This window comes from Rattus norvegicus, chromosome 1 (assembly GCF_036323735.1).
Source record: "Rattus norvegicus strain BN/NHsdMcwi chromosome 1, GRCr8, whole genome shotgun sequence".
NCBI classification, from domain to species: domain Eukaryota; kingdom Metazoa; phylum Chordata; class Mammalia; order Rodentia; family Muridae; genus Rattus; species Rattus norvegicus.
In genome coordinates this window covers 135,735,311-135,807,399 of record NC_086019.1, presented here as the reverse complement: position 1 = coordinate 135,807,399, position 72,089 = coordinate 135,735,311, and the positions used below count along the sequence as shown (strand labels likewise).

At 40.1% G+C, this 72,089-nt stretch overlaps 1 non-coding gene across 1 annotated transcript; it reads left to right on the top strand.

Moving 5' to 3' along the window:
- The first annotated feature begins 46,892 nt into the window (after nt 1-46,892).
- Nucleotides 46,893-46,973, top strand: Trnaa-agc79 (transfer RNA alanine (anticodon AGC) 79). The gene has a single exon. It is a non-coding gene; the product is annotated as a tRNA-Ala (tRNA).
- The last annotated feature ends 25,116 nt before the right edge of the window (nt 46,974-72,089 follow it).

Genomic DNA, 72,089 nt, shown 5'->3' with positions numbered 1-72,089 from the left:
TCTGTCCTAAAGAGCGTTCTCATCTCCCATATTTGGTGAAATGTCCCCAGTGGCAAACAGCTTCTTGTGGGATTGCAGAGCGTCCTCTCTAAACCAGCAGGCGAGTTGGTGTGTTCTCCAGACATGGATAAGAGAACAGAAAACACAAAATATGAATTGCTGCCTGGGAGCTGTGGACACTGAAAGACAAGATGCATTCTCTCTAGAAAGTGTTTAGCACAGGGCAGTACTCACTCCCAAAGGCCAGGACTGGCCAACTGTCAAGAAGAAGGAACTGGAGCTGGGGCCAAGGGATCCATGGAACATTCCTGGAGCAGGTTCTGTTGAAGAACACATACAAAGGCAGGGCTTTCCCCCACACACAAAGTTTTATAACCCAAGAACATGGAAAAACCATTAAGTATGAGAGCTTGTGTGCAAGTTGGTAATTACGACGACCTACAAAGAAAGAAATGCTTCACTAACCCTAGCCCTAATCCTAATCCTTATTCTAGCTAAATAAATAGAGGCTTTAACAAATGTAAGAAAGTTCAATGATCAACTGAGGCCCATGAAGCCATTTAAAAATGTGATTTTCTTCTGCAGGGTTTCTGACTTTCCTGTGCTTTTCCTGAGAAACTCAGTGACTTCACGCAGACAGAAACTTTCATTTGGGTCAGAAGATAATCGAACTCTACCGACTCATGAAGATTAACTCAGAACAGTCCCTGGAAAGGAGGAAGTGAATTGCTCTTCCCTTTCACACAATCCCTCGGTCTTCAGGAAGTTCAGGAAACATGCTCACACTTACAAGAGCCACTAGGTAATGGATGGAGCAAGCATGATTTAAATGAAGAATGCTTACCTCCCCGACATATTAAAATGCCTACTATTATAACTTGTAGCATACATACTGCTCTAGAAAGGATTTCAGAAACAAGAGGGTAAAAAGATGTTAATCCATGGTATGTTTTAAATGCCAAACAAAAATTCCATCCCGAATGTGAAGATCTGAAGGGAATTTCTAGTCATGTGTTGGTAGATGGATTATCAATAAGAGTATTACTGGATTAACACAGGTTTACAGATGCCAGTTTCTGTCGATCCACCAGAAAAGGAGCACACTCTGGAATCTGGGGTACAAGGGGTACCACAGAGGTTGTCTGTGACTCTAAAAGGAAATGGACCTCAGGGCTCCAGCCTACCATCCACTTTCTCCATGTGACTGTGGTAGAGAATCTTCCTTCAAGCTGTTCAGTTGACACCGTAGTCCAAGGAACAAACTCCCCATCTACCCACATCCTCTTCTGAATCTGGACTCTTGAAGTAACAAGAAAATCTGCATTTCGATGTCTTTTCATCTGACAACACCAAAAAGTGATCTTAATCTTGGTTCTACTATGATGAATTACATTCTGTGTCTTTGGGAGGGACATCGGAATAAAAAGAGCAACATTTATTATGCCTAACTTACTGTGTTTAGCCTAAATATTTCTGAAATGGGACACAATTTTTTGTAGGAATTCTTCATGTGAGATGGAATGTTTATTACACACACACATACACACACACACACACACTCTCACACACACACACGCACACACACATATATTCTACCACAATTCTATGTACACATTTATGTTTTTCATAAGAAAGATATCTCTTTGTACCAATCACTTTTTCAGTAGTTGATTATTTCATATACTGACTATGTAACACTCATTTACAGGTATCCCAGATTCTAGTTGGGTGACCCATTCGCTCTCATTGTATAATTGCTCATAAACTTGTATTTCCGGCCTAGTTTTTCTTCTGGATTATAATCTATCATCTAAGTGTTCCTTCTTCACAACTTTCCAAATCATCAAACCCTATCATTTTCAATGATGAACAAGGAATGACACAGCTTCCTACTGTTCATAGACAGGAAAGTAAACACAAACAAGAGCCTTTGATTTGTCCTTCACTTATTTCTGTCTTTTCCCCAAATCCCAACCACAACACTAATTAATCAGTATGGTCTCTCAGTTTTACCTACTACTAATTTTACTCTGTGTCCAATTTATTTTTATTACCACAACATTGATGTAATCCATCATAATTAGTCCCCTGCTTCATTGTAATAGGTTTCTAAGACTTTGGACTTCCCTGCATTCTCTGTATTTATTCCATCATCTTTACAGTAGCTTGGGGGATGTTCCAGATCAAGTCTTGGAAGATGATCCTGGAAATATGGTATGAAGCTAATTATGAATGACTAGAGTTGGCATCTCCCAAGGTGCCTGGCACATGCAAGGTTCTTAAATGTTTGTTTGTTGGTTAACTCAAAAAAATAAGGTGTTTGGAAACCATAGGACCCTGTAAAACCACTGCAGTATAACACACTTAAGTGAACAGCCTGAGACATTCACTCTAGTGACGTAATAGTTCCTTGTTCTTTCCTGGATTATTCCTGGAGCCATCACCTTATTTACATATTCATACCCAAGGAACTGCTAAATGTCAGAGTTAAATGTGGAAATGTCAAGCTACAAATTCATTGACGTTTTTAGTCCAAAAGAAATTGGATAAATATTAAAAATTATAGAGAAGTGCTGAAATACTTTGAATTTAGTAATCTAAGAGAAATCGTACTGACAGTTTATTATTTTGAGTTGCTATTGAAGGGGGGGACACCTGTAAAGGATGGTTGTTGCTGTAACATTCAGATGATTGATTGACATGGATCATGCATCCTGAAAATCATTTGACACTGAAATATCTTGTAATGCTCTCTGGGGGTACCTTTACATCTAGGTCAAATCTGTTTCTTACACTAGATAATTCACTCTCTGTGTTTACTGTAATTTCATGGAATGTCTCGTGCTCATAGGTGAACTTTAAAGAAAACATTGATTGTATCAAACCTTGACTGGAATTCATAAAATTCTCATACATCTTCAATATTTTTCCTACTTCTGAAATAAAAATTATCATGTTTAAATAACTCATGTAATCATCACAGACACCCGTTCTTCCTTGACTGATCTAGGGAGACAGTGTCTATGGCTAAGAGAGCACAGACCTCAGAGATACCAGAAAAATGTCAAAACTCACCTTATGCTTAATATGGGAGGTGAAAACAATTCTATTTTCTCAGGAGCCATGAAATCTTTTAAAAATCATTTCACTTCTAGTCCTGAAAGAACATTGACTGGAAAGTATGCAGAAGGGCCTGGAGAATGACCTTGACCAGTGCATGTTGAGCGAGCATGAGGACATGAGCTCAATCCCCAGCACCCATGAGAGAAAAGCAAGTGTCGTGGTGTGTGCTTTGTAATCCCAGCACTGGGGATGGAAAGGCAAGAGGATTTCTGGGCTGACTGGCCAGAACACAGGGGGCCAGCAAATGGATTTTGAAATTTCTGCTTGGATATAACCAATTTTACTTCTTACATATTGGCCAAAGAAGGGCATGAGGCTGTGTGTGAGTGTTATATATGTGAGAAATGAATAACCTTTACATGGGAAGAAGGCTAAAACATCAAACATTTGTTTAAAAATTAATAAAAAATGATATAATCCAAAAGCCTCAGATACCTGAGATGCATCTTTTGATCTACAAAGACATTTGGCCTAATAATCAGAAAGTACTAGAATCTTACTCTCTTTTGTTCCCCCTGACAGGAGCAGTAATATTGTTTACTTTCTCATTTCATGGGTGAGTTGGCAGGAAAGATCTCTTCTATGATATAGTCACCGTCTTGTGGGACATTATATTTTCACATCAAGTAGGTGAAACCAGGTTTCTAGAATCTAGGAAACTGGAAATATCAGGGTTATTACACACCCTGCTGAGATGTGCTGTTTCCACTGGAATCAAGATAGAAAGAAAAAAAAATATAAAAACTCTCACCTCAGTTACTTCTGAAACTCCTAGGCATCTGAGACGTGGCATTTGGGGAGGAATTTTTCCTTAAGAGAAGGGCCAAGAAGCTTAAGTTGCTATCTTTAGATTTTAGACTTGTCTAGATAGGCTATGAGAAGTAAGTGTGCTGTCCGAAGAAATTTCCTAATGGGCACAAAAAGCTAGCTGAAATATAACATAGTCAAGAATCTAAAGCCAATAATGACACTAACTGAGCTGATTCAGTCCAGCCATCATGGGAAGCTCAGTGGGGGAACAGTGCCCCCATTCAGTCTATAACAATCTGTGGTATTAGCTACTTGGTACTGCAACAAAATACATGACAGAAGCAACTTCAGGGAGGAAGTCTTTATCTTGGCTTACGATTTTAAAGGATTCCGTCCATCACCTTGAAGGAAGCATGGTGGAGTAACCGAGCTTTGGGCAAAGTGATTTCTCATATTTTGGTGGACTAGAAATCAGAGAATGCTCCACTCAATGCTGGGCTGTAATGTTCAGCAGCCTTGACTTAGCCAGTGATCCATTGCTGTGAAGAAACACTGTGGAAATAATAGCCGTCACGCAAAAGAAACATTTAATGGGGGCTTCTTTATACTGTCAGAGGTTTAGCCCATTACTGTTATGGTAGGGAGCATGGCAGCACACAGGCAGACAATCTGCTGGAGAAGTAGCTGAGAGGTCTACACCCTCACCTGCAGACAGCAGGAAGAGAGAGTCTCTGGGCCTGGCTTGGGTTCTTGAAACCTCAAAGCCCACCCTCCGTGATGCAGGTCTTCCAAAAGCCACACCTCCAACGAGGTCACACTTCCTAATCCTTTCAAGTAGTGCTACCCTTTGATGACCAAGCATTCCAATCTATGGGTGTGGGGGCTCATGCGGACCATTCTTGTTCAAACAACTACATTCTCCTCCCTGGCCCCGCAGGCATTTAGACACATCACGATGCAAAACTGCATTCAGTCGTTCAAAAGTCCTCATCATCTACAACGGTCTCAACACTGTTTCAAAACAGTGTTTTTGATAAACCTAATAAGATGTATATAAAAAGCAGATTGCATAATACCAATGTATAAATGGCATAGGAAATAAATTACCATTCCAAGAGAGAGGTAAGGAAACATAGTAAGGAAATATTGGACAACACAAGTCCAAAAGAGACAAGCTGGGCAAACTCCAAACTTTGAATCTCCTTGTCTAATGTCTAACCACTCTTCAGATCTCCAACTTCTTTCAGCTTTGTTAATTGCAACACACTTCTCTCTCTTGGGCAAGTTCCACATCCTGTTAACAGCGTTCTTCAGCAGGTACCCCATGATGTTGGATTCTTTGACATCTTGAGATCCCCAAAGATCCAGGCTTCACCTTCAGAACTTCACACAATGCCTTTTCTGGGTTGCCCCACAGAGACACCCCTTGTACCTCAGTGTTTTTCTAAACTTCAGTGGCTGTCCTTAACCATGGAGGGAGATTAAACAACCTCTTTTTTTTTTTTTTTTTTTTTTTTGCATCCTAGATTCTAAAGCAAGAATCCTGTGGCCAAAGCTGTCAAGTTCTGCTGCTTGATGGAGGTGAAACTTGGCTCCCTTGTTCAAATGCATTTTTATCAGTTTTCTGTTTTTAGTGGTTTCCTTCACTGCTGAATATTTTCTTTCATTCTGTTTCAGAAGTTGGAAGCTTAGCTTGGTGAGGTCTTGCCCTGAGGTCATTGTGCCCCTTATTCTTTCTATTTAAGCCTTTCCTTTACATTTTTCATTCCCTTGAGCACTGGACTGAGTGTTATTGCACTTCCTGGGGTTCTTTTCCTCCTCAATGTATAAGCACTACACACACACACACACACACACACACACACATACACACACATATATATGTTTTATTCCTTTTCATTATAGACCCACATAAAATTGATTATAACTAAGCAACACAATCAACACTAGGCTGTCTGGAAATCTCCCCTGCCAATACCAGGCCTCAGGCAGAATTCAGACAAAGACAAAAGGCAGCCATGTTTTTCACCAAAACATCACAAGAAAAATCTCTAGGTCCGTTACTAATATTCTTCTCTGAAACCTTTTGAGTCAGGCTGTCATAATCTACATTGCTCTCAACAATATATCACTGTCTCTCATACTCCTAGCAAGGCCCATTAAGCCCCACTTAAGGTGTTCAACTGCTTTACTAGTTCTGTAGCCTAAACTTTTCCTCAACTTCATTTTAATATGGGTGCTTAAATGCTTCAACCTCTCTTCTAGCACAACACAAATAGTGGGAAAGAAAGATTATTAGGATATGGGGGAAGTGTTCTTTGGATCAAATCTCATCTGTATTGTCAGGAAATCAGCAGTTCAGTTCACAGGTCAGCAGCAGCAGCTTAATCTGCTCACAAACACTTCACAAATATACCAGCAGTCCAGTTCTGTAGTGTTGGGGTAGCAAACATGAATCAGCAGTAGTGGCAAGACCTAGCAGAGACAGCTAGGCCTCAGATAAATTAGCACAAGTCAGTGGAAGGAACTAGGATCACCAGGGATGTCAGTAGAAGTTCTTTGCCATGCCTCCCTCAGCAAAGCGAAGACCAGTGAGACCAAGAAGCATTGCAAAGCTAGCTATGAAAGCAAGACATGACAAGCCCCTCTCACTTTCCTTTGAGTCCTATTTGTACTCCCTCCAGACATTGCATGTCTTCCATGGGTCTTGCTTCACCATGTGTCTTGTCTCAGCACATGAGTCTAGCTTAGCAAAACTCTGTGTTAGTCTGTATCAGGTGACATCACTCTGTCAATTGGCCTGAGTCTGAGGAAATGGCAAAAAGCTGTAAAAACCTCTTGAGAAGGTCATGGAGTCATGACAAATGGAATCCAATAATGTATGTAAAGGGAACCAATATATGAGTGTCATTAGTGAAGAATCCTTCATCTCTTGTCCTTTCAATCATGCTTGATTTAGCAAAACATCCCTTCACTTGTATCTGCTTCAGTGCAATGTTCCTTCATATGTATGCTTTAGCAAAAAAAATGCTTTCATTTTTGACTACTTCAGGAAAACACTCCATCAGGTGTTTGTCCCAGCAAAATACCATCTGTCACAGCTAGCTTTCCAAAGACACCAGAATGTGAAAGATACCAGATTATGGCACTTAATAATCCAAAGTGCCAAAGTTTACATTATGCTAACAAGTAGCATGGTCAGGCCAAGCACAGCAATACACCACTCCCTGATACAAGTTCTGTCTTATTTCGTATTCAGTTGCTCTCATAGCAGAGACACCATGCTATGGAAACTCTTATAAAAGAAAGCATTTAATTGGGGCTGACTTGCAGTTTCAGAGGTTCGGTCCTTTATCGCCATTTTGGGGAGCATGATAATATCCTGTATACATGGTACTAGAGAAGTAGGTAGGACTTCTACATCCAAATCCATAGTTATCCAACTCCATTAACCAGAGCCCACCAACTTCACGACATGGAAATATCAGTTGTGGATTAAACACTCAGAAACGTATACTTCTGGGAAGTGCACCTCAAAGTCAAACCAGAAGAGTCAGGCAATCATAGTAGAGCCATTGCTGATGAACAAATTCCCGTCACCACTGGGTAGGTACCTACTTGGTGCACCATATTATTTGTCTTAATTCTAGATGTTCTAGACTCTAAATGTCCACGCTGTTAGTAAGAATCCATTGTTACCTGCTCTAACAGTGTAGAGAGTATCTTTTGACTACTATGAAAAATGGAGCCATTGTTAAAATTTCCATTCTATGGGATCAGATTATCCAAGGCTCACTTATGAATTACAATGTTTTTTCTCGAATCTGAGAAATTGAGATGATAGATGAATGCCCAGGAAGAACGGAAGACAAGTAGGATGATGCCAGTCGCAGAAATAAAAACAACAGTCTACTCTATTTTTCACATTGTAATAAATATTTTAATTACTGAATCCTCCTTCTCTTATGCGTCTACTACTGTTTTATATTGGTGATGTTAATGGCAGTTCAAGTTGGCATTGTTCCAGTTCCAGTTGGCATTGTTCCAATGTTTCAAAAATATCCACACAGGAAATATTTAGTCTGCATGGTTCAGACTTTTGAAAGATTTTTAAAATTTATGAGATATTTGTCGTACCTGCCTCTAAAAAATGGAATCTATTTTTAAAGATAATGCATGCATAGAAAAACGTATATAGAAGTTAATGAAATTTTTCAGACTAAACACGACTGAATAACCAGGTTGTCAGTAACATTATTCTCAGCCACTTTTCAGTTTCCTGTGACTTCAAAAGGAGAGGAGTTTATTTATGTTTAAAAATAAACCATAAATTGCTTTTCCTAAAATTAACTATGTAAATAATACCCTGTGTTAGGTCATGGTTATTCATGGATTTTAACTGCCCAGGATCCATTCTTCCTTCTTATGAAAGCTATGAAATTAGAAGTGGAACTTTCGCTCTCCATTCAACAATTAATGATTAGCATCAATGTTTTGCCTCAAAATAAGGAACGACAGCCTTCCTGAGCTGCAACAGATGGGTGCCCCTCCTGCATACTTTACTTTGCTGAGATTCTAAGGACAAAGCAAAACGATTGACATTCACATTTCCTGGCAACACCATACTGTGACACTCTCAGTAATATAGGGCCTGCTAGTTTCCACATCCAAGCTCTCCCACCATACTCAAGTTTTCTCATATATTTTTGAGATGCTCATCTTTCCAAAGAGTTACACTTTGGTTCTGATTAGGACCAGTTTGTTTTCTCTTGCTTGCAACAAAACTAAGTGGTATTTAGCATTAGCTATTACTCTGCTATAAAATTAGGATATCATTCTCTCAGAAGGATACGCACTATTGTTCTTTTAAACTTGCCTATTATTGAGCATCAGAAGTACTTGTTTTCTCTCCCCTCATCTCCTTCCCTCATTCCTCTCCCTCCCTCTTTTCTTTCCTTTGTAATTCCCTTACAAATTTTGTAACACATACACTTCGTTATATCACTGATAGTTAACTCATGGGCGATTGACTGACAAGCTCCTACATTGATTCCATAGCATAGCAATTATTGGTAGTGATGCAGGAAACACATGTACACGGGAGACTGTACTATATGGCTCCTTTGTTTTCGGGAACAACTGATGTTACTTATTTCCATGAGCCTCACACAGTTTGAATGACTGTGAGGAGTAATGAATGGTGCTGTCCTCCATTTCAGCCATCTCTGTCTCCAAGGCCTGTTCAGTTTCCCTGCGGGACAGATGAGAACCACATTCTACTGCTGGCAGCTGGAGCAGGAGACTCTACTCTGAGATAGTCCTGTGTTTACTGAGAGTTGTCTGAGAGCTTTGAAGGAGTTGAGGGAGTGGAGAGGATTTCTTGAGCACAGGAAGCAGAAAATGACCACAACCAAGAGATCATTCATTATTTATTTTCACATTGTCTCTCTGTTCCTTTAAAGCATATCGCTTTCATAATTTTAGGGAAATTTAATATAATAAACTAAATATATACAAAAATTGTAACAGACACATTATTAGAGAGGTTTTATGGTAAAAATGGGTATCAATTTCATGAATAAAGTATGTCAGGATGTTAGCAATTGCTGTCTCCTCATGATTATTTTATTTTTATTACTTAGTCATAATTTTATATATTTTAAGATAAACTTTTATTTTTTCCTATCCATAAAAATTAATAATAGTACCTTAGATCTACAAGTAAGAATGTTTCATTGATGAGAGAGATGTATGAGTCAGACTCACATCTGAATCTCAAGACACTCGGAGACACTGGGACCAGGGCTACTCAGCTATGTGAAAATAAATGCCTCTTCAAACTAAAGGTCCTCCTATGGCTTCTTTCGAACAATTTCTCTCACACTTATGAACTCTGCTTGGTGATGAAATATTTTAACTTGTTCCTTACTCTTTTTCATGAAGAGCATTAAATATAACCATAATTTTTCTTCTTTTCATTCAAATTTTGACCACAATGGTGTTGCTGTTGTTTGGTTTTGTTTTTGTCTTTGTCTTTTGCTAGCTATGAAATCATTTTGCTGGCACTGAATACGGTTCAGTATCCTGAAAGGCACTTTCAAAGCAGGCCACCAACTCCCATTCCCTTAAACTTTGGGTTTATGATAGGCTAGCCAGGGGCATGGGATGGTGAAAAATGGTGAGTTTTGTCCGAGTTAGGCATGGTATGAGACAAAGGAAACAAGATGCTGGAGATGAGAAAATGGAGAGAATTTCCTGGCTGATACTTCCCTTGAGAGAAGGCTTAATGAGATGGTTGCTGTGTTTTCTGTCCTGTCCATCTCTGTACACACCTGAGGCACCTACAATAAAGACTTGTGTTATTTTTCCAAAGGCATTTTTACATTGGGTTCACTTATTTTGAATGTCGACTTCTTAATCTGACCATGTGTTTAGACAGGATTCTTGGGGTAATATTCCAGAATATTCCATCCAGAATTGGGAGCTAAGACACATCAGTCCATAGCTGACTTTCTAGACTGGAGCAAGAGGAGTTCACATTGACCATGACTGCCAGGCTGCTGTGAGCAAGCTCAATGAATCACATGAGTCATCTGCCCACTTACTTTCTACTCAGAGAAACAGGCAGAGTGTGACAGAAACAGAGAAGTTAAATTTGTAGTTGTGGAGACCAGGCACCCGAGGGACTGGATGTCTCAGTTGAGCTAAACGTCCCGTGAATGACAAAAAGTTGGCAACCATAATTAATACTTTCTTTCTAATGAGAAGACTTTTGTTTTCTTTCTTGCCAAGATGATTTCTTCTTGGGAAAAAAAAATAATTCCTAGTGACAGATTACATGTCTGAGTGTGAAGTGCCTCAGGCAAGGGGCTCAATTCTAGAAACTGATATATTAGATATGAAAGAGGCACAGGCAAGAGGCTGGGTGAATGAGATAGTGGTGTTATCTTGGGGTGTCCATAGAGACAGAGCCGGAGCCGGAGCCGGAGCCGGAGCCGGAGCCGGAGCCGGAGCCGGAGCCGGAGCCGGAGCCGGAGCCGGAGCCGGAGCCGGAGCCGGAGCCGGAGCCGGAGCCGGAGCCGGAGCTGGAGACAGACTAGAGTCCCCACTGTCACACTGCAGGGGAGGAGAGGGTCCTTTGCCTGAGGAGCGTCTTCACTCATCCTTTAGGGATTAGGAAGTATAACTGATATATATATATATATTCATCTGCAATTCCTTAAAGAGTGCTAACCACCCAAATCTTCTCAAAAATAGATCCTGACATTCAGGGCTTCTGTTCTGCGAGACTTCTAGTTTGGATCAAGCCAAGCAGAGAACAAGTTAGTTGCTGAGTTCTGAGGTTGGAAGGCACTCCAGAGCCGCTGAGTGCTAATGGCTTTATTTGTACACAGTGGATGCACAAGGAACAACACATATCCAATGTGTTCTGAGTTTGGATATATCACAGTAGTGGAACAGTTAAGACACTTCCCAAGGTTTTCTTGTGCCCTTTGAATTTTGTTTGCTTTGGATCTGCATGTGGTAAGAACACTAAACCGGGCATCTACCCATTTAATGAAGGCTGTGACTGTTGTCACTGTATACATACAGTGCACTTAGGGTACCATGTATACTACATTGTGAGTACATAGTGAGCATTCTATTGTTATTATATAACTATTAATATTTTTATATTAACCATTATTATACAGGTAAACAAATTTAGGGGAAATTAAATCATAGTGTTAGAAGAATGCACAATTACATTTTTAAAAATCTGCAGTAAAGTGGAAATGCCTAAAAATGAAATGAGCTCTTAATATGATATGTATAAATAATAAAATACATTTTTTCATTGGATTAAATTAACTTTTACAGTAGTCACTTCAGGAGATAGTTTGCAAGATGGCTTATTCCGTAAATGTCACTTTGAGTTTTTATTCTATACCTGCTGTGCCTCCACATTCAGCTCAAACCATGTATATTATATAAGATGGCTTCCCGAGTGAAGAGAAATGCATTTTGATTTGACTCACTTCAAGCCCAGCTGTGATGGTTCTGCCATCCAGATCCCTTGCTGTATTTGGATGTGATGAACTGCTAACTCTGGCCTCAGCTGTGCCCAGCCAAAGCTGCTGGACTTGGCTAGTGTTGGGCCTGGGGTGGGCTGAGAACCCATTAGCTGGTGGTGTTGGGCAATCATGGAGTTGTAGCAGCAGAGAAATTGGAATCTATGGCCAACCTCAACTCCTTGATTAGCTTCTATTTAAATAGAAATGTACTGAGTTTTTCAGCTGTCTTGGCAACATCAGATTCCAGCCTGGAGAGGAAGTTTGTGAGTCAGAGGTGGAGGGAGGCAGCTGGCCTGGTGCTGTTCCAATCCTCCTCCAAGGACTATGTCTCCTGGAGATTGTGCTGCATTTACAAATAGCCTGCAGGGAGCCTGAGTGTGGTGTAGTCATACTCCGTCAAAGCCGTCCTGGAGGCCATTCCTGAGTGTGTTTCAATGCATGATAGCCATCAGCACTAGTACTGTCCTCTTGAGCATCATAAATGAGTGATCCTCAGGAAACCATCCCAGTGGAATGGAACAAAGCACAACAATGAGAAACAAACAAACACCAAAAAAGAATGTGCCTCTACATGGAGCCCAAGATAATCACATAAGACCATTTAGACAAACAGGGCACATTTGCTCCCATGCATCACTTAAGAAAGAAGCAACAGTTAAGCCTATAATAATAATATAAGCGTTAATGCCCACAACGCTTCACAATCCAAAAGTGTCTTCATGCTCTTCCTCCTTCTTCATTTCCTTTCCTTCTTTCCTCATATTTTGGTGACACAGTGGTAGTTAAAGGCGTGTATCTGAGGTGTAGAATCAGTTATTCAGCCTCCCTCCTCTACAGAGAGAATATATATTATGCATATTAGATATAATTATATACAATATCATATTGTTTATTATATATTATTTTATTCTGTTATGTATTGTTATATCATAATCATAATTCTGTAATAATTATAATTATTATGTATGACTACATGCATGCATATGAAAATATATGGATGACTATAATATATTATACAATAATACATATTATGTTATATAATATGATGTAATGTACTGTAATAGTGATATATAACATATTTTATATTATATATAATATATTATTTCTTCCTTTAAAATGAAACAACATTTGTTTTAGAGGGTAGAATGAGTGGGGTGTAAATTGCTTATCTTAAACTTTTCTTTGTTTTTTTTTTTAAATCTTGTTGCTGAGTTCTGGCAAGCATAATGAAAAAATATAATAATTTTGGTGCTGTGTTCAGAAAGGTCTTGAAAGTAAAAATCCTCCATCATAACATACAAAACAAGATGCCAAGGATGGCCCAGTGGGTAGGTAGAAGAAAGCTGTTTCTCTGTAATAACAACGATATCTCAGAGAAAACAACTTAGAGTCTTACTCAGCCAGGCTCTACCTTAAGACTTAGAGTTACTCCTTAAGTGTTGTTGTAGAGCTGAGAATAGTGCCTGGGAAAACCATGGTGTTGCTTAAACATGAACACATTACAGGCTGCTGTGTTGGGGCAGAATGTAAACTTGGTTTTGTCCTGTGTGAGTTCTGTGACACAGCGCTGTCTCTGAACTTCTCAGCACCTTCTACTGTATGAGAACACAGAGTTGGTGTGAGGGTTAAGTACAAGGGCTGAAAGGGCATTGCTCGTACTGATTGTTATGTGTTTTCTTGTTTTGATTGCATACACTTCTTTCTTCTTCTCAGACAGGAAATAGCCTTGAATACAATAGAATAATCCAGATATAAAGTTTTCAGAGAGAGAAATTGTTCCTGCTAAATGCCTCATGAAGCATTGCCCCCGAATGTCCATGCATTTTAAATGTTACACAGAACATCCAGAGTGGGACCTCTCAGGGCATAGCTTGAAATACATTTATTCCTCTTTGTATGAACCACCCGCAATCATACTAAAATATAGATTTCTAGGTGTGTGTAAGACCTTTTGGGGTGTACGAACCTTGAAATTAGCATTTTCATGAGATTGCTATAAAGATGACAAATTTTGACAAAAATATTTTATTGTATTTATGTCCATTTGTATTTGTGTGTATTTATGCATTATGTGCATATTTGTGTGTGTGTGTGTGTGTGTGTGTGTGTGTGTGTGTGTGTGTGTGTAATTGGAGTTATGTGCATCTGTGGGATATATCTGATGGAGATACTGAGATCCACATCCTGCTCTTCTGACAGAGCAGAAAGTGTTCTGAACCACTGATCCAACTTTCCAGTTTCCGAACACTACGGGCTAAAGCCACCAGTTTCATCACTCGAACAACCATTTTAAGTCTATCATTTAGTGTGGCATTATGTAAAAGGTAATGCCTTCATTGCTAGAGTATCACAATTGTCCCACCCACAGGGCTTTTAAGGCATGTTATGCTATCATAACTATAATTCATTCCTGAGGAAACCCACTTCACACCCTAGAGCAGTGTTGGTAGATGCCTAGGTTCATCTGGGTGCCAGTGTCAGCTGTGCCCTTAACAGCTTTGAGAAAGCTAGCTAAGCAGGCCGGAGGTGACAGAAACACAGATGCCTGCCAAGTTCTGAACTCCACAGAGTCAGGTAATTCACCATTGTGACATACTTACCTTATATTCCCTGCATAATGACTTTCAAATAGGCAGACAATTTTGTGGGGGGTCCAATGTAAGCGAGGGCTCTGTCTCAGAAACTTGGGGTTCATCATTAGTGTTGCGTTGCCCAAGCATCTGTGGGAAGTCTTTGTGCAGTCACTATTGCCATCACTTTGTAGGGAATGGCCCTCACTCTGAAAAGCAGATGGAGTAGCTATCAACAGATCCACGGTGTGATCACTCCCTGTCAGCAAATGTTCTCTGACATTAGCAGAGTGGGAGCATGCATCTGCATACTGATGAGTCAGCAAAGTCCCTTGATTTGCTCTGATTCTCATTATGGCACATTAGTAGCAGAGCTGGGACTCAAGTTTAGATTTTTTTGCCCATTTAAAATCATTTTCAGAACTTGTTTCCAGATTTCAGAGATAAAGAGATGGTTATGCCTGTTTGCCTGCCTATGCATCCAAGAGCATTGTGTGCAATGCCCAAGATGTGTTCATTTAATAAATATTTGTGGGGACCTCATGTATGAAGTCTGGACAACATGTCAAAAGTACAGGGAAGGAAAGACAAAGCTTCTCTTCTTTTTAGATCCTTCTGAAGTAACAAAAAGTGCAGATTTGGAAGTAACTATTATGACTTTGTTGGGTGAGAATTGTGATCAAGTAAACGGTGCCTCTAAGCAGTCTCATCCTCTTGGTTTCTCTTATCCAGGCAGCGCTGATGCTCGATTGGGTTCAGAGAACTAAGAAAGTGTTGAAATAGCATGTGCACACAGGGGCATTAGTAAAACTGTGAGTAATTAAAATAAAAACTGTCACAGATGTGATAGAATGGGCTATAAAAAGGCTAAGTATGCACCCAGGTCCCTAGAAACCTAAGGACAATGGGTGTTTCCAAATGGTCTAAACCAGTGATTCTCAACTTGTGGACTGTGACAACCCATTCCCAGGGGTCACATATCAGGTATCACGCAATAAGATATTTACATTTCAATTCATAACAGTTGCAAAAGTACAGTTATGAAATAGCAATAAAATAGTTTTGTGGTTGAGAGGTGGTCATACAGTGTGAGGAATTGTATTAAAGGGTAGCAGCATTAACTACTGGTCTGGTGAAGGAATGTTAGCTGTGAAGAATAAGGTGGGATTTGAGCTTAAGAAGAGTTATCATAGATAAAGAAGGAGACGGGAAGTGAGGTGGAGGCTCAATAAACCGAGATAATTCCATAATCCTCATGAAGCACAGCAGAGGCCTGAATACCTGTGTGTTAATTCACGCACACAGATATTTTTTCTCATTAGGATGGACTAATTAGCTTCTCTCTGGGAAGAGGAGAGTCAAGAATATGCTGAAAGAAATGAAGTTAGGGAGAACTCCCTCTAGAAAGAAAAAAATGATGATAGAAAATAGTTTTGTCTCCATAACTTTCAGAAGCCATAACCATTATGAATTCTGGGAATCATTGGATATCTCAGGTCTTAGGGGGATATACAGTAATAAATGCATGGGCTAGCTTCAGTAGATCCACATACACTCCACGCATGCCTTTTTGAAGTCTGTGAGGTGCACAGTGTGGAAAGTTCAATGGTCTGTTCATTCATTCCTTTTCTGGATGACTTTTCCATCAACTGCCAGCTTTCTATTCTTGCTCACGGGCTAACTTACACACTTAGAAATTTACCTGAACCTTCCTGACATGTAACCAAAGAATATAATGATGACAAACACTTCAGGCATCTCAGTACTGTGCAATTTAATCCACTTTACCCCAGGGAAGACTCTCAAAAGTGCGTATCTGATCTGCATGAAGGATCTGGAGCTCAGAGATGGTACCATCTGTCCAAACAGTAATAGCTGGGCATGTGGTAGGCTGGCCTGACCCAGCACATAGGTGTTTGTTGATATTTAAACATCATGGACAACCTGGTGCTGTTCCTAGAGTTACTTAACATTATAACAATTAGAATTCAATCAAGAGAAAGTGTAGAATGGGGATGGGGATATGTGATGACTCAGTGGTTAAGGTCACTTATTATTAGTCTTGCAAAGGATCTAGGTTTGAATCCCCAAATCTATGCAGCTAAATCTTATTTTTTTCTTTTCTTTTTTTTTCGGAGCTGGGGACCGAACCCAGGGCCTTGTGCTTGCTAGGCAAGTGCTCTACCACTGAGCTAAATCCCCAACCCCGAATCCCCAAATCTATATGGAGGCTCACAGTCATCTGTAACTCCAGTTTTAGGGAATCTGGTGTCCTTTTCTGACCTCACTGGGTACCAGGCATGTGCTTGGTACACATAAATACATGCAGACAAAACTGTCATATACAAAAAAATAAGTCAATCTAAAAATTAAAAAGATTCCATGTCAGTTATTTGAAGAACTGTGTATAGGAGAGTGGAAAACGTGTAATCCAGGAATAAAATATCAAGTGTGATTACAGTGGATTTTGAACTAAATTTCATACCTGTTTCATTCACAACCTGATTAAGAGGAGCTATGCCTTTAATTACCAAATACACATAATACAAAGAACTGAGTTTTTAAATCCAGCCACAAAAGCTGTTCAGATGGTTCGAGCACCTTGCTTTATCTTGGGATTGCTGTAGGATTCAAGAGACAGTGTCTAAAGTTCAACAAACACTGAAATCCAAGTGTCCAGGTTTGCTAAGCTCTTAGCCTCGATTTCCTCGTGCATAAACTGGAACAATTATACAGTGGAATGACGCTGAGGAATTGTGTGATGGACTGGCTGTAAACATTTGGTTAATGCCAGTACACACAAGCTACAGATAAATATAAAGCGATACTACAGGTAGAGCATTTATTATGTGAAAGGTTTGGGACCAGAAGTCTTTTTCATTTTAGAAAATTTTCCATAATTTGGAATAAGCAGTGCTTGGGCATCCTCTGCAAGAAAATACTAAATACTAACATTCTATGAGCATCATGCTGGTTCAAAGTTCAGAGTCTGAAGCATGTCATGTGATCAAGTTAGGGATGCTCAACATTGTCAAAGTCCTTTATTAAAAAGGAAATTGTGTATACATGTTTATTGTGTGTATGTGTGCATTTGTGTGTTTGAGTTTTTCACATATGCAATTTCAATGATATATACATATACATATACATACATCTCATATACATATACACATATACATAATGTGGATACCATGTTTCAGTCCCAATATTCTACCTTGCTTTCCACAGTGTTTTAGTGTTTCACTGCTGCATATAATTCACTACGGCGAGAAAGCTGTCAGTGATGTTCCCATCTCTATCTCTATCTGATCATAGGAGCTCTGGGATGATAGATATGTTCGACCATACCTGGCTTTACATAGTTTCTGGCGACTCAAATACAGGTCCTCATGCTTGCAGAACTAGCATTTTCTTCCACTGGTCCATCTCTCTTCAGTCCTAGATTTTCATACTCTTGATTCCACAGTAGAAGCACTAGCTTGTACTGGACTTACATCAATGATTCAAGGAATTTTCCACAGTTATCTGGAATATTTGTGCCTTTGAGAAAAATGTTCAGAATGAACAATCTTCCATCTTCAGTGCCTTTTTCTTTCCTGTCTGCCTCTTTCGCTTCAGACGGGCATTTTGCTGCTCAGTTCATTTGGACACTGGAATCTCTCTTTAAGACCTCACTTTGCTCAATGGACTGTAGTAATTTTATTTGCATTTCCACTAAAGACTGTGATCATGAAAAATAAGATGAGAGTCATAATGTAATATGGCAAAAACTGTACAGGATCGCTTTAATCTTCCTCAGCCTTAATTTTCTCATAGATTAAATGAGATCTGTCTTCTGTGCCTCACCACTATTGTGAGTATGAAAAGAAACAGCAGTAGTAATGTACATGATAAAATTTAAAGTTCCGTGAAATTGCAATGGCTTTATTTCATTGTCTTCGTGCAGAAATGAGGAAGCTGGAAATGAAAATGACCAGGCGCCAGCTGTAAATGCTGGCTCCTGCTGAAGGAGACTGCCTATGAGCACAGTTTGTCATTTACAACCATTCTGGAAATCAGTCTGGAGGTTCCTCAGAAAATTGGACATTGAACTGCCTGAGGATCCAGCTATACCTCTCTTGGGCATATACCCAAAAGATGCCCCAACATATAAAAAAGACACGTGCTCCACTATGTTCATCGCAGCCTTATTTATAATAGCCAGAAGCTGGAAAGAACCCAGATGCCCTTCAACAGAGGAATGGATACAGAAAATGTGGTACATCTACACAATGGAATATTACTCAGCTATCAAAACAATGACTTTATGAAATTCGTAGGCAAATGGTTGGAACTGGAAAATACCATCCTGAGTGAGGTAACCCAATCACAGAAAAACACACATGGTATGCACTCATTGATAAGTGGCTATTAGCCCAAATGCTTGAATTACCCTAGATGCCTAGAACAAATGAAACTCAAGACAGATGATCAAAATGTGAATGCTTCACTCCTTCTTTAAAAGGGGAACAAGAATACCCTTGGCAGGGAATAGAGAGGCAAAGATTAAAACAGACACAGAAGGAACACCCATTCAGAGCCTGCCCCACATGTGGCCCATACATATACAGCCATCCAATAAGACAAGATGGATGAAGCAAAGAAGTGCAGGCCGACAGGAGCCAGATGTAGATCTCTCCTGAGAGACACAGTCAGATTACAGCAAATACAGAGGCGAATGCCAGCAGCAAACCACTGAATTGAGAACAGGACCCCCGTTGAAGGAATCAGAGAAAGAACTGGAAGAGCTTGAAGGGGCTCGAGACCCCATATGTACAACAATGCCAAGCAACCAGAGCTTCCAGGGACTAAGCCACTACCTAAAGACTATACATGGACTGACCCTGGACTCTGACCTCATAGGTAGCAATGAATATCCTAGTAAGATCACCAGTGGAAGGGGAAGCCCTGGGTCCTGCTAAGACTGAACCCCCAGTGAACTAGATTGTTGGGGGGAGGACGGCAATGGGGGGAGGATGGGGAGGGGAACACCCATAAAGAAGGGGAGGGGGGAGGAGGATGTTTGCCCAGAAACCGGGAAAGGGAATAACACTCGAAATGTATATAAGAAATACTCAAGTTAATAAAAAAAGTAACTTTTTAAAAGAGCAGCAGAAATATTTTTTCTTTTGTTTTAATAATTTTAGGTTTGCTATATGTCTATGCCTCTGCACCACATGTGTGCCTGTTGCCAGAGCAAGTGGTGAGCCTCCATGTAGGTAGTAAGACTCAAACTTGGGTCCTTTGCAAAAACAACAAGTGCTCTTAACTCCTGAGATAACTTTGTGACATTGGGTTGATAATACATCTTTGGGGCATAAAGGACAAAAGACCCACATGGGTCGGATATGGCTAGGATTGTATATCTTTAATTTCAAGAGCTATAAAAGTAGAGAGTTGTTAAGATGCATTTGTGTTTTGTAAGAGCAAGCATTGTCAGAAGCTAAAAAGGGGGTGGGGAACCACCGATGTTATGGAAAACAGACATGCCTGAAAACTTAAGAGAGACCAAATAATCTTGGTGTCTACAAAACTCTTTCTTCTGATGCATGTGACTCTATGTCTCCACCTGAGTGCTTTGCACAGTAAGACCTTTAAAAATATACACATATTGGGACTGGGGAAATGACTTAGTGGTTATGAGTGCTTATTGTTCTTGTAGAGGACCCTAGACAGTCCTTCTTATCCACAGCAGGCAGCACACGCTTCCTGTAACTCCAGTAATTGGTGACCCAGCACCCTCTTCTGACCTCAAAGGGCACCTGCACACGTGTGCAGACCACCCACCTCTATACACACAAAATACGTGTATAGGAAATAAGGTAAGATGAGCATCTTCTTTAAAGTCTTACATACAATTATTATAAATTTTACTGATACAAAATAAGTGTGAATCTGTGAATAGTGACTGTTTTTCTCAATAGCCAATGCATGGGGTTACCTTGGGTGCCCATCAACAGTGGACTGGATGAAGAAAATGTAATACAATTGCCTTTTGCAGATAAGTCAGTCAGCTGTGAAAATGAGCAGTATTTTGCTATTTGTAGAAAAAAAAAGGGTGTAGCTGGAGATCATGATGCTCAACAAACATACCAGAATCAGAAAGTCAAATATTATGTATTTTCCCTCAAGTGTAGACTCTGGATCTGAAAGTATAGTAATAATACATGAAAGTATGAAGGGGATTGTGTGGGAAGAGAAAGGAAACAGAGGAGGCAAGGGGGTGGGCGGGGAAAAGAAGGAAGGCGGAATAGGGCTGAATCACATAATAGAGGTGAAAATGTCCTAATGAAACACATTGGTTTGTACTGCACTAACAGTAATTTAAAGTTAATTGAAGTTAAAGATGGATAGCCTGAGATTTATAAATAATTACACGTCATTCTCCTTATTGTAAGCAGACAACTTATGGCTACGATTAACAACTATAGTTGTGAAGTGAATATTGGTAGTCATCCCGTTTATGTTCACAAGTGGAGTGACAAAGACAGATGTGAGGATGTCGCTCACTCATCAGCAACTGAAGTTTCATGGGATCCAGTAAATAATTACTTCTGAGGTGGGAAACGAGAGAGAGAGAGAGAGAGAGAGAGAGAGAGAGAGAGAGAGAGAGAGAGAGAGAGAGAGGATAGTGTTTTGGGTACACATATGTGCATACAGTTATGGAGACCAGAAGACAACTTCAGATATCATCTGTAGTAATGCCCTTACCTTTTGTGAGGCAGGGTTCCTCACCGGCCTGGAGCTTACCTATTAGGCAAAACTGGCTGGTCAGTGAGTCCAAGGACCTTCTGTTTTTGAGTTAAAAGTGTGAGCCACTTTACCAGGCACTTTTACATGGGGGAAGGGAGGGATTCAAACTTAGGTCTTCAAGCTTACAAGGGGCACTGGTAAGTTTTTGTCAACTTGACATAAACTAGAGCAACCTAGAATTAGGGAAGTTCAGTTGAGAAATTTCCTCCATCAGAATATCTTATGGACATGAAAGTGAATCTTGATTAATGATTAATTTAGAAGGGTCCAACCTACTGTGGTTAGTGCCATCCCTAAGCATGTGGGCCTAGGCTGTGTAGGAACGCAACTCAGAGAGAGCCAGACAGTAAGTACATTTCCCCATGGTCTCTGCTTCAGTTTCTTCCTCTATGTTTCCACCTTGAGTTCCTGCCCTGACTTCCATCAGTGATGGAGTGTGACCTTGAATGAGTTGTGAGATGAAATAAACCCTTTCCTCTCCACGTTGGTCTTGGCCAGTGTTTTAGCCCAGTAATATAAACCAACCTAGTGCATAAGGCAAGCACCTCGTCAGCTGAACTTGTGTCCGAGTACCTGCAATACACATTGCTGTAGCCATAAAAGGCTCCCTGCTCACAGAATTGTCTTAAAACCATGCTTTTTGTCCTCATTAACTTTATTCCATTTTCCACATTAGCTTCAGCTTATGGATTCTTCTAGACTGCTGTTCTCTTTAGACCTTTCTTCTCCTTTGTCTAACGCTTTAGGACTTAAAATTGGCCTCATAAATTTAAATAAGACCCCCACATGGATGATTGCTTTCAAGTTCAAATAGGCTCATTTTTATTTCTTACCCCTTTAGAGGGGAGTGCAAGAGTAATGGCTTAATGTCTAATCAATCCACAGAAAATTTGACAGATATTTTCTAATATTGTCTTATGAGAATCCAAACAGCCCAAGCTCTTTATGGTGACAATTCAATCCAATCATCCAACCAAGTGATAAAAACATAATATTTTGGGGGACCAGATACAGGGAGTCAACTATGTCACTGTCAATAGAAAAAGCTAATGTGCAGATTCGGCCTGAACAGGGCTATAGCCTGGGCTTTGGAAGCTTGGACCAATGGGGATTTTAAGGACAGAGATACTTGGTGCCTCCAAACTTCACTCATTAAGGAAATAATCAGCTATAACTGGACATTGCTAAGTGGCTACCATCAGTGAGCTACTTGTGTATTGGTCGTTCTTGTCTGAGTAGTTCTTGCCTAAGAGGGCTTTGTAAATCTTCTGTGAACAATTGAACACCTAGACCCATTGCTGTTTGTTAACCAAAAAAAAGGACTCGGGGGAACTGTACCTAGATTATTATTATTTATAGTTCCAATTCTGAGTAAAGTTGGCTTAGCAGACCAAACGTACACCAAGAAAGAGCATTTGTTCCTACATATCTCAGGCTTGGTTTGATGCTGGCACCAGAAGACAAAGCAGAGACAGAACTTTACATGATCAACTGCGCTCCAGAAGAAGTGGGTCAGGAGGCATTGTGCCAAGCCCACTGGGAGTACAGGGAAAAACTTGAGAAAGCCACCAGCAACACAGGCACACAAAAAAAATGGGGGATGAGAGGGTGGGAAGGACAGAACTATTGGTACTGTGCTGAATCTCTTTGACTCCACAGAAGTCAACTTTAAGAGGACACGGAAAGATTTGAACTTGAAAATCAACTCCTGGGGTCACATTCACGATTAGAGATCTGGAAACAACCATTGAATTTGGCCCTGGAAGGCTTCCCAGTCCCCATATCCTGAGAATATATTGTAGCTCACAGCTTGCAGAGTCTGCTTATGCTGCCCATGTCTTTAGGCAGAACCCCAAGGTGGTACAGTGGAAAGCGATAAGGATCAATGTCCATTTCAGAGGTTAGGCTCAGGGTGTAGGGCCCTGTGGGTGGGGCCCCAGGATTTTCCTACAGATAAATGAGCAGTTAAGCAATGCTGGAGAAAACCTTCTCATCTCTCTACTCTGTGTCTTGGAGCTGGCTCTAATCTTCCATCTTGCCTGTGTCCCTTCCCTGAGAAATATATCTCTTCTCTGGCATCCTATGCAGGATTCTTGGATTCATACATTTCTGATTCTGTTTTTATTGCACTTCTTATTTGATGAAGCATCAAAGACCCCTAGAACCTAAGTTCCTTGAACTTTTCTTTTTCATTTATTCTTGCTTCTGTGCCAACAATTTGGGAACATTCCACTTCTGTTGAGTCTACCCTGATCTTCCCTGTCCACCTCCCCTTTAGAGCAAGGAAATCACTGCTTGGCAAAGTGCTAACTATGCTTTCCTGTAGGAGTCACATAGACATGGGAAGAACAGGCCCAAGGATCTGTTCTCATCGAGCAAGGTGACAAGGCTCAGGGGCCTGCTGTCCTCACCCACAAAAATAAGTGTTAGTGGGCTGCAGTCGTTAATATAGATTGTCAGTTTGACAGGATCTAGAATCATTTAGAAGACAAACTTCTGGCATGCCTGTGAGGAAGATTTCTAGATTGGAGTTATTGAAGTGGGAATATTTATGAGCCATGCCACTCTGCTGGCCAAAGTACCAGACTGAACTTAAGAGAGAAGAGAGAGAGAGAGAGAGAGAGAGAGAGAGAGAGAGAGAGAGAGAGAGAGAGAGAGAGAGAGCCAATTGAGCACAGGTAGCCATTGCTCCCTGATTTCTGACTGTGGTAGGAATGTTACCAGTTGCCTCGTGCTCCTGCTGCCATGACACCCCCCCCCCCATATATTGTTTGTGTGACAAAATAAACTCTTCCTTTACTAAGCTGTATTTGTCAGATATTTTATCAAAACAATGGGGCGATATAATTCAACTTTGTTTCCCTTCTGATGCCTTCACTGGGGTAGAATCTGACATGGGATTCCATTACTTTCTCAGAGATCACAATGGAGCAGTTAGGTATGATATCTGCGGTCTCTGACAGCTGACCAGCCTCCCGTTTTACACAGTACCCTCTGAAATATCTTTGAAGAACCCTGGAGGCTTCTCAAAACTCAGAGGGAGAGACAGATGAAGGTAACAGTTATATTTTCTTATATTGCAATGTCATCAAATAATGAAGGAGGCCCCATTGAAAAAGGGAGGCCTTCATAACTGTCTGAGATTGTTCCTACACAGGGTCTACACCTCACTGCCTCTAGTCATGCTCTCACCCACACTATCCTCAACACTGTTGTCAGTTAGGAAAATGTGTTCACTTCAAGTAGAAAATGAACTGAAACAGTCTAACCTTGCTTTGGGGGCAATGGCTACAACTAGGGCGTTCAGGCCAGTCTTATAAAAATAAGCACAAAGCTGGCCATCAGATGGACCTATCATGCAGTCGCTGGCCTCGGAATTGTTCTATATGCCCCTCATCTGAAAACTTCAAGCCAGTTCTCCACCCTGCACTGTTTCATTTGGGACACAATGGCCTTCCTTCAGTTCTAAAGTTCAAATACCATCACACCCTAAGACACTGTAAATGATGCTCCATCTCATGGAGCACTGTCCCTTCACATCTTTACCAAGTGACCATCTACCCCATCACTCAAAGCTCTGATCAGTGGTCCTGCTCCCAAGAAACCTTCCCTGACTGTTATTTCTGTTGAGCCACTCTGCTTCTCATTATTGGTCAAATACAGTTCTTGTCTGTGGCTCTAACCCTTGTGACTTCACAACTGTGAGTCACTTGTCTGCTTATTTGATGAGTATTTGGCTTCCCCTTTAAAATAAGCACTAGAAAGCAACAATTCTTGAGTCTAAACCAATCCACCATCACTTTTTGCACGGGAAGCTTTTGTCAGAACATAGCCATGATTCTCATTCTTTCCATAGCTATTTCACAGTGGGACAGCAGAATGGAATCATACCAGTGGCTCTACAGAGCACACATTTAAAATCCCTGTCTCTCTTCAAACAAGGGTTGCCAACCTTTAGCCAATGTCAGAAGCTTCATTAAGACAGGAAACACGTTCACTTTGTTCATCCTTTCATCTCCTTGAAACTAATACAACTTCTGATATTCATTTGTAGTTCAATAAAAAAATATGTTTAATAAATGCCCGGTGCATGAAGCATAACATCATTAGTTTCACATGCAGAGCATAATCAGTACTATGCACTAAAATCATTTGTCAATAGCGTAGATAACAGTGCTTCCCTGAAGCACTTTTATTTGTTTAAGCCTTTATTGTTTTATAAATAAAACTGGAAATCATATTTAATGAGTGTTTGGGATATTTGGTGACATGAGCCTTACTCTGTTTACAATAACAGCAAAGAATTAAACCTATGACACCAGTCAATCTTTGAAGGTGTATTTCCATACAAGTGAACATTTTTGCCTTAGTAAGTGAGATATGTAGCTCAAAGATTAATCCTCTTTGCTCTGTATCTCTGGTGCACATGGAAATTAGAGAAAAGCTACTTCAGGTATGTGGTTCTTACCTTCCTCCTTGTTTGAGACAAGTTCTCTCCTTTCTCTATAGCAAATGGCAGATTAGCCAAATTAGCAAGGCCCCTACACTTGGAGGGATCCTCCTGTCTCTACCTCCTATCTTGCCATGGAATTAGAGATCTGTGCTATGTCATATGACATGTTGTAGGTCTGGAGAGTTGACATCTGTCCACATAGCCATTTTCCAACACACAGATGTAAATTTTGATGCTATTATGAGATATGAGTTTTTCCTAGATTTAAAAATATTTTACTTGATATAAAAATGGTCACATACAGACACTCAAAAAATTACGTTGCCGATTTTGAAATGTTAAAAAAGGACATGTGTGTCTCTTCCAGGAACAAAACACATGAATTATCTACCTTGACAATACAAGCTGTAGCATTTGACTATAAATTGATACATCAAGCACATATGCATACATGAATTAAGGGTAGTAGTTGGCTTCATTTTAAAATTATATACAAGCTCATGTTTTCATTGGTTTGTAGGGCAAGCATCGATGTAGGTTCAGGGTAGGCAAAGAGTCTCTGCAGGAGTTTTGAGAAGTTCATACCTGAGCTTTCTCCATCACTGCCAGTAACCTAGGAGCTCAATAAAGAGCTGCTGATTCTCTGTATTCAAGGGAGTCACCTGCCTGAGAAGAAATATGGCCCTACTTTCAAATTCGATCCACGTAGGAGATGTAGGAGCCAGCTCTTAGAATGGGAAGCCAATAGATCAGCAAGCAGCTGCCTGGCATTCCCTGCTCTTATTCAACAGCCTTTCCTGAAACATGGCAGTCATTGCTAAGCAATTTCTCAAGACCTGGTTCCTTTGGCTCACAGTGACAGAGCTTGCCAGGTCTCACAGGGCAGATCTGTGCTGTAAGAGATTAGCACAAGGGCTTATCTCAATGTGAAACCTGCTTCTGTCACTGAGTAATTGCCGGAAGGTGAGTGAATGCCAGTGACTTTGGGAAAATTGTGACATCTATGAAGAAAATTGTTACAACAATGTCGGGCATCTAGCAAGCGTTTCACAAACTCGTGGTACTGTTATCAGCTTTAAACAGAAATTCTCAGATAATTTCCTTCCCAATAAGACAGCTTATGGGGATGCATTTCTTTTCCCGAAACGTTAGGGTTTCCATTCCTACATATGCTTATTCATACTGTCATATTGAATACATGTTAATAGGTGCTGACATATATTAGTCAATTGATATGTTAACTTTAATTGTTCAGAACAGTCAAACAATTCTATAAGCTGATCTTTTAATTCACCTCTTCGAAGAAGTCCATGATGCTGAATCACACTGCCCAAATGATCTGTGGTCTTCAGCTGTCCTGTGACTCAGCTATTATACTAAAATACTATCACTTACACTGAAATGAGAAAAAACCCTAACATTTCCTGGTCCCCTAGTTAGACATTAGATGAAATGAGTGTGTGTTGCTGATTTAATTATCTTCGTCTTTCTGATAACCTAACAAAACAGGGATTATAATTCTCTTAGACAGGTAGGTAAACTGAGGTTTAGAAAGGAAAGACACACTTCTAAATTCTGTAACAAAGGCAGAATTCCAGATGTGCCTACCCTTGTTTATGAGGACCAGGCAGTTTACCACGGATGTTGCCCTTTGCAGTGTATACACAAGCACATTCAATACTTGGTGGTGCTCTCAAATTGTCCTGGAAAGCTCCTGAGGCTCTTGTCTTCATCCTTAAGTTGGAGATACCCATGCAGGTTCTCCATCCACAAACAAGGTTCCTATTAAGAAGTTTGGCAGCTTTTCTCTCTCTTCTTCTCATCCTTTAGTCATTTCAAGCCCCAGTTCATAACACTTTCGACAAACTCTGTGAATCCCCTTGTTTAGACTAGAGGGCACTGATGATTACTCTCTCTTGCCATGGTGGATGCAATTCTTGGGAGAAGCTCTGATAAAAATCCTACAACTTTCTGCTCTTAAAATTCTCTCTCGCTTCATCAGTATTTTATAGTTTCCAATTAGATAGGGGGATTCCAAAGGACCTGGGAGTCTCGAAACTAGATTTAGACCACATATTTAGACCCTTTGCGAAATATCTTCCAACCTGAAGTGGCCAGGCAATACCTTGGTACCTAAAAGAGATCTCTGTTAACCTCATGCCAATATGTGTGACATCAACACATACTTTTGTGATTTGTGCTGATCCCTGTTTGCAAAGATCCAGAGTTTCTCTTAAGTCCAATTCCTGTAAGTCCTTTGAAGCTTTCTTCACCATGTGTGGGCAAGCGACAGAATTGTTCAGCTCAGAGCTCCATATGGGAGGGGCCATGCATAGAGTTGCTCCAAAAATCAAGTGTTCAAATACTATACAGATCCTTTAGGCTTAGAGGAAAGAATGGGAATCTTACACTGATTTCCAATGCAGCATTCTAAATGTAAGTAAATGCCAAGCTAGGAAGTCTAAGAATGGAGTGATGTTTGAAAGGTATGTAGAGATGAGTGTTGCTACTCCCAGTGTGCACACTCCTGTGTTTTATATGCCTGCCAGATGACACCATGTTTTGTTGTACTGCAGAAATAAATAGAACACTGTGGCACAGAGGCATGAAGGATCCAAATTTCTCACATATCTGCGGGCTGGAACAGGGACAGGAATTTCTGAGCACATGGACCAGCAGATGCCTCTGGACTAAGACTCAGGAGTCTTCTGAAAAGCTGGTGTTAAGATCTAGGGAGGAGGAAACATTTGTAAGCCACGTTAACATTGTGGAGCTTGGAAGAGACTCACAGAATCTCTGAATATTGGGGAGCATTTCATTCCCCGTGTTTTTCAAGTGGGGGCCCATGTAGGATACTTATTTGGAGATACTCCACTAGAACCCTCCTCTAGCACAAGGGGGTCCACAAGGTCCTCTACTAGTCCCAGATCTACAAGTTGTACCCCTATATGTCATTTCTCACCCCTCTCCTGGCAAGTTCAGCTAATCTCCCCTCGAGACAGAAACATCTGTTTAACAAGAAAAGCAGGAAGGGAATAGAAGCCTACCAGGAATGTCTAGAGCCTCTCTTTCCTTAGCTTTTATTCAGCAAGGATGATGGATGCAATTCCCCTCTATCCATTTTGATTTTACCTCAGGATGGATCTTCTAACTTATGGGAAAAGAAAACAAGATATGCATCGTGTAGGCCAGGGCCATGCTCTTGGATAACTACCCATAGGACAGAACTATTCATATTTTCTTCTCTCTGTCTCTCTGTCTCTCTGTCTCTCTGTCTCTCTGTCTCTCTGTCTCTCTGTCTCTCTGTCTCTCTGTCTCTCTGTCTCTCTCTCTCTCTCTCTCAAAAAGTCTTCCTCTTTCCTATCTCAGCCTACCCAGTACTGCTAGGAGCACTGACTTGAGCTACCCCTGTCAGAATGACTTTGCCCCTCTGGCATATTTATGCCTGCAGAGCCCCTGGGTTGAGTCTGAGTCACTTGAGTATGACAGCACAGCACTTCCTACATTAGCACTGCCACATGCACCATTCTATTTTATTGTTTGGGTTTGGTGGCCATTTCTGGTTTGATCTGATCCCATGGGCTTAGCAGAAACTGCTGTGAGGAATACAAAGGAGTCAGAAGGGGGAAATTCCAAGGCTCAGGTGGAGACCCACAGAGCCAGCAGACCCTAGCCAACAACAATAACCATGACTTCAGGGTTCAAGTCAGTCTTCTAAGGTTTGGCTAGGTCCCCCGGAATTTAGGTGTGGGAAATTTGATCCTCAGCGTCGTATATGAATGGTATGAAGGTGGAAGCTTCGGGAAGCAGAACTTTAATGATCGGTGAGCTAATGGGCTATCAAGGAAATGGCTCTGCTACAAAACCAAGTCCTCTTGGGCTTATCAATGCTATTTCTTTGTGTGGTGCTCTCCACCATTTCAGGATTCGGCAGAATCTTGAAAGAAAATACTAGCCAAAGGTTTTGATTAGACACTGCCTGCTAGTCTTAGACTTTTTACCCTCTAAAATGATATGAACTGTTTTTTTTTTAAAATAAACTATCCAGTCTTTGGCATCTAGAGCAGCAATAGAAGGTGAATGAAGAGAAGACAGAGGCGTGAACAGGAGAGGCCTATCTTTGCATTACAACCTGATTAGTTTGTATTTCCATTTAACGCCTGATGTAAAAAAATGTATAGGTGGGTACAGAAGGTTAGGGACAAAGCTGGGCTCTGATGACCCTGGGAGCATGGTTCCACCTTGCCACCTGCTGATATGGGAAGCATAGACCTCTACACTAGGGTTCTTCTTTAGCTGCAGGCTTCCCCTAAGGATTCTGGGAGCTTATTTAAAGCAAAGGAAAACCAAAACCAAAAACAATAAAAAAACATACAAACAAACAAACAAACAAAAAAACCACTGAGGGCCTGGAAAGCTGACTTAGCCATTACACAGCCATTAGACAGTACATGCTGTCTGGTAGAAGCTCTGAGTTCTTAGTACTGTTGTCAAGATGGCTCACATCTACCAGTAACTCCAGCTCCAGGGTCATCTGATATCCTATTCTGAAATCAATGACCTTGCACTCACACTTACGCAGACGCCTCCCACATAGACACATAATTAAAAATAAAACAAAACTAAAACAATCACACACATAAAGGCAAACAAACCAAAATCAACCTGCAAACCAAGAGAACCTACCCATTGCGATGTCTCCTGACCCTACTTGAGGTGGTAAAGAATCAAAGCAAGACCAAAATCTTCTGCAAACTCTCTGTTTGAGGGGCTACTCCTCAGTAAGCTGGCCATGTTCCACATTGTCTCTACCATCCAAATCTCTGAAGAATTTCATGGCCATCTGTGGATGGCTCTGAGTCTTCTTGGCAGGCTTCTGTGCTCTGGTAGGTCAGCTCCAGGGCACTTCTAGTTCTCCCTTATGGTTTTCCTTTGCTCATTTGTCTTATTACTCCCTGACTCAGATCTTGACACTGGATATCTCTTCCACTTCCATGTTTCCTGTCATCAGTCAGAGCCCTGGGAGATCTCACTGGAGTGTTTTGTTCCTCCAAGAAAAAGGAGAATGGATTTCCTCCCTCCTCTCAGTTGTGGCAGTGACTCAAGGATGTCATCTTTTGCCTTTTCCAGCAGCAGAATTCTCCACAGAAGACAAGTCAATTGTACCAGGATAAACCACCACAGGGAACCAGAATGGAGGGGTGACTCTTGGGTGGGGTAAGGGTAAGTGGGGCCACCATGGGTTTGCACTGTGCTCCACACCATGATTAATGGGTGCCCTCTAAGGACCAAGCAGGTGAATTTAAATTTTAGCTTGGGGTAATATATATTTTGTCTCAGCTTGCAAGCAATTTTTATTTAACAAATACTCTAAAAACAAGCTCTTTTTTCCCCCCTATCTGATGCAAATAAGAAATACCACATTTCATTTCTTATTTTTTTAATCATGTGGGGGGTTTTCAATTTTATTTTTCTCACAACAATAGGCTTAGCTCATCCTGGCCGTGTCCCAGAAGGACTCTTAAGGAAACTAGGAAACTGTAATTTGAGAATCATCCAATTCAAACTACACTCATTTCATTCAGCTTCAATAAAAACCTTTCGATCATTACATGTTATAATTATGTCACCACATGCTATATAATTCAAATTAGATGATGATTGCATGCCATATATTAACATTAATTGTGTAACTAGACATAACCATATGTTTATATGTGGGCTTAATTACCAGCTCTAAAAATCCTATCAAGGGAGATGTATGTGACATATTTTTAAAAGAGGGAAAGCAGCAAGGAAAAGACACTTTCAAATAAGCACATACTGTTAAATATATGGGGAAATGAATTCAGCTGGTCAGCCATCTTCCTCCATAGCTCTCTGGCTGATTTTTGAAACAAGGTCTCTCACTAAACATGTAGCTTCCCCACTGTTAGCCTAACTGGCCATCAAGTCCCAGGAACCTTCTCATCTCTGCCTCTCTTCCCCAGTGCTGCAGTTACTGGTGCAATTCCCTCTTTTGGCTTAGATGTGGCGATGGACATTCATGGTGCAAGGGTCCTCTTGCTTGCATAGCAAGCATGTCACTGACTGAGCCCCCTCCCCAGCCCTGTTTGGTGATAAACAAGCAAACCAACATGTTACAGTACTGTGAAAGTGCAATACACAAAGTGTACTAGCTCTTGCAGTAGCACAAGTCCTCTCCAGAGTTTGCTCTTGTCCACATGTTTGTGAGCATCGTTACTCATGGCATCAGATTGGAGCTCTGAATCCTCATAAGGGTTCTTTGCAAGGTACCATTTCTGCATTTTTCTGCAACCCTTGATCATTGTGCATCAGATCTGCAGCATTGTGGTATATTGCGAAAAACCACAGCACTGGGAAAAATATCATATTTGGAGAAAACGAGCCAACAAGCTCTCAACTCTAAAGCAGAAGTTCTCAGCTTGTGGGTTATGGCCCCCACAGGGGTAGTATATCATATACATTGCAATTCATAACAGTATCAAATTACACTCATGAAGTACCAACAAAGTAATTTTATGCTTGGAAGTCACCACGACATGAAGAGCTATATTGAAGGGTTGCAGCATTAGGAAGGTTGGACTAAGAGCAAGAAGCTAGAGCTTCATAACTCCCAGGGGGTGTTTAATTTGTTTGTGCCTCAACAAGCCCACCTGTAAAATGGCAATATTGTTTAGCTCCGGAGGTTACTGTAAAAACAGAATATATAGTTACATGTGAGGAATAAGAAAATATTACCTCCTCGTTGCCAATAAAAGGCAAATACTGCTGGTTTTGTGTTTCTAGCAGGCTGAAAACTATAATTTACTTCATTCTTTTCAATACTCAGATAAGAACTTTCTATTTGCTTATCTGTCTGTCTTCTTATCTACCTATCTACCTTTCTATCTATCTATCTATCTATCTATCTATCTATCTATCTATCTATCTATCTGTCTGTCTATCTATCTCTCAATCTATCACCTATTTATATCTGGTTCATTCATGTGCGCGCGCGCGCGCGCGCACACACACACACACACACACACACACACACACACACACACACACACACACACACACTTAGGTTTACAGCAGTGCATGTGGAGGCCAGAAGAGGGCATCAGAAGGCTTGGAAGTGGAGCCAGAAGACGTGGGTTCTGGGAACCTAACTATGGTCCTGTAAACCGTCAGCAAGGACTTCTAATACTGTGCTCCTAAATAAGGAGTGTTTTTTGTGGAAATAACTTTTATCTTTGGAATTACAATTTATCATTTCGTAATAGCTCAAAAGCTATTCTACAGAGGCTTTCTGGTGGAAGACTCAGAATGGAATGAGTGAGGCTAAGGGGAAGAGAGGGTTCTTTTCTCAGAGCAGAGAAAATGAAGATAGGAATATGCATGACTGAAGGCATGCATAATCTAACCAGCTGCTATCTATCTACTTCTTATGTGTCATTGTCTAGTCATCAATATCTATCTGTCCCTAACTCTGTCTCCATTCATTTCAGATTGCTATCGCTGCTTTATTCCAGGCTTTGTGTCTCTCAAACATAGTTACCTAATAGCATATGCTATGGACAAAATGTACTAAAGGGAGTAATTCAGTATAATTCAGTTGGCAGCTGTATAATCAGCGTGATTTACTGGTCCTTAGGCACACAGGCCTATTTATTGCAGAATCTCTCCAACTGTCATTGATTTCTGTTCTCTGCTTTGTCCTGTGGGCTTCTTAGAACACAGCCATCTCTTGTACCCCTGAAGTGATAGAAAGTTCATGTGTTTCTATGATAACACATACCCTACTACATGTATGTTATCTCATGAAACTATTGAGAATCACAAGTGTGGACATATAGAATCTTCATGACTCAAATATTATCAAGAGTAAATTGTTATGACTTGGTTCAAAAGGAAGATGGGAAACAGGGTGGTGTGAGCATGACAGGAAAGAAGTTCGGCATGGGACAAGCTCTGAACCTGTTCTGAACTTAGATACAGTCTATAAAGCTGCTCCATGAGGAAGAGGGCACTCATGCTGAAAAGCTGGGCAACAAGGAGCCTCATTCTGTCAGACTATTCCTGAGGTTCATGGGCAGAGGAAGCTCTTGGGAAAGGAGCAAGAGGCATCAGGCTTACACCAAACTAGCTACAGATTAGAGCTGTTTAGTAACAGAAAGAAACTAAAATTTCAAAAATGAGACTATATGGATGAGTTCCATATTGTACACATTGACCAAAGAAGGATCCTAGCTATTTCTCTCAGGAGGAAGACCCTTCCTCAAGACACACAAGGTTATGTGCTCTCACCACTCCAGTTCCAATTGTGGCCACATTTCTTTATGAATCCAGGAACTCTAAACACACAGAGTCACTTGCCTTTCCACATATCATAGGAAGTCTTGCATGGAGTTGCTTCTCCCTTCAGGGTACCGCTCCTCTCTAAAGTCTTTTTCCTTCTAGGCAATCCATAACCGATTTCTTTCCAGCTCTGTACAGATAAATGGATAGCCTTCCCACAATCACTTGATGCATGTGTTAAGCACATGACCTATATTAGGCACCGAAGGGAGAGGAGTAAGCAGAAAGCACAGAACAGAGCTTCTTGTAGTGGAGCTGGCAGGTGTGAGACAAGACAAAGAGATGTAGATATGTACATTTGATGGGGAAGCAAAAAGATAAGGATAAGAACAGTTCCTTAGATCCTTCTGTCATTTGGAATTTGCTTTTCAATACAGTTGCCAAAAACCAACAGGAGCCCCTGAGAACATAGAGTGTAGCCATTGTTACAGAATGATTGTTTTAGTTTACTCTTGATCAATTTAAATTACTGTCAATAATTGACCTGTGGTTACTCCTTGGACAGCATAACTCTATGGCATTATAGATTTCTATTTTAAGACTGGAAGCACATTCATAGTTCTGTATTGGTCTGTGATTGCTTTTGGTTAAAGATAGGCACAATCTAAATCTGTCCTACCATTGATCTCTCTAATGTACAATGTAACAAATTGTGTGTATGTGCTCAATTAATAATAATACATAGGCCCAGAAGTGTAAACCAAAAGGGCGGAAACATCCACACCTTAACAACAAAATAATAAGAATCACAAAATCCTATTAATTAGCAACTTAGAAAGCAGTAGCACGTGCAGTCAAACAATAGAGACAGCGGCATGCCAGTCTATCACTGTAAGGAAACACGGATTCCACACTTGTAGATAACTGCTAGACTCTTTCAATGTGCTTCAAGGACAAACTCCATCAGAATAGTTTTAATGACTTCTAGCCAGGCAATGAGAGTACAGTTTGGTAACTGAAAAGACATCTGCAGTTAAATACTAAGTGTAGATTTGAGTTGAGGCCAAACAGCCTAGTTATCCCAGGAAAGCTAGAGCTTTGGAAACAATGTGGTATTGATGTCAGCTTATAGAACATTCTTATTCTTTGTGCCTTTCCTAAAGGGCACCCTGTATATACCTAATTCAGTTGTTCTAAGGGCTGGGGCATATGATTTGTGCCCTGCACTGTATCACAAATGACCACTTAATGTCTCCTGGATACTACTCTTCTATTGCTTTTATTTTATCCTCACGGTGGTCTACCTGGCATTGGTTTTATTTTAGACCTGTTTTAGGGGTAACTAGATCCTCTGTGTTATAGCATCCTCGTTAAGTTCAATGTATCACTTTATGGAGATGTGTTCACACTGAGAGTCCAAGGGGGTGCCTCGAAGCTATGGCATCCAGTCACAGGATATGGGATAGCCTAGAAACCTTTGTGTGGATACAACTGCCTCTTAACTCTAGGGTGTTTCCATCCTTAAAGTAATGCACTCAGTAGTGAGCCTTTCAAAATATCCTAGCAAGCAATTTCTGAACTGTATTCAGCGACTACCCCACTGTTATTTTAATTATATTCTATGATATTGCAGATAACACAAAGATACCTCACAGCAAGTAATTCAACAGAGAGCAATATTTTAACCAAGCTTTATCTTCCTACATTTCTGAACCAGATTCATTCTGTAATTGTGCCTTTTCCTTGAAGATGTTCCTTTTTCCTTGAAGATCACTCATGAGAATATACGTGGTGCTTATCATTTTCTTCATCAGGAGACAGTTTGGTTTTGCCTTATATAAAATACCCCATGCCTAGATTTCACAATTGAATGTCACATCTGCTTTGGTACCAAGATTTCCTGGATGCCTGGACCTGGTTCTGAGGACCACAGATTGTTTATCTGCCTGTATATCAAAAGTAATTGCTGCTGGCACTTCATTTGTACTCTTGTCAGATCTGATCACATTACAGCCTCAACTCCCCTCTCATTCTGTACGGCAGGGAACAACATGGCTGTTGTGTGACTTCCTAGGGATATGTGAACAGATTGCTACTTATCCCTAATAGGGTACCAGACAATGGACCAAAGAAAAATAATCCCATCCAAATCTAGTTTGTTAAGTCAAATGAGTTTACTGGGGTTACCAAAATGTGTGTTCATGACTCAAAGGCCCTCGTATCATCATAAACTCAACATGAACAATGGCTTGCAAATTCTTCATTCCTAAACCTCTCTGGACACCTTGCAGACATCTCGCTTGGCTAGATAGCCTCTTTGCCCAGTAATACTTAACTGATTTCATAACTTTGTGGAAGGGTCCATGAATCTGGTAACTTTGTGAGCATCATGCATTTTATAATTGTATAAGCACCTTTTATCTTTAAATCCTTCATTCTTCTTCCTGCTTTCCAGGTATGGTGGTTTGAATATGCTTGACCCAGATAGAGGCACTATTAGGAAGTGTGGCCTTTTAGAGTAGGTGTAGTCTTAGAGGAAATGTATCACTGTGGGGGTAGGCTTTGAGACCCTCCTCCTAGACACATGGAAGCCAATCTGTCCCTGGCTTACTTTGGATGAAGATGTAGAACTCTCAGCTCCTCCAGTGCCATGTTCCTGCCTTGATGATAGTGGATTGAGCCTCTGAACCTGTAAGCCAGCTCCAATTAAATGTTGTCCCTTATAAGAGTTGCCTTGGTCATGGTGTCTCTTCACACCAGTAAAACCCTAACTAAGACACCAGGAAAGACTGTTTCAATTAAGGAGAAATAGATTATGTGACTCCTGCCAAGCCAGAGTGTTAAATTAAGGATGTCTACTCAGAAGTCATAGACAAACATATCTGCTGTTCTGTCTTTGTTGCCATCTCAGAACTACATGTCTAGATAACATGAGTTCATGGTCTGAGGGACATATTAAAAAGGATGACAAAAATTCACAAATATATTTCAGAATTCTAAAGATATACCCACAGTCCAGTAACATCCTGAAAGGAAGCTAGGTATTTTCCTTTTTGAAATTTTTCCCAGTACTGTGACTTTTAGTTAAATATTAGCAAATGAATCATTATTAATGAACATGCCTAAATCTACTTGTAAATACCTATAGACCATAAGATTATCCTACAGGCCTCTAGGAAAATGCCTTTTAACATACACTTTTGAATAGAGGTTTGTAAAAGATGAACAAAGTTCTTAAAAGATGAATCTATCTGGAACCAAATCTTGGTTCTCTCACTAAGTATATGTCAAAGCATTGAGAAGTTTATTAGATATTCGTTGACTCAGATTTTCCATCAATTAAACAGAAGTCAGAATAGTACTTAACCCACAATATTGTTCAAAAGGTGTAATGAATTATTACAAAGTAAGACCTTAGGTAAGCACTGGCCCATTGACCTGCTGCCATGGACTCTATCTTAAATGTCTCTCAAAGACTAAGTGCTGATGGCTTTATCTGTAGTGTGCATCATTATTGGGGGTGATAGGGCCATTGAGAGGTGAGACCTAGAGAAAGAAGCTAGGTCATTGGAGGCATGCTCTTAAAACGGTTATTGGAACCATGACTTTTATAGCTCTCATTTGCTTCTCAGAAGATAAGAGGTAGGGAGCTCTTCTTGCTATGGCCCAGGTCTCACAATAGTCCCAGAGAATAAGGGTCAAGGGACCAGGACTGAGATTTCTGCAATTGTTATGTGAAATAAAACTTTCCCCTTAGAAGTTGATTATCTTAGGCATTTTGTCACAGCAATAAAGAGCTAACACAGTTGTTAGCCATCAGTAAAGAGACTGTTAATTTTTTACTCTCATTACTTGTGAGTTTTTTTTTAGTTGATGTGGTATATATTCTCTAATGGCCTGTCCAGGTCTCTCACAGTAGGTTTTCAGTAACACAGGATGGGAGGATAGGCTAAGCTGTCTGGGACTTTCTCCCATTCTGTCTTCCCTGTAGTTCTATCTAGCACTGGTATCTAAGTATCCATTAGGTAAAAGAAGACCTGTTAGGACTCTTAATTGCAAAGTCTGGGAAAAACACAATACCATCCATAATATATTCTTTCACCAAAATATCAGGAAAAGTCTAGGTTCATGTAAATGAAAGACTTCCATTTTAAAATGAAATTTATCAATATCAGATTTCAGAAAGGAGTGTTCATTGAAGTAATTATAGAATGACTATAGCCCTCTTTAGAAACAGCTTTCCAAAACATCTGTGTTTCCCGAGTTTCTGTCATCTATCTACATGTGCTACATATACAGTTGAAAACTGAAGGGAGGGATGCATGCACCATTACTCTCATAGTTCACACATTCTTGCCTCTTTTTCCCTCACCTATTCAATGGATCTTGTTGTCAATATTTATGGTATGTGATCAGCTATACATCACTAGTAACCTGTACAGAATCACAGTTTCTGAATATTTGAATGTGATCAGTGATTAGAGTCACAGAGAAGTGACATGCCTTACCTCCACCAGCATAAGTGCAACAGCTTCTCTTCAACATGACACAATGTCATAGTCATCTGTTTCAAATTTTCATCATCCATTGGATGGAGATCTTTTTAAGTTCAAGACAACCACAGAAAGTAACTGAGCTTGGGGAGAGCATTCAGTAATACAGTAATTGGCTAGCATATATGAGACCCTAACTTTAGTCCTCAGCACTTTGGACACAAAGAAGAATAAAAATTAGAATTGGAAAACAAGGCCACATCCAATACTGTATGTATAGTCAATAGGCATGGAGAGTCAGAATGTTGGCTCAACCATGGGCATGTATGTCTTTGGAAGTCACAAGCGTCTTTCTTCATATTGCATAGGGCATGCTCCTGCTCAGAGGCGCCCTTCAGCTTGGGATGATGAATCTCATGTTGCTTCACAGCACCACTGTGATTTTGCCAGCTCAGTTTCACTCAGGATCAAGAGGGCCGTTTAAGATAATGATATTAACATATCCATAGGACTCTTGATCCTCAAACACCTTTAAAAGCATTAGGAAATTAATTTTCCCAGAACTCTTAGGATATAGGTAATTATCTTGACATTTGGACAGAGTGAGTCGAATGACATATTGACCTGTGCTAGCCAATGAAGGCTGCCAGCTACAGCTCTAATCCACCCCCTGTCTCTTCCTGTTCATCATTATATCCATCACAAGACACTCAGGTGTCGCCACACCATTGGAAGGGAATTACTCTCACCAGCACTTATTGGAAATAATTTATTATAGGCTCAGCAACTGCTCAGGCTCTCAATTGGGTAAATTCGGGGAAAGAACAAAGAAGATACGGTTTCACATATTAAACAGAATTAGCCACCGAAGCAACCACAGGTGCATGAAGAAATGATTGCATCAAGAAAAGGTCAGAGCATGGCTGGAATATCTTGTGTTAGAAAGCCATATAATGTAAGGAGTGATGGGGACATGTCCATAGGAAGAACTGAAGAGATTCCAGATGACCAAATTTAGGACAATGTGATTATAAAATAAAACACAGAATGTAAGGGATAGCTATGTCATGTTTTATAGGAAAAAAGTATTCATAGTTGTATTAGTCAGGGGTTCTATTGTTATAATGAAACTCTGTGACCAAAAAACAAGCTGGGAAGGAAAGGGTTTATTTGGCCTATGTGCTTCTATATCACAGTACCTCATTGAAGGGAACCAAGACAGGGACTCAAGCAGAGCAAAAACTTGGAGGCAGGAACTGATGCAGAGGCTACAGAGGGGTGCTGCTTTCTGGCTTGCACCTTATGGTTTACTCAGGCTGCTTTCTTATAGCACCTAAGACTACCAACCCAGGGATAGCACCAACCACAATGGGCTATGTGCTCCAGTCTCAATCAGTCTTGCCTACAGCTTGATGGAGGCATCTTCTTAGTTGAGGCTCCCTTGTAATCAGATTTTTGGCTACTTTCTGGGGTTCTTTTTCCTATCACCCTTCACCACCCTTCAGTCCTTCTCATACTAGGTAGGAGAGAAAAAAGGTCAGAGGGAGAAGTGATCATCAATATCATTAGACCACTTCCTGTTGTTTAGAGGTGTCAAGTTCCTGGGGCGAGTCCAATTACTTCTACTTACGAAGCAATCAACCACACCCAATCAACAACCAACAACCAGCAACCACAGCAACTGCCACAAAAACAACAGCAAAAACAGAAACAACAGAAACAGCAGGAACCAGCAGCAGCAGCTAGAGCAGCAGCCTCAACCTTTCTTGGGACTCTGGCACGTATATACCCTCTGAAAAGTCCCCAGGATTCCAAACTATTCCAACTATCTTCAGCTGGCAAAATTACTCTTCTACCAGAGCTCTAGACAAATCACAGCTAGCTACTGTGGGCAATCTGAAGTCTCATTTCCCATACCTAGGATTAAAAAGACAGTAGATTTGCATAACATTTTTGTGTTTTAAAAAATATAAACAAAATTTCCACTACACTCCCACCTCTTCACTAACTCTAGCTTGTGTCAAGTTGACATAAAAGCAGCCAGCACAATACTGATAGACAAATTGTCGCGAGAAGCAGGGGATTCCAAGATTAGTAAGGGTTGCCCTCTGGCTGGTGGGTGTCTTTCTCACTGAATCCCCTTTTCATTATCAAATTTATGAAAGTTCTATCTTATCAGCTAATCTTATCAGGGGAGAAGTTATTTGCATATGATGCACGTTAGGAGAGGAAGAGGAGAGGAAGAGTCAGATCTCTTGAATGATACTGCCTCTGGAAAGTTGACCACATTTCAGAGAAGGCTCCAATCCTGAGACTAGTTGTGTAACACAAACGGGCTTGGTGGGGAGGGAGACTACAGAAAGATCTCTCAATATTAGGTGAGTAGGGAGATAATCTTGGAGAAGGTTGAATATGATAAAAATAAAATGTAGGAAGTTTTCAAAGAATTCATGAAAATAGTATTTTATACATAGAGAAAACTTAAAGAAATCTTCCATAAAATATATTTTGAAAGTTAAAATGAACTCTTATAATCTCAGCGCCCAGGAAGCAGTGGTAGCAGCAGCTAGATGAGTTTAAAGGCAGCCTCATCTATTTCCTACACTCTTTAGATTTCATATTGTTATACTGATTCCTGTCCTATTTTGCTGTTTCTTTCTTTTGACATATCAAAAATTTAATAGCACTCTGACTAACTTTATTACAACTTTCAATTATTTCATCCAGAATTTGGTAAAATGTGGGATTTCTTCAGATTCTTTTCCTATGCTTTTTGTGTGCTATTTTTATGCAGCAAGTTACATGGATGGATGAAAATAATAGATATTATAATTGTAATTTTATGTAGCTTTATATTACATGCATGTATTTTATACAATGTACATTTTTTTTATTATAACGTGTCTCTTTACAGAGACCATTGCCATGATTAGCTGGGTTCTTACTTAACTTTCATTCATTCAATGGCATTTTCTTTCATTTGCATGCACTGAAAGTATTTTGAAGTCTTTAATAAGTCTAATATTTACAAAAATCAAAGGCAGTTTTTTTTATCAGCAATTTCTTTTCTAAGTATAATAGTATTTTCTGAGCCTATGTTACAATTTTATTTGAACTTCAGATTGTTTAAATAATATATCATATAAATCTTGGATTCTGACTCTTCTCTGAGGAAAGTTGTATATATTTTTTAAGTAACATATAGTAAATTTGTCTTCCCCTACATAGAGCTGGTACTGAGGTCTCTGTTCTGTTTTTTTCCATTGTTCATTTCCTTATGCTGTCATTTATTAATTTTGAGCCTGGTTTCTTAGTGATAATTTTAATCAACCACTACCTACGTCAGGGAGATTACAACCACTTGCTCCTCCAGCTTTAGGAGATCCAGTGCCCTCTTCTGGCCTCCTTGGGTACAAATACGCGCACATGCATGTGTGTGCGCGCGCGCGTGTGCACAAACACACACACGCACACACACACAGGTATTCACACAGACACACACACAAAAGCACACATATACACTAACAAAGAGTAGTTAACAAAAATGTGTGGAAGGAGTGAACTTGAAAGAATATTTAAATCAAGAAATTCTTTGCTTTCCTATGTATCAAATCCAGAAATTTGATGGGAAGAAGATGAGTAGAAAATATCACCTAATTTAATTTTAAAAAATGGTGTAAATAGTTCTTGATACAAAATGAGATCGGCAATAAATTGGATGTGGTGATATTAATAAAATTAACACTTATAAAGCAGAAAAGCTTGAGGTTATATTTTAGCACAGACTGAAAGGAGCATATCCATATGTACTCATGCCATTGTGTCTTCTGATGAGGAGTCTTGTGATATCATGGGTCTATAGAGAACCCAGGTTTCTTTTTAAGAAATGATAAGAATGGACACTTTTAGTGTAAAATATCATTTCTATACCAATGGAAAGAATTTAAAATATTAAAATACAGAGCCAATAGAAGATAGTCTCTTAGTTGTCATGGAAATGTGAAGTTTACCATAATTTCAGTTCTTACCTACTTACGTATGTGATGCCTGATGTCCTTGCACCCATTTTGAAGACAGCGTCGCACTCAGGGATGGAGTAGGATAAACTGCTGTCTTTTGCATAAAAACTATTCCCCACACCAAGAAACAATAAAATGTTCGTTGTTCTACCAGGATAATTTCTCTGAGTTTATGGATTGACAGAAAGCAGAAGTATTCTTATAGATAAATATAATTTTTCTTTATCCCATTTATATTTCCCTTCTGACTTACTTGCACCTGTTAGCTTGCCCTCTCTCTAATTTGTAATGACATTTGAAGAATCTATTGCCAAGGTTCTAGGGAAATTTTGGCTCCAGATTTGACTCTATTTAGCATCTTACAGAATGGCCACTCTGCTTCTCTAACTCTGCCTGTCAAGCCAGGGGTGTTCAGAATATCAGAGGATTATCTTAATACTGGACATATATTGATTTATCTTTTTAAAACCTTCCTAAAGCATAAATATAATGCACTAGTTCCTAGTTCTTGAGAGGATGGCCTTGAAAAATAATTTGAATCTAAAATTCCTTTTTCATCTACAGTTAATAAAAATATCACTTTAAATTCAAGCTATCAAGATTGTTGCACTGGAACAGCTAATTTCATTTAGATCTATAAATTGAATAAAATCTGTCTGTCACATCTAGTCAACACTGTGATATTTGACTTCCAGTCAAAACAGTCAACATTTTGCCTTGGTGCTATGAATCTAAACTCAATTGGTCATTGAAACCAAGAATTAGTAATACATTGGCAGTGAAATTACAAATATCAAGTCAAGCTAATTTTAGTTCTAGAGGCTCTGTAAAAGTTTTTGTGAGCTTAAGTAGTTTAGTAGTCTTATTTAGTGTAGCATGGCTTCATGCCAAGTAAGGTCATTTTTAGTTCTGGTGTCACCTGTCTGTCTGTGACAATCAGTGACCAGTAAAGGTGGAGGCTTAGCTTGTCAGCTAGAGATGGAAAGTGTTTATTCTTAGGATTAATTAGCAACAATTAGGCTAAGTAGTCACTACCTTGGAAGGATCTGTTAAAATAAAACTCCCGAGTGGTTCTTTTACTATGAGAAATTGCTTATCTGTTATTTAAAAGAATAAAGACATATTTAAAAGGGAATTCTTTGGAGATGAAGATAAGGAAAGAGAAGGAATACAAACAAATTCTTATGGAGTGAATAGCATGAGTTAGGGAAATATTTATTGTTGTATATGTAGTAACCCTAGCTAGATAGTATCTTACAGTTCAGGAATGGAACAATGGAGAAATAAAGGTAAAAGCAGTATGTATTGAGCCCTTACTACAGAACAGGCACCACAATGATTACCACATATACGAATTATTTCTAGGTCCTAAAGGAAACTTAATGGTTATAATATTTTATAGGCAAGAGGATGTAAAGTTCTAAAGTTAAGTACATTGTCTAACCATCAGCTACCATGGCTGTTTCTGTTACCTGTCACAGTTTAAGTATTGTATACTTAAGCATATTATACTGTTGATGATAAGATCATTTGATCTCAATATCAGTTAGTCCGAAGATCAAATTTGACTTTTTGTTAGTCAAAAGTCAAATTTATAAATGATCACAATAAAGTACATATATTACATGGTTTATAGAATTTAAAATGTAGCTAAAATTCACACGCGCGCACACACACACACACACACACACACACACACACAGTTAGCTATGGTTGTGTTTTACTTTCTTGCTTACCACTTTAAATTTCTTCCAGCATCTATCTCTCCTCTTCTATGTGGAAGACACTTCTGCATTAACCCTGGAGTGTGAAGTTCTAAAATACAGCACTGGGCAACTGGAAATGAGGCCCTGTCCCTTCAAGCAAAGAACCTGTGACCCAGAAAAACAGGCAAATAAAGGGCTGCTAAAAGGTTACATTATCTGGGTCTTCAGTGCCTCCAGAAATCAAACCTTCCTAAACCCTGAAGCATCCTCTCCTGTAAGGTCAACCAGGTCCCATCTTGTTAATCTTCCCATCTTCTTCTTTCTAGGCCATGGAAATTCAGTTTTCCTTGGATAAATTTTCTAAAAGACAAAAAAATTTCACAGAGGACTGCTCTTTTCAAAAGATTATGACTTTTAACTGACAGGGCATTGGTATGTCAGCTGAGACAATGACTGTCCTGGCTGGGGCCTGGAAGACTGTGTCTCTCACTTTCTTCATGGGGTTTCAGCTGTCCACTTCCTAACATCTGATATGCAGGACAAGAAAGGAAAGGAAAGCAGAGTAAAGGCTTGGATGTTGACCAAAAGCTCTACTTGCTCATTCCCGACCCTGGTCCTGAAGATTTGATGGGACAGATCCTATCTGTAGTAGGTAAGTCTTAGCATGTGCTCTTTTCCCTTTCTGCTCTTTGGAAAAGGAGCAGAGGGTGGTGAAATCAACTCTTGGCTCAAGACCCCTGCTGTAGGCCCAATTGGATCACCCTAAAACTCCCCAGAAGTTCTATTTCCTGTTGGGATAGGGATGAAGAAGGTGAGGAGGCCACATGAGGATTATAATCCTTGTAAATAGGGAGGGAGTTTTGATTTTCCTTCATTCTACATGAAAATAATGAGGAAGACATGTGAAGACACAGTAAGCCAGGAAGCCAGCCTTCGCCAGAACCCAGACATGCTGCCACATTGATCTTGAGCTTCTGGATTCTAAATTTGGAGAAAATATGTTTTTGTCATTTAAGCAACATAATTCTGCTAGTTTATCATAGAAGTTCAAGTAGACTTGCTATGGATGAAAAACAAGCAGACATCTGATCACACATTGCTTTATAGAACCCAATAGCTAATGACTTCTTTGAAGAGTTAAGGTATCTATTGAAATAGGATTTTAAACATGCGGAATTTGAGTAATAAAAAGTGTAGAAAGTCTCTCTGAGTGGTCAAAAAATGAAGAGGTATTTATGTCCCCTGTGAATGGTCACAGAAGTCTGAACTCATGAGTGAAGACTGGGAGATTCTTTTTGTTCTAGGTTCATCATGTGAGGTAGGACGTCCCACTTCTAATCCAGATCTTTGAGTTGGGAGAATCCGCCTTTAATCTGGACCACATTTTCTGCTGGCAGCCTATGTAAGGACGTGGAAGCCACAATCCTTTGTTTCTTGCCTGCTTGATCTCCCTAGCAAGTTCATTCCTTCACTAGCATTGGAGCCTACTTTGGTGTTCCAGTATACAGTGAAGACCAGTTGAGATATCCAGCCTTGTGGACTGAACAACCATTGGATTCTTGGATCTTCTGTTCATAGGCAGAAACTATTGCATTAGTTGGATCACATTCTATTAGATATTCTAATAAATACTCTCTATATACATAGAGAGATATTTAGTCTTTAAGTTCTGTTCTTCTTGAGTACTCTGACTACTATGCACACTGTCATACTTTTTTGATAAATTACCATGACCAAAAGCACCTTGGGAGGGGGATAGGGGGTTTATTTTAGCTTACAAAGTTGAACTTATGCTCTATCATTGAGAGAAGTCAGGGTAGAAACTCAAGGCAGAAACCTAGAGACAGGCACTGAAGAAGAAGCCATGGAGGTTGTTTGCTGGCTTGCTTCTCATGGTTTGTTCAGCCTGCTTTCAAAAGCACCTAGAATCACCACATGGGTGGTACTGCCCACATTGAGGGCCTTCCAACATAATCCATCAATCAAAAAACACACCAGAGTTTTCCCTGCAGGTCTATCTGGTAGGGTCATTTTTCAAATTAAGTTCCAAAATGACGATAGCTTGAGTTAAGATGAAATAAAACTAGTCAGTAATCCCCAACTCCTTTCATAACCCCCATTCCCATCCCACTCTAAGATTTACTCTTTTGTCTTTTCCTTTTGAGTCTAGTTTATGTTGTTGTCCAAATAGTCATGGGAATGGGATCTGTGCTGGAATGTGGCCAACATCTTTAAAGAAAGCTGAGTTTCCTTCTAGAAGCTATCATAAAGCAGTAGTTCCCCAGCTAATGTTGGGGGTTTGTCTTGCTTGACTATGTGGAGGTCTTGGACATGGCCGTCACTAACAATGTTAAATGTTAAATGAACTTGCCTTGTTGTTTCTGAAAACCAGTTTTTAAATGTTATTTGTAACCTCTTGTTCTTAAAATCTTTCCAACTCCTCTTTGGAGAAGTTCCCTGAGCCTTGGATGCGATATGGATGTCCCAGTTTGGGCGGAGTATTCCAACATCTCTTATTTCTCTGGAAAATACCATTTTCTAATGAACTCCCTTACCTCAAATTATATACTTTCCTACTGTATAGCCGTATAAAAAGCCATTGTATGAAGTAATGTAAAAATTTACTTTTTCGGGGTTGGGGATTTAGCTCAGTGGTAGAGCACTTGCCTAGCAAGCACAAGGCCCTGGGTTCGATCCCCAGCTCCGAAAAAAAAGAAAAAAAATTTACTTTTTCTTCATGCATTATTATCCAAATTGGTTTTCCAATGGTTGATAACTTTAAAGTTTCAGTATCATAATATATGTTGGGGTTTTAAATTGTATTAATATTCACCCCTGACAATTTCAGAAAAGTGCTAGTGTCACAGAAAGTTAGAGGCAGATGTAAGGCTTGAGCATCCTTCCCATTTGTGCTTATGTAAGAGCTCCACCTCTATCCCCTTTCCCCAACCCGAGATCTCCCATCCCCCATTCTCCATCCCCATCAGATTGCCTTTGTTGTAGTGGATACTTTTTATTTACATTTCAAATGTTATCCTCTTTCTTGGTTTCCCATCCATAAACCCTCTATCCCATCCTGCCTCCCCTTTCCTTTATGAGGTTATTTTTGCAACCATCTATCTACCACTTCCCTCCACCCTGCCCTGACATCACCTTACATCCAGCCTTGGCAGGACCAAAGGCTACTCCTTCCATTGGTGCCCCAAAAGGTCATCCTCTGTTACATATTCAACTGGAGCCATGAGTCTGTCCATGGGTACTCTTTGGATGGTGGTTTAGTCGTGGGAGGTCTGGTTGGTTGATATTGTTGTACTGATAGGATTGCAAAACCCTTCAGCTCCTTCAATCCTTTCTCTAACTCCTCCAATGTGGACCACGTTCTCAGTTCAAAGGTTTGCATGTGGAGCATGTGTGTTTGTTGTATGTTGTAGCACCTTTTGGATGTATACCTAGGAGAGGTGTAGCTGGGTCCTCAGGTAGTGTAATGTCCAATATTCTGAGGAAGCTCCAGACTGATTTCCAGAGTGGTTGTACCAGTTTGTAATTCTACCAACAATGGAGGACTGTTCCTCTTTCTCCACATCCTCGTCAGCATCTATTGTCATACAAATTTTTGGTCTTAGCCATTTTGTCAGGCATGATGTGGAATCACAGGGTTGTTTTGGTGTGCATTTCCCTGATGACTAAGGATGTTGAATATTTCTTTAGGTACTTCTTAGACATTCAATATTCCTCAGCTGAGAATTCTTTGTTTAGCTCTGTACTCTATTTTCAGTAGGGTTATTTAGTTTAACTTCTTGAGTTCTTTGTATATACTGGATAGTAGACCTCTATCAGATGTAGGATTGATAAAGATATTTTCCCAATCTTTTGGTTGCCATTTTGTCCTAATGACCATGTCCTGTGCCTTACAGAAGCTTTGCAGTTTTATGAGGTACCATTTATCAATTCTTGATCTTAGAGGATAAGCCATTAGTGTTTTGTTCAGGAATTTTTTCCCAGTGCTCATATGATCAAGACTCTTCCCTACTTTTTCTTCTATTAGTTTAAGTGTATCTTGTTTTATGTGGAGGTCATTGATCCAATTGGACTTAAGCTTTGTACAGGGCAATAAGAACGAGTCAATTTGCATTCTTCTACATGCTGACTTTCAGTTGAAAGGGTACCATTTGTTGAAAATGCTATCTTTTTTCCACTGGATGGTTTTAGCTCCTTTGTCAAAGATCAAGTGACCATAGGTGTGTGGATTAATTTCTGGGTCTTCAATTCTATTCCATTTATCTACCTGCATGTCTCTGTACCAATACCACAACGTTTTTAAAACTATTGCTCTGTAATACAGCTTGAGGTCAGGGATGGTAATTACCCCAGAAATTTTTTTACTGTCGAAAATAGTTGTCACTATTCTGGGGTTTTTGTAATTCCAAATGATTTTGAAAATTGCTCTTTCTAACTCTATGAAGAATTGGCATTTTGAGGGTATTGCATTGAATCATAGATTGCTTTTACTATATTAATCCTGCCAATCCTTAAGCATGGGAGATCTTTCCATCTTCTGAAATCTTCTTCAATTTCTTTTTTCAGAGACTTAAGTTCTTGTTACACAGATCTTTCACTTTCTGGGTTAGAGTTGCATCAAAATATTTTATGTTATCTGTGCCTATTGTGAAGGGTGTCATTTCCCTAATTTCTTGCTCAGCCTGTTTACCCTTAGAGTAGAGGGAGGCTACTGATTTGTTTGAGTTTATTTTATACACAGCCACTTTGCTGAAGTTGTTTATCAGGCTTAATAGTTCTCTGGTGGAACTTTTGGAATCACTTACGTATACTCTCCTATCATCTGCAAATAGTGATATTTTTGACTTCTTCCTTTCCAATTTGTATCTCTTTTACCTCCTTTTGTTGTCTGATTGCTGTGGCTAGGACTTTGAGTACTATACTGAAAAAGTAGGGAAAGAGTGGGCAGCCTTGTATAGTCCCTGATTTCAGTGGGACTGCTTCAACTTTCTCTCCATTTAGTTTGATGTTTGCTTCTTTTCTTCTAGAGCTTTCAGGTGTGCTCTCAAGCTGCTAATGTATGCTCTCTCCAGTTTGTTTTTGGTGGCACTCAGACCTAAGTTTTCCTTTTAGTACTGCTTTCATTGTATCCCATAAATTTGGGTAGGTTGTGCCTTCATTTTCATTAAATTCTAAAAAGTTTTTAATTTCTTTATTTCTTCATTGACCAAGTTATCATTGAGTAGAGAGTTGTTTAACTTCCATGTGTATGTGGGCTTTCTGTCGTTTTGTTGTTATTAAAGATCAGCCTTAGTCCCTGGTGATCTGATAGGATGTATGGGATTATTTCAATCTTCTTGTATCTTTTGAGGCCTGTAAGAAGAAGATATATTCTTTTGTTTTAGGATGAAACATTTTATAGATATTTGTTAAATCTTTATTATTCATAACTTCTGTTAGTTTCTCTGTGTCGCTGCTTAGATTGTTTCCATGATTTGTCCATTTATAAGAGTGGGGTGTTGAAGTCTCCCACTATTATTGTGTGAGATGCAATGTGCTTTGAGATTTTCTAATGTTTCTTTTATGAATGTAGTTGCCTTGCATTTGGAGAATAGATATTCAGGATTGAAAGTTCATCTTGGTGGATTTTTCCTTTGATGACTATAAAGTTCTTCCGTTCCTTATCTTCTTGATAACTTTTGGTTGAAAGTTGATTTTATTTGATATTAGAATGGCTACTCCAGCTTGTTTCTTGTGACCATTTACTTGGAAAATTGTTTTCCAGCCTTTTACTTTGAGGTAGTTTCTGTCTTTGTCACTGAGGTGTGTTTCCTGTATGAAGCAAAATGCTGTGTCCTTGTTATATATCCAGTCTGTTAGTCTTTTTATTGGGGAATTGAGACCACTGATGTTGAGAGATATTAAGGAATAGTGATCGTTGTTTTCTGTTATTTTTGTTGTTAGAGGTAGAGTTATGTTTGTGTAGCTCTCTTCTTTTGGTTTGTAGCAAGAACATTACTTTCTTGCTTTTTAGGGTGTAGTTTCCCTCCTTGTGTTGGAGTTTTCCATGTATTATCCTTTGTAGGCCTGGAGTTGTAGAAAGATATTGTGTAAATTTGGTTTTGTCATGGAATATCCTAGTTTCTCCATCTGTGTTAATTGATAGTTTTTCTGGATATAGTAGCCTGGACTGGCATTTGTGTTCTGCTAGGGTCTGTATGACATCCGCCCAGGATCTTCTGGTGTTTATATTTTCTGCTGAGAAGTCTGGTGTAATTCTGATAGGTCTGCCTTTATATGTTACTTTACATTTTTCCCTTACTGCTTTTAATAGTCTCTCTTTGTTTTGTGCATTTGGTATTTTTGACTATTATGTGAGGGGAGGAATTTCATTTCTGGTCCAATCTATTTGGAGTTCTGTAGGCTTCTTGTATGTTTATGGGCATCTTTTTCTTTAGGTTAGGGGAGTTTTCTTTTATAATTTTGTTGAAGATATTTACTGGCCCTTTAAGTTTGGAATCTTTGCTTTCTTCTATACCTATTATCCTTTTGGTTTGATCTTCTCATTGTGTCCTGGATTTCCTGGATGTTTTATGTTAGGAGCTTTTTGTGCTTTTTTCATTTTCTTTGATGTTGTGTCAATGTTTTCTATGGTATCTTCTGCCCCTGTGATTCTCTCTTCTATATCTTGTGTTGGTAATGCTTGTATTGGTGACTCCTGATCTCTTTCCTAGGTTTTCCATCTCCAGTGTTGTCTCCCTTTATGATTTCTTTATTGTTTCTATTTCCAATTTTAGATCCTGGATGGTCTTGTTCAATTCCTTCACCTGTTTGGTTATGTTTTCCTGTAATTCTTTAAGGAATTTTGTGTTTCCTCTTTAAGGGCTTCTAATTGTTTACTTGTGTTGTCCTGTATTTCTTTAAGGGAGTTATTTATGTCCTTCTTAAAGTGCTCTATCATCATCACGAGATGTGATTTTAAATCCAAATATTGCTTTTCCTGTGTGTTTGGATATCCAGTGTTTGTTTGGTAACAGAACTGGGTTCTGATGATGCCAAGTAGTCTTGGCTTCTGTAGCTTAGGTTCCTGTGCTTGCCTCTCACCATCTGGTTATCTCTGGTGTTAGCTGGTCTTGCTGTCTCTGACAGTGGCTTGACCTTCCTGTAAGCCTGTGTGTCAGCACTTCTGGAGCCCGGCTTTCTCCCAGCGATTTCTAGGTACTGAGAGCTGTGTCACAGGGTCAGCTCAGGGCATATGCAGCAGCCAGAAGGATCCTGTTCCAGAATGCTCCTTGTTCCCTGTGTCCAGAGGGCTGCAGGCAGGTTCCTCTTGGGCCAGGTGTGTGAGCAGAAGTAGTGATCTCTCCTGTGCTCTCAGGATTATCTGCACTTCTCAGAGTCCTGCTCTCTCTCCACTTGATCTGGGTACAGAGAACTTTGGGACTGAGTTAGCTCCAGGTACAGGTGAAAATCGGAAGGCACATTTATTGTAAATGATGAACCTGCATTGACAGATCACAATGACTTATGGTCTATTCTTTAACTGTGATCCACTCGCTGACAAGGAATGAGATTTACCTATTCTGTGGGGATGCACAAATGTGTAATGATGTGTATTCATCATTGTAATGCTATAGATAACACTTGAACTGCCCTTATCTTCTGTACTTCAGCTTTCACATTTACTAGCTCTCTAACCCTTGGCAAGCATGATATTTTTATTATCTGAACAGGTTTTGCCTTTTCTAGCATGTAAAATTTCTGTAATCATATGACATATAAATTTTACAAAGTGGCCTACTTTGCTTGGTAATAGGAATTTAAGTTTCCTTCCTGTTTTCTTGTGTTAATGATGGTCTCTTTTGATACTGAGTAAAACTCCCTGGTGTAACTGTCCACAGTTTATGCATCCTTTTATATACTTAAGTACACTTTTTGCTTCCATGTATAATCAATCAATCACACACACACACAAACACAAACATAAGCACATAACATTGTGTATTACATAATAATATGGTTGATAATAATTGCAAGATAACTTAATGGATATATTGTAAGTGTAAGAACATAGGCCTGATTTTAAAATACTTTTAGAAGGCCAGAGTCCTCAATCTGGAGAGATCACATCATCTTTCCTTGCAGCTAGGACAATGAATTAAAATGCCCATGTTGTAACTTGAAAACTGTCAGTTTGTGGTATCTGGGTCTTTATTATGTAGGCCATGTCAAACAAAATCATTTGATATGATATTGTAACTCCTTGACTTCTCTAATCTACCCTATTTAAAGTCCTGCTTGTCATAAACATTTTAAGCTCTTATATGAGAATAGCCATAGTCTATTTTTCCTGATAGGTGCTTAGCACTGAGACACTTTTATCTTCTGTGGGATGAAGGGAACTAAATTTTGCCTTTTCATAAGTTCTTTTGTGCTTGGCTTATCTCTTCTTTGATTTACTTTAAACACAGACATCGGACTTACTCAGCACAATGTCCTGCTCTGAGATGACTGTATTTATTCTGAGCTCTGGCCTCACCTATTGACTCATTTGGCATTCACGTGAGGCATCATGCAGAAAAGGACTCATTTGTTTATTTGCACATTACAGTTAGCATTTCTTTTGTATTCATTTTGATATTTTTTAAATGTGACCTTCTGGTGGTTGGTCAGTCTATTCACTGCCAGGTGATTTTCTGTTTTCTTTCTTTTCTTTTTTTTATTAACTTGAGTATTTCTTATTTACATTTCGAATGTTATTCCCTTTCTTTCCAGGCAAACATCCCCCTAATCCCTCCCCCTCCCCTTCTTTATGGGTGTTCCCCTCCCCACCCTCCCCCCATTGCCGCCCTCCCGCCAACAGTCTAGTTCACTGGGGGTTCAGTCTTAGCAGGACCCAGGGCTTCCCCTTCCACTGGTGCTATTACTAGGATATTCATTGCTACCTATGAGGTCAGAGTCCAGGTTCAGTCCATGTATAGTCTTTAGGTAGTGGCTTAGTCCCTGGAAGCTCTGGTTGCTTGGCATTGTTGTTCATAAGGGGTCTTGAGCCCCTTCAAGCTCTTCCAGTTCTTTCTCTGATTCCTTCAACGGGGGTCCTATTCTCAGTTCAGTGGTTTGCTGCTGGCATTCGCCTCTGTATTTGCTGTATTCTGGCTGTGTCTCTCAGGAGAGATCGACATCCAGCTCCTGTCGGCCTGCACTTCTTTGCTTCATCCATCTTGTCTAATTGGGTGGCTGTATATGTATGGGCCACATGTGAGGCAGGCTCTGAATGGGTGTTCTATCTGTCTCTGTTTTAATCTTTGCCTCTCTCTTCCCTGCCAAGGGTATTCTTGTTCCCCCTTTTAAAGAAGGAGTGAATCATTCACATTTTGATCATCCATCTTGAGTTTCATGTGTTCTATGCATCTAGGGTAATTCACGCATTTGGGCTAATAGCCACTTATCAATGAGTGCATACCATGTGTGTTTTTCTGTGATTGTGTTACCTCACTCAGGATGATATTTTCCAGTTCCAACCATTTGTCTATGAATTTCATAAAGGCATTGTTTTTGATAGCTGAGTAATATTCCATTGTGTAGATGTACTACATTTTCTGTATCCATTCCTCTGTTGAAGGGCATCTGGGTTCTTTCCAGCTTCTGGCTATTATAAATAAGGCTGCTATGAACATAGTGGAGCACATGTCTTTTGTATATGTTGGGGCATCTTTTGGGTATATGCCCAAGAGAGGTATAGCTGGATCCTCAGGTAATTCACTGTCCAATTTTCTGAGGAACCTCCAGACTGATTTCCAGAATGGTTTTAAAAGTCTGCAATCCCACCAACAATGGAGGAGTGTTCCTATTTCTCCACATCCTTGCCAGCATTTGTTGTCACCTGAGTTTTTGATCTTAGCCATTCTCACTGGTGTGAGGTGAAATCTCAGGGTTGTTTTGATTTGCATTTCCCTTATGACTAAAGATGTTGAACATTTCTTTAGGTGTTTCTCAGCCATTCGGCATTCCTCAGCTGTGAATTCTTTGTTTAGTTCTGAACCCCATTTTTAATAGGGTTATTTGATTCTCTGCGGTCTAACTTCTTGAGTTCTTTGTATATTTTGGATATAAGGCCTCTATCTGTTGTAGGATTGGTAAAGATCTTTTCCCAATCTGTTGGTTGCCGTTTTGTCCTAACCACAGTGTCCTTTGCCTTACAGAAGCTTTGCAGTTTTATGAGATCCCATTTGTTGATTCTTGATCTTAGAGCATAAGCCATTGGTGTTTTGTTCAGGAAATTTTTTTCCAGTGCCCATGTGTTTGAGATGCTGCCCTAGTTTTTCTTCTATTAGTTTGAGTGTATCTGGTTTGATGTGGAGGTCCTTGATCCACTTGGACTTAAGCTTTGTACAGGGTGATAAGCATGGATCGATTTGCATTCTTCTACATGTTGACCTCCAGTTGAACCAGCACCATTTGCTGAAAATGCTATCTTTTTTCCATTTGATGATTTTGGTTCCTTTGTCAAAAATCAGGTGCCCATAGGTGTGTGGGTTCATTTCTGGGTCTTCGATTCTGATCCATTGGTCTATCTGTCTGTCTCTGTACCAATACCATGCAGTTTTTATCACTATTGCTCTGTAATATTGCTTGAGTTCAGGGATAGTGATTCTCCCTGAAGTCCTTTTATTGTTGTGAATAGTTTTAGCTATCCTGGGTTTTTTGTTATTCCAAATGAATTTGCAAATTGTTCTGTCCAACTCTTTGAAGAGTTGGATTGGTATTTTGATGGGGATTGCACTGAATCTGTAGATCGCTTTTGGTAAAATGGCCATTTTTACTATATTAATCCTGCCAATCCATTGGCATGGGAGATCTTTCCATCTTCTGAGGTCTTCTTCAATTTCTTTCTTCAGAGTCGTGAAGTTCTTATTGTACAAATCTTTTACTTGCTTGGTTAAAGTCACACCGAGGTACTTTATATTGTTTGGGTCTATTATGAAGGGTGTCATTTCCCTAATTTCTTTCTCGGCTTGTTTCTCTTTTGTGTAGAGGAAGGCTACTGATATATTTGAGTTAATTTTATACCCAGCCACTTTGCTGAAGTTGTTTATCAGCTTTAGTAGTTCTCTGGTGGACCTTTTGGGATCACTTAAATATATTATCATATCATCTGCAAATAGTGATATTTTGATTTCTTCTTTACTAATCTGTAACCCCTTGACCTCCTTTTGTTGTCTGATTGCTCTGGCTAGAACTTCAAGAACTATATTGAATAAGTAGGGAGAGAGTGGGCAGCCTTGTTTAGTCCCTGATTTTAGTGGGATTGGGACTCCTGCTAACCACTGGAAGTGCCCAGTACTAGAGGAATTTTGCCTCTGTGTGTCCTGAGTTCACCAGGCAGGTCGCTTGCAGCAGAAAAGTTGGTCTTACCTGTGGTCCCAAGGCTCAAGTTTGCTGGTGGGGTGCTGCCTATGAGCTCTCCGTGGCAGCAGCCACCAGGAAGATCTGCGCCGCCCTTTCCGGGAGCTTCGGTGCACCAGGGTTCCAGATGGCATTTGGTGTTTTCTCTGGAGTCAGAAATGTGGGCCGAGTGTAGACTCTTCTGGTTTCCTAGGCGTGTCTGCCTCTCTCAAGGTTTAGCTCTCCCTCCCACGGGATTTGGGTGCAGAGAACTGTTTATCGGGTAGATCCCTTCAGGTTCTGGAGGTGTCTCAGGTGCCGGGGTCCTGCCGCTCCTGGGCCCTCCCCCACGGGAACCCAGAGGCCATATACAGTTTCCTCTTGGGCCAGGGATGTGGGCAGGGGTGGGCAGTGTTGGTTGTCTCATCTGCTCTGCAGTCTCAGGAGTGCCCACCTGTCTCAGCCGTGAGCTCTCTCTCCCACGGGGTTTGGGAGCAGTGAGCTCGATTTTTTGTTTTCTTAATGATCAATACTACTTGTCAGTTACTCACTGATACGTTTCAAAAGTGACTTATGAGCAAGCCATTGAGGCATCAGAGAGCACAAAAATGAATTATTAATTTTGAAATTTCTGTTTCCTAGGTGTAATAAGAAGCACAAGACAGCATATTAAAGATATAATTAAGAGTTGAAGGGGGTGTTCTGTAGGAAGTAGACCAAATTATAATGAAGAGATCCAAGACCCTTCAGAGGACCTAACATGACACTTGGTTCTGAAAAACTGCAATTAAATTGTTAATGGAGTTCTCCCAAGGGAGAAGAGTATTGATGGCTGTCATTGTGATGGCTACCACAAATAACAAGAGTCCCCAGAGCATCTCCTGACTCAGAGCAATGATTATGTGCTTGCTTTCTTGATTCCTCTCAGTTCATTCAAGTATGATCTTTCTGAGTTGTTTCAATTTCCAGAATCTACCCATCTCAGGCTACTAGAATGTATCAGATGGGGTTTCATCTCAGCTGGTGTAATCATCTCCAGGAGAAATTGAGGAGAATGGGGTTGGGGGCAGTGGGGAGGTAATCTCATCTGACCTTTATATCTAGTCCATGACTGACTGAATGCTGTCTGAGGGGCAGAAACTCAGTACACAACAGAGCAGTAAAGACAATGAAGCAAAGGTCACATAAAGACTTCTGAGAAAACACTGTCACAGAGCAGAACACAATAAAGAAAGGCTGTGTGGTCTTCCAGCATCTGGAAACAGATAGAACTTTTTTCTTCTTTTGGTGATTTTATCAGTTATTAGTATACTCACATGACTCCAGTATCAAAGAGGAGGATTACCTTGGTACCAAGGGTCTTAGTTCCTCTTCTATTGTTGTGATAAAATAACAACATAATCAAGGCAATAAAAAAAAAGGATTGAATTGGGGTTTAGAGCTTCGGATGGTTAAGAGTTGGTTATAGGGCTGGAGAGATGGCTCAATGGGCTGGAGAGATGGCTCAATGATTAAGAGCACTGACTGCTCTTCCAGAGGTCCTGAGTTCAATTCCCAGCAACCACATGGTGGCTCACAATCATCTGTAATGAGATCTGATGCCCTCTTCTGGTGTGTGTCAGAAGACAGCTACAGTGTACTTATATATAATAAATAAATAAATCTTTAAAAAAAAGAGTCGGGGACTGGAGAGATGGCTCAGTGGTTATGAGCACCGACTGCTCTTCCTGAGGTCCTGAGTTCAAATCCCAGCAACCACATGGTGGCTCACAACCATCTGTAATGAGATCTGATGCCCTCTTCTGGTGTGTCTGAAGGCAGCTACAGTGTACTCATACAATAAAATAAAATCTTAAAAAATAAATTAAAAAAAGAGTCTGTAATGGTTGAACAAAAGTTTGGTGGTTGCAATAGCTGAGAGCTTACACTCTAATCCACAAGAAAGAGGCAGAGATAGAAAGAGAGATGTGGGGGACTGGGAATGGCACAAATATGTTGAGACTTTAAAGTTTTCCCAAATGAAACACCTCCTTCAATAAGGCTTCATCTTTCCCAAACACTTCAATCAACTGTGGACAATGTATTTAAACTTATGAGTCTATGGGATGGGGGTTTCCTAACTTAAACTCCCACATCCCACTCTCCAGCCCCCACAGTATTGTGGTCATATCATAATATAAAATGCATTTAGTCCAACTTCAAGGATCTACACAGTCTTCTCAGAGGGGGTTAGCATTTAAATCAGTGACAAAAGGCCATGGCCTTTCTACTTATGCCATTTCACCTTTCCCTTTTGCAAACATTCTCAGTAGAGAATTGCAATGTTCAATTTGAAACAAGTTCAAGACTGAATGGAAGAAAGAGATTAAAGCAGAATTAGAAAGAAACAGATGAAGATCACAGTCATTGAAGATCAACCCTAGTCACTACTGTTGTGAGTATTTTAATAAGTGACATAAGACTGAGTGTCTTTGACCACGAATCCTAAGAGTAACAAGGAGGAGTAGATGGGAGAGTTTGGAGGGAGGAAAGGAAAGAGAGCAGTGATATTGTTATGGCCTTTAAAAAGCAGGTGTCTTTGTCAGCAGTGAAGGGGAGAATGTGAGAGTATCTTTGTTCCTTTGATAATCTGTCCTTAGTTAGGAGTATGAATATACTATGAATTAACAGGAAGGAAGTTTGGGCCATAGTTGACACCTGAGATGTGAAAGAACAGAGACTATGCATAGGTTGATGCCTGTCTCTCAGACAACAGAAGGTAAAGCCACTAACTGTGAGTTAAAAGAAGAGAATGGCAATGATGTTGGAGCCCAGAAAAAAAAGTCTAACATACTTGGGCATAGAGTTAGTTGAAGAGTGATGGGTGGGGACATCATTGGGGGATCTGCTTCAGTTTTTACCTGTATGATCCACATGGCTAAGAATTGAACTGACACCAGGAAATATTCATTTTCATGGTTTCTTCAGCCAGTCCCAACTGCATAGCAGAAGCTATATAAAAGTTGTTGATAACTAAACCATTTTTTTTCTTTGTAAATGGCAGATCACATTGCATGCATAGTAGGACAGCACTCTGGGTAAGCAGCCTATGTGCACTGCTGCTGATCTCACCTGGAGTAGTAGACCTCAAGCACTGTGCAGAAGTTTTACTAGTGATTAGGGTAGAATTCTACATAATTTCACTTATATAATTCTCTAAACATTCTATTCTTTGTATTTTCCAAAGCTCATGCTTTGTGAGTATAATCAAACCTGTTAATAATTTTTTAAGTCAAGAAAGATACAGGTTGGGTACACTTGCTTAATAAGTTGCTGTTAGGATGGCTAGTCCAGAACATTTAGAGCTTAACTAAATATTAAAGGGTTCTGGAGACAGGTCAGACGTCCAGTCTCATCTCAGTACCGCCCCTATTTTAGGGTCCTCTGACAAGTCCCTTACACGTTCTTAGTCACCACTAGTTCGTTTATGGGAATTCATAAGATGCTCTAGATATAGTGTAATGTAGAAAATTAGCATTAGGTATTGGTATTAAAATTTAGCACTAAAATTAGCATTAAAATTAACAAGAATATTCATAAAGAGTTATTACAAGTTCCTCCAGGTCCCCTACATTAACAGTGAGTACAAATGGAGAAAATAGTTGCAATACTTATTGTAGACATCTTTCAAAATAAAATAGTAAACACAAAGCAAACCTTAAAAATCCTTACATGTATTGCCTGGAATTCAGCACAAAAAGTCAATGTATATTTATCTATCCACGGATATGTATATATGCAGTGTAGGGGTGCACATGCTTATACATACACATACATATGTGCGCACACGTGCGCGTGCGCACACACACACACACACACACACACACACACACACACACACACTACCTTCTGTTTTTCTTTTCATGACATTTAATTTTTTTCCAAATCATTTTGCTTCAAATGGGTGTTTTAGTTCATCCAAACAGATGTAAGACAGGGTTCTCACTAACCACACAGGGCTTTTCTTCTTGATTAGTTTCTATTTTAATCTAAATGGTGTTAAAGAAGGCCTCAGGCACTTCCATAGTTATTTCCTTAGGACAAACCCTATTATGTGAAAGGTCAAAACTATGTGTTTAAATGTGTGTGTGATGTCCAAGTTGAACATCAGTACCATCCCCAGTAATTGGTGTTCTCTTGATTTTCACAGTTTTAATGCTCATAAGTATTGTATGCATATTTTAAAACCATAATCACTTTATCTTTACTATTGAATACATAAAAAAATCTCATTTTAAACTACAAGAGTTACATTTTCATCTCACTGTTACCTTAACAAATAGCTGTAAATTGCTCATCAAGTGTAAGAAATCTCAGCCTTGCAGAAAGGGTAGTCCTGGGAATACTTGCACTGTATGCAATAGGTTGGTGATCGATTGCTTCAGGGTTATTTAATGTGTTGGGAAAAACAGAAGAAAGAGAACGTTAGAGAAGCAACGCCTCCTCTTCCAGCTATTGCTTCTTAGAAAACAGCTGTTATCTCTCTTTAATACACTCATACACACACACACACACACACACACACACACACACACACACAGAATTTGTTTGCTTATAACTTTTTTCTCTAAAAGTATTCTCACTCCCTCTTCAATCTTTACCCCTTTGCACCTCTATCATTCTCTATTCATTGACATGTGTCCAATTTTTTTTCTGACTGAATAAAACAAAAGAACTTCTATAAAACTAGATTCAGGAGTGTGTCAATTACCACGTTGGATTATTGTTGTTGTTAATGTTATTATTGTAAATCTATGTATCATTTAAAATAAAATTGGACTTAAGAAACATACTGGATTTTCAGGGAGAATTTTGTGTTCCCGTTATGCCGCTATTCCTCTTCCTCTGGTTGGCTGAAAAGCCTATGCTTGTTTCTAAATGTACAGGGCTGAGCTTCCTTTTGCCTTTCTCTGGTGTCATTTCTCATTCCAATTCCTTCATCTGCATACCCTCGTCGGAGAGAGACAACATGGATAAGAGAAAGATCTGGAGAGTATGGCTGTTTACCTGTCCGAGAGGACAATTCTCTACCAGCTTGCTCTCTCACACCAGATGTCCTCTACTAATGCACTTAGCTGTGAGCTAAGGTTCTCTCAGGCTTGATCCTGCTGGGCAATCGTTAGCAACTGATATCTCATTTATGAAGGAATACTTCTTTGTTTATATGTTGGAGAAGCACTTAAATCAAGAGAGATTTTTAACCCATTCTGTATGGCCAGACTTTATGAAATTCTATTTTCTGAACCACACCACCATTTTTAGTCCCAACTTGAAAACTCCCCAAGATTTGTGTTTTTCTTTCTTCGTAGAGATGCAGTAATGAGAACCGGGATCTGTGGTGTCTTTTATAGTCAAAACCTTGCAAAGATATTATATATTTTTCTCCCTTTATCTTCTTCCCCAGGTGAGAATAGAAACCTATTAAATGATAATTTGTAGGTGACAGTATGATTGGGGTTTGGAGCAATGACTTGACAGTTAAGGAGCATTTGCTGTTCTTGCAGAGGACCTAAGTATAGTTGTCAACACTCATGTGGTGACTCACAAGCATTTGTACCTTCAGTTCCAGGAGATCTATTTCTCTCTTCTCGTCTCTGAGGGCACTGTATACACACAGTGCACATACATTCACATAGGCAAGCATTCATACTCACAAAGTCAAAGCAAATAAATCTAAAAATAGAGATAGTATAATTGGCACTCTAAGAAGGGTGTGAAAGGAAAAATATCAAAGATTTATTAGTTTATTAATAAAGGATCCAATTAAAAAGATACAATTGGTGCCATAGTTTGCTTTTGTCAACGTGACACAAACCTAAATACACCTGGTAGGAGGAAATCTTAATTGTGGACTTGCTTCTAGCAAACTTTCCAGTGATCACAGCTGTAAGCCATTCTCTTAACTGCTAAGTGATATAGGAGGGCACAGCCCACTATTATTGGTGATGTCATTCCTAGGCAAGTAGGCCTGGGCTTAGCATTGAGCAAACCAGGACACAGCACTCCTTCATGTTTTCTGTTCCAGCTTTTTTTTTTTTAATTAACTTGAGTATTTCTTATATACATTTCGAGTGTTATTCCCTTTCCCGGTTTCCGGGCAAACATCCCCCTCCCCCCTCCCCTTCCCTATGGGTGTTCCCCTCCCAACCATCCCCCCATTGCTGCCCTCCCCCCAACAGTCTAGTTCACTGGGGGTTCAGTCTTAGCAGGACCCAGGGCTTCCCCTTCCACTGGTGCTATTACTAGGATATTCATTGCTACCTATGAGGTCAGAGTCCAGGTTCAGTCCATGTATAGTCTTTAGGTAGTGGCTTAGTCCCTGGAAGCTCTGGTTGCTTGGCATTGTTGTACATATGGGGTCTCGAGCCCCTTCAAGCTCTTCCAGTTCTTTCTCTGATTCCTTCAACGGGGGTCCTATTCTCAGTTCAGTGGTTTGCTGCTGGCATTAGCCTCTGTATTTGCTGTATTCTGGCTGTGTCTCTCAGGAGCGATCTACATCCGGCTCCTGTTGGTCTGCACTTCTTTGCTTCATCCATCTTGTCTAATTGGGTGGCTGTATATGTATGGGTCACATGTGGGGCAGGCTCTGAATGGGTGTTCCTTCAGTCTCTGTTTTAATCTTTGCCTCTCTCTTCCATGCCAAGGGTATTCTTGTTCCCCTTGAGCTCGCTGCCATTTCCGGGAGCTTCAGTGCGCCAGGGTTCCAGGTGGCGTTTGGTGTTTTCCTCTGGCGTCAGAGATGTGTGCAGAGTGCAGTCTCTTCTGGTTTCCCAGGCGTGTCTGCCTCTCTGAAGGTTTAGCTCTCCCTCCCACGGGATTTGGGTGCAGAGAACTGTTTATCCGGTCTATTCCTTCAAGTTCTGGCGGTGTCTCAGGCGCAGGGGTCCTGCCGCTCCTGGGCCCTGTTCCAGCTTTTGAATCAAGGTGCCTGTGTTGATTTCCATTTACGATGGACAGTAACCTGTAAGCCAAGAAAACCTTTTCCTCCGCAAGTTGCTGTTGGCCACAGTGTTTATCATAGCTATAGAAAAGAAACCAATACAATTAGCTAAAAGATTTTGTACAAAGGAATCTTCAAACCGATGCCAAATGGGCCTATTTCCTGGATAGCAGTTGGCTGCACCTTGGAGACATAATTATAAACAGGATCTGTTTACAGTGTCACCAATTGCCCATTTCTTCCAAAACTGTAATCTAAAGATCGTAAGAAACCTATATAAGCCAGGCATGGTGAGGTAGATAGGAGGTTCACTCAATTTTTGTCTTGGACCCATTTAAAAGAGTCTTATATCAAATCTGTTACTAAAACCTGGACTTATGATAGAGATCCCTTGTCTTTTTCCCCTACTCTACAGGTGTTAGAACTCTTACCTACAATGCAAGAAGTCTTGAGATAATTCCTCAGTTCCATCATAAATAAATAACTAAAAGTAATCTTTAATTGCTCTGTTCATGGAATTTTCTATAGTCATGTTCTGCTTCAGAAATTCTAAATAGCTTCTGAATCCTCTAGAAACACAAAGTTTGCAAAAGCATTTGTTTCTCAGAATTGTCTAGGTCACATGCAAAACCATGGATTTCCCAAATTTTAATAGTTCTTAACATAAAGCTGGATTCTTAAATATGCTAGATATTCATATTGGTGTGGCCCAGAAATAGAACCAGTAAGAAAGACAGACAGCTTCCATAAGTCATTCCCAATACTGAATTGGCCTTTATAGTGAGGCAGTTGATTCTGAATAGTCTCTGTTTCTATAAGTAACCTCTCACCCACACTCTATTTCGTGATTAAAGCTCATTGGTTCACCAAGTTGTATTTTGGTCTATCTTGGGTTCCCTTTATTGGGTAAGGAAGTATGCATGTGCGTGCGTGTGTGTGTGTGTGTGTGTGTGTGTGTGTGTGTGTGTGTGTGTTGAACCTTCCCATAAAAAAGTCTGCCATATGACAGGTTGTTGGATATATAGATGAATGCAACAGCTGACAAATAATAGGTAGATGGATAGATGATAGATAGATAATAGAGGTAAATGATAGAGTACATTTTTCTATTGCTGTGATAAAACACCATAACCAAGGTAACTTATGAAAGAAAGCATTACTTAATTGGATTTAACAGTTATTTATTTATTTATTTATTTATTTATTTATTTATTTATTTATTTATTTTTCACTTACTTTACATCCCAATCCCTTCCGTCTCCTACAGTTTTTTCCCCTCTTCTCTTCTGATAGATTGGAAGTCCCCCTTGATATCCCCCTACCTGGCACATCAAGTCTCTGCAGGGCTAAGCTCTTCTCCCACTGAGGCCAGACAACACAGCCAAGGTAGGGTACAGTTTCCACAGACAGGCAACAGCTTTAGGGATAGCCCCCACTCTAGTTGTTTTTGGACTAACATGAAGATTGAACTGTACATCTATACATATGTGCAGAGGTGTGGGGGCCTAGGTCCAGTCTGTGTATGCTCTTTGGTTGGAGGTTCAGTCTCTGAATGCCTCAAAGGGTCCAGATTAGTTGATTCTGCTAGTCTTCCCATAGAGTTCCTATTCCCTTCAGGGCCCTCAGTCATTACCTCACATCTTCCATAAGAGTCCCCAAGCTCCATCCTGGACTTAACAGTTCTAATGGGTCAGAGTCCAGGATACCTGAGCAAAGGCATGGCAGCAGGAACACTTGAGAGCTTCCATCTGGATCCACAAGCAAGAGGCAGAGAGAGTTAACTCCAAATAGTCTTGAGTCTTTTGAAACCTCAAAGCCTAATGACATATGTCCTCCAGCTAGGTCATACTTCTGTGTCTTCCCAAATAACCGTAGTCCAAAGACCAAGTATTCAAATGCTTGAGACTCAGTCAACCACTGCAAATAGACTCATTATAGGAACTGACTTAAATAGTTTGAGAGGTTGGAAAGACTCATAATATGCCATTGGCAAGCTGGAGATACAGTGAAGCCAGGATATAATGCAGTCCTCATCCACAGACTCTTGACACCAGGGACTAGTGGTCAAGGGACAGGAAGAATCAGCAGATTTTGATTTCTAGAAGTCTTAGAACCAGGATGTCTGATATTAATGGCAAGAAAAGATAAATGTCTTGGCTCAAAAAGAAAGAATGTATGACTTTTCCCTCCCACCATCTTTTAATTATACTCAGGTCTTCACCACATTGGATGGTTCCAATGTTCAAGGTTCAGGGGCCTATGGATCTCCTTTACTCAGTCATAAACACTTTCATAGATATACCATGGAGCAACTTTTCACCCTCTAACTTTTTAATCTTTAACCCAGACTAGTTAGCATATAATGTTATGAATAGCAAACAGGGCTCATCCAGAGGCTGAGGCACTGCTCACCTTGGTTCCTACATGCAGCATGGTTTATCGAAACATGTACTCTTAGGATTTCCACAGCAGGAGAAGGTCTTTCATATGTGGTGCACATCTCTTTAGTCATTTCATTACCTAACACAATTCACACAGCTATCTCACTTCAAAATGTCAATTGAGTGGAGCTACCTTCCTATGCTCTGAAGAACCAGAACATTTATTTTAGTTACTTTTCTGGTATTGTAGGAAATTCCACAACCAGTAGCAACTAACTTATGGCAGAATGAGTTTATTTTGGCTTACAGTTTCAGAGGGAGAGTCCATAATGACAGGGGAGACACGGCCACAAGCAGACAGAGCAGGAAGCTGAGAGACTATACTGTTCACTACAAACACAAACCAAACAGAGAGCTAACTATAATCAGGCTGTGCCCATAAATTCTCAAAGCCCACTCTCAGAGACATGCTTACTCCAGGAAGGCTTCACCATTTCCCTCAAACAGCACCACCAAGAGAGCTTTTCTAATGTGTTCCATATCTGAACCTATAAGGGACATTCCTCATTCCAACCACCCCCACTTGCTGATAGTCATAGCTGACTATAGCAGCAGGGAAAGACCCATCACAGTAGCACTTTGGATCTACAGAATCTAGAAGACACATGTTTAAATGCTCTAAGTTCTAGGTATCCACAACTTTATTTTCCTTGTGCTTGTTTTATTTTATGTCCCTTTTTTTTTCCTTTTCAGCATCTCCTGTTACATTACAGAGTCCTTTACCTGTGCTTTTATCCCATCTGATTCCCCAAGTTGTTCAAAATGGAGCTATCACAGGTTAGAATGACTGCATAGTCTCTCTTTGGCTGAGGGACTACTGTTCTCTGCTTTACCCGCCATTTGCAGCCATTTAGGTCATTCCTTCAATCCCAAAGGACAGTCACCGAAATCCTTAAAATACCCAATGCCCTCCATTTCAGCACTGATAGTGTTTAGAACTCTCGCACGGCCCCTAGCCTTATTTAGTTGTGTTCTCTATGTGTCTTCAACCTTTGATCCTCAGGGCTGATAAACTATGATTTAGAGGCATACACAGTGATACACGCCTTTAATCCCAGCACTACAGAGATAGAGGTAAGATGGATCTCTGAGTTTTTAAGATCAGCCTGGCCTTCGTAGAGAGTTCCAGGTCAACCAGGACTACAATAATGAGACTCTCTTTCAAAAAAAATTAACAAAGTAAACAAATAATTTGAAAGGATAAGATAAAATGATTTAGCTTTTTTTTTTTAAATGTGCAATTTACTTGCCTGGTGAGTAGACTGTGGAAGAAGGGGACACATTTCTGATACACGGTGCATTTTCTTGTTTCCTCTGACGCTTTGCTGTATTCTTCCCTCCCACCTCCATGGGGCAGATGTGACACAACAAATTCACTGAATGATTAGGGAGGGGCATAGAGAGCAGTTGATGTGTACTGCTTCACCATACAACCCCAGCTTGGTTGTTACTTCAACTGATGTTTCCAGAATCTCTTGGGAGAATGTTGGAAGTCTGAGTAACACTCCTTTCATTACTGTATGTTCAATACTACTGAGTGTATTTCAGAGGACTTTTTAAAAAGAGGCACAAAAATGAACCTTAAAAAATCATACCCTCTAAACCCTTTAGCACACATATTATATTTTGTGCCAACATCTTTTAGCCTAAGACGCATTTTGACATTCATAGTGAGAAGACAGTGAAAGAGGAGGCATGTAAGTCTTCACTCCTGGAATAGTCCGAGTCAATGGGAAAGTTGCCAGAGGCCTACGTCACCCTCCCTTCCCCATACTCCAGCATCTTTCTTCTCCTCTACAGATTACTCTCAGCTGGAGTTTTCTGCATCTTTTAAAAATGTTATGCAATTATGTGGACATCATGGAAATTCTTCAATGTCAGTCTCTATGTCTGTTAAATGGGGAGAGTATCCCCTATCTTGCTCACCCTAGAAGTTGGTTGACAGTGCTGCAATTTAAGACATCATTTGGTGAGCAAACACACTGAGTTAGACTTTATTGACTCATCCCAACACTGATTGGATTGTGATGACCCCATCCCTTTACAGGGAAGCAAGAAGGCGTACCTGGGCAGTTAAAAGAATGGCTAACTGATTGAGCTGTTAAGAGCCATAAATTACACTGTTGAAATCTGAATCCCAATCCTTACCTTCCACTCATTGGAGTATAGCGACTAGTTCAATGTCAAAATAAAGGGAAGAAAGCCTGTTCCCTGGCTGGTCTGTCCAAAGTCTGAAACAAATTGGAATGGAACAGTGGATTGTTGTAATGGAAACTAAGCGAGTGAAATTTTCTCCTGGGCCATTTTAATTGTGAAGTTGTGGTTTTTTTATCCCTCTGGGATGGCTGTCTCAATTGTGAACGGGGACAACATGGAGGGCCTTGGGCATTTCTGTGGGAAACAGCCTGGAAAAAGGAGAGGAGTGAGCATGTTGCAGACATGCATGGGTGAACTGATAGTGATGCTGTTGTGGCAACCTTTGAAGAACAGACCCCGACTCAGTCCTAATTCTCTGAGATATTTTAGAGATTTTGAATCACCTTAATTAAAACTCATCTTCTTAAAACATTCCCAAGCTCACTTGCTTGACTCTTTCTCTTCAGATTTTCTTATATCTCATCTTATCATAAGAAATTTTGGTTTATTATAAAATTGAATGAAGGGTCTTCTTTGCTTTGTTACAGCCACTTATCTTTGGTTTCAAACGACCTGGATGTGATTCCAATTCCATTTCTGAACACCTGGATAAAAGCTTGTTCAAATACTGTGTATCCTGAGTCTGGCTTTCATAATGTGGTTAATGGAAAAACAACAGCTGCTTGGTAGGATGATCAACAAGAACTACAGAAAAAGGGACTGGAAAGATGATTCAGCTATAAAGAATGCTTCTCTTTTAAAGGATGGAGTTTAGAAGCATTCACATTAGGCAGCTTACGGTCACCTGTCACTATAGCTTTCCAGGGCCCAAGAAATCTGACTTCATCTTCTGGCCTCCAAAGGCACTCCCACAGAAGTGGTGTTAATACTCATATGTATACATATAAAAATAATTCTTAAAAAAAGACTAAAAATAACATGCTAAGAGCACATAGTATAGCATTTGATGCAAGAAAGGCCTTTAGTACATGGGAGAAATTAAAATTACTATTAGAGATTATTTTTAGTTTGAAATTATCCTCCTAAATTTTGCTTCTAGAGAAATTAACCTATTATCCCAATTCACAAGCACTAGGTACATGAAAACTAATGAAATGCTCTTTTCAGTATGTACATTCTAGAACTTTTTATTGGAAATGTTTACTTTTCATTTTTTTATGATTGTCTCCCTCCCCCACTTCCTCCCAGAATCTCTCTATTTCCCCACCCACCCCAATCAACAGATTTTTCTTTCTCTCTCCAATTAGAATATAAACAGGCATCTAATAACAATAATAATGATAATAATAATAAAATAAGGTAAAATAAAAACAAATAAACTAGAGAGAAAAAAATCAAATAGGAAAAACGATCCAAAGATAAAGCACAAGAAACACATATAGACTTTGAAATATACTCATTTGTACATGTAAAACCCTATTAAAACAGATCAAAAATCATAATATATATGTGAAAGATCTCCCCCAAAAAAGGAAACAAAAAACATAAAAAAACAAAAACAAAAAAAAAAGAAAAAAAGAAAAATGAAACTCTCCAAAAATTCTATTGCACTTGTTTGGTGTTGGACATCTAACCCCATGCTGGGCCTTGGTCCTGCCCTTAAAAGCACCCTTAAGGGTGGTTTGTTTCCCAATGAAACACCATTGGAGCAACCTTAAATTTTCCTATGTGAGCAGTGATAAGTTGGACATAGCTTCTGAGATAGGGGAGGGGGCTTGTGTAGGAAACTAATGAAATATTAATTTGTAGTTTATTTCCTGAATTCAAAAACCCTTACTCTCATTAGGATTTGGTATTTTTAAGATAAACAGCCATGATTGTCCTTTGTGCTTTACTGTCCTTGGTTGACTCAAGGCCAAGCTGAGTGGTTATTTGCTTTTGAGAGGCACCAGGTGCCAGGGACAACTCAGATGCTGTCTTTCCTGAGGAAGGGGGTAAGGATCTGTGAAAAATTTTAATTGCTCTTGGACCTTGTCATCTTCTGAGTGTAGCAGAGCCAAGGTAAGGAGACAGCATAAGAAAATGGCAGCAAAATGGGTCCTAGAGAAGAGAGTGAGGAACATCAGCCTTGGCTCACTATCGTCCTCTTTGATCTCAGCCCTAGACTGATGACCCCTCCACACATCTCCACTGCTGGCTTAATTCAAGTATAGATTCAATTTCATTGACTTTGTTTATCTCCCATCTGCTTAACACATCTCTTAAGATGATTTACTTCCTTTGAGATGTTTATTTAAAATCATTTCCAGAGCTAGATGGAACCGTTCTTTGGTACCATACTCTGGTGAGGTTAAAAATATGGCTTGCATGGGTGTTTAGAGTAGACTATACATCTCTGCTTTGCTGGGCCCAACAGATGCCAGCAGAGTCCATAAATTTATGCAAGGACCAGTTACCAAGTGGGAAGGACCAAGATGGCTGCTGATGGGGCTATGGGAACCTTCCTCACCGTGATCTGCCTGTGTGACCTGGGACAACTTTACTTCATCTCTGTGAGCTTTGAGGGTCTCATGCCTCAGTACACTTTGGGGATTAGTAAGCCTTCCAGGATATTCTGAGCTGCCACTACTGACTTGCTTGGTGAATGCTGATAGGGCTGAGATGATTCTGACAATGTTGCTGGTGAGTACTGTTCCACGGAAGCCTGGCAAGACTTAAGAGGATTTCTGTCCGTCTTAGCTCACAGATAGTAGCATCATCCTTTTGGATTCTCCTATGATCTTTGCTGTAGTTGCTCTGCATTCTGTATACTATATCATTGTTGGTCCTGCCTGCCAGGAGCCTTCCCAGATGGTGGTGCACCTGTGAGATCCTGAAACTCGGATCAGAGGCTTGCTTTTGCTTTGATTCTTCAAACACCGTTAGTTCTTGAATTCTGACTCGGAACACGGTGCAACATGGCCCTTCCAAGCCACATAGGCAGGCCGCTGCCTGAGTAGGTAAAGGAAACTGGCTTAGAAAGCCCATGCAAAGTTCTCAGTGGCTTCCTAGGAAATATAACAGCCCTTGATATCCGCTCCAAGAGGAAAGTAAACTGAGCTGAGCTTCCCTCCTTTCATTTCCTTCTATACTTCATTCTCTAGATGCACCATTGATATGTGTGTGTGTGTGTGTGTGAGAGAGAGAGAGAGAGACAGAGACAGAGAGACAGAGAGACAGAGACAGAGAGAGAGACAGACACAGAGAGAGAGACAGACACAGAGAGAGAGAGACAGAGAGAGAGAGAGAGAGAGAAACAGAGACACAGACAGAGAGAGGGAGAAAGAGGGAGTGAGAGACAGAGGGGAAGAGAGACAGAGAGAGAGACAGAGGTAAAGAAATAGAGAGAGGGAGACAGACAGGCAGACAGACAGACACAGAGAGGAAGAGGGACAGGGAGTGGGAGGGAGGAAGAGAGAGAGAGAGAGAGAGAGAGAGAGAGAGAGAGAGAGAGAGAGAGAGAGAGGAGGTTCAAGGCTGACTGAGTATACACTGAATATCTCTCCCAGGGGAAGTAGGCTAGAATGTTGGAACTGTTCTTTTTCTGGAGGCGTGTGAAGTACTAGTCCCAGTGAATAATCTCTGATTTTCACATTTTAAAGAGTAAACATATTGTGCTTAATCATTTTTAGGATCCAACCAAAACAATATTCACGAGATTGTTTTCAGAAGGCCTAATAGGAAGTCAAATACCGCAGCTCCACCCACAGGTTTCTATTTTTCTCCATTGAAAACTGAGCTCTCCGTTTAACTTCAGTCGGTTGTGAACAGTCTTGTGTGTCCAGCCACATCTTGCTAACCTCGGCCTTCTTTCCTAAGCTCATTATTTGCTAATGATTTTCTTGGCCACAAAACTCATAAAAATCCCCCGAGTTACCTTTTTTCTTCTTCTTTTTTTAACTACTCATGGATGGTTGTTCCATTCGCTCAGCATCTGTGCTGGACAACATCTGGGGTGTGAGGAAATTCCACTGCTTGCAGTATGATGCGAAAACGAAATTACTTTTTCATGCACTTCAGAGGAGACTCAAGAGCATCCTTCTGACCAAACAGGCCCTTTGTTCTCCTCCTGCAAGTGTTTCTCATTAAAAATGTCATCTCCCTAATAAATTGCCTTACTGCCCTTGCAGCTGGGCCTATTGTTTTCGTGGCTTTGTGCTTGCACTGACTCTCCCAGGGAACAGAAAGCAAGAAAAAGCATGGGATGCTTTCCCCACTCTCTCTGCCGGTGTTATTTTTTTTCTTTACCCTTTGTAGGTGAATGACAACTTGTCTATTATTGGGGCTTATTCAATTGGCCAATTGTCCCAGATCATATGCTGTCAGAGCTTAGAGAGTACATGGTGGCCACTCTTGTCTATGGATGCAAAGTAAAAAGTGACAGTTTGGGGGCTATATCCTTGTGGTTTGTATTTTTGCAGGGAAATATCCAGTGTCCAGTGTTCATTCTCTGATACAGGAAAATATGACACTGTTTTAACGAAGGTAAGAAATGAAGATATATAAAAACAGGAATTGGGGGAGTGGGTTTGCCTGTATTTCTCTGTTATGCGGGAGGGGTGTCCAAGGATTCTCTTTAGGAGTCACACAATGGTTAAAATTCTCCCCAAAACATTCAACTCCACTTATAACTAAGGCCCAACAATCACAAAAAAATTAATAATTTGGGGTCCATATATTTAATCAGAATTAGTCTTAACAATCAAGGGGTTTCGTTGTGTGTGTGTGTGTGTGTGTGTGTGTGTGTGTGTGTGTGTTTATCAATTTAATGTCCCTAACTGCCTCCTATTTTTTCAACTCCCTTCAAACGTCTTTCCATTGGCTCAGCTGGAGCTTTGCACATCCAAAATCTTTTCTCCCCAGTTATTCGGTGTACCTTCTACACGT